The sequence below is a fragment of the Nansenia antarctica genome (assembly GCF_963989245.1).
Source record: "Nansenia antarctica genome assembly, chromosome: 2".
NCBI lineage: Eukaryota > Metazoa > Chordata > Actinopteri > Argentiniformes > Microstomatidae > Nansenia > Nansenia antarctica.
Window position 1 is genome coordinate 47,907,194 of NC_137675.1, and position 72,089 is coordinate 47,979,282.

Genomic DNA, 72,089 nt, shown 5'->3' on the forward strand with positions numbered 1-72,089 from the left:
CTCTTATTTAGCTATCATCTTCTAAATCAGCTTCTAAATTTAGCTTGAAGTTGTTAGTTGTTGTTGTAGGCATGTGCTAACTAAAAATAAAGACAATTAAAATGATTGTTCACTCAAAAATAGAGTTTAATGAACTTTGCAGATTTATTTCTGGCATCACTTGCATGTAATGTAATGTAAAGAGTAGTAGAGAGTGAAAACTGCTCAGTAAAATGAGGTAGGCTAGGCACTAGGCAACCAAAAGAATACAAAAACAAAAATAAATACTTGTACAGAGTACAAAAGTTTTGCTTTGCTTCACTCATCTCTGGCATCAAACATACATTTTAAATGTATTGAATAGTGCTGCAAAATAAATGGAGGTAGGCACTAAGGCAACTAAAAAAGAGCAATTATCCACAAAAAGAAGTTTGTAGAGAAAAGGTTTGGTCTCAATCAAATAACATAACAAAGAAAAGTGCAGGAGACTGAGCAAAGAAATTGTTTCTCTCCTGTGTGGACTATTCATTCATAGCGAGGAAAGTCAGCATTTCCACATGTTCTGGAGAGAGGCTTGCTCTCTTTTGAGAGCAGATGTTCCCTGCTGCAGAGAAGATCCTCTCGGATGGGGTGGAGGTTGCAGGGATGCACAGAAAAGATTTTGCCAGCTTAGATAGTGTGGGGAAATGCCCCTCATCAATCCTGAACATGCTGGTTAAGGATATGAGACCCTTGTTAACCAGCATGTTCAGGATTGATCCGGTCAGGACGGTGGCTTGCTGGGGTGTGCACGTTGGCATCTTGACAAGATAACTATCCATAGAACGCGCCTTCTTAGCACTGTAACGTTAAGACAACATTTTTAGCTATTTGATAAGTATCGCTTTGATGACAACGTTACAGCACATAACGTAAAATAATGTAAGAAGGCTTTTAACGTAACGATATCGTTAGCCAATAACAAGCTAACTAGCTTACCGAGACGAGCCATCGTCTTCCTCGTCATCTGCCACAAACGTGCTTCCTTTTTAGATGCTCGCGCATCATAGACGTGCTGCCATGATAAGCGAGTTTAGCTTTGCAAATTGTACATTTTACATAGTTTTTTTCAACGTTGTGGTTGAAATGCCCCCACACTTTAGACGTACGAGGACGGGAAGACATTTCTCCGTTTGTTTTTCCGGGGACGTCACGTTTGCCCCGGATGACCGACACTGCGCATGTACATCAAAGACACTGGGAGACGCTAGTCAGTGGCAGCTTCAGGGAAGAAAAACGCTTATTTCAGCTCCCAAAAAACATGCGACAACGTCGATTACCAAATATGTCTGCGACGACGGCCTTGGCCGTCCCACTGGTAGTGGACGCTGGCGCTGGCGTTGGGGGTTGTTCGGTTGCGGGCGCCAGAGTGGTTGAGGGGCTGCAGCGGCTGTTGGGGGTGTGGCAATTTGTGCCGTCTCAGGCGTTCTTCCAGCTCGTCTACCACAGACTTACTCAGGAGGGCCATCTGTTCTTTAAGCTCTTGGCGCAGCTCCGTCCGCAAGTCTTCTTTGATCTGCTGCCAATCAGGAGTTGTTGGTGGGGCTCTCTTAGATTTAGGGGCAAAAACGGGGCAGGCTTGAGCTTCTTCAGACCCTGCTAACTCTCGTTCCAGTGCTCTTGCCTCCCGACAAGCTTCTGTGAAGGTAGTCATCGAGTTCCTCCTGAGCTGCCGCTGTAGCTCTTGTTTCATGGGTACGGGTCTCAGACCCATGACGAATTGAGTCCGTAGTAGCTCGTCGTCCGACCCCTCGTGTGGGTCTTGAGCTCTCCAACTGTGGTGTAGTTCCCGCAGCCGGAGGGTGAATGCCTTCCCTTCCTCTTCCTCTCCAGGTTCTTGTTTGCAGTTAAAGAACTTTACTCGCAGCTGTGCTACCGACTTCTGTCCCCCATATAGCTTCTCTAGCTCCTCTAAGATCTTAGCATCAGTGTTGCGCTCCTCTGCAACCAACAGCGCCACTTCTCTTTTGGCGTCTCCATCTAAGGCGCTCAGCACAAAATCGACCCTTTGCTGTGCATTTAGCCCCTGGGCTTGAATACATGCCGCAATCTGAGTTTTCCACTCTAAAAACTTTGATGACTCTCCTCCATCAAACCTGGGCACCCAAGGCCCACCCATAAACCAAGGCATAACTACTGCTCCCTGTGGCTGCCCGCCAGCATCGTCAACGTCAACCATCTTGCTATGTAGGTCAAGGGTCCTGCCGCGACAACGCCTAAAATGTAGCCGTACAGGTTATGCTAAAGACCCTTGAGTTACACAGCAAGAGGAGGCGATATATATTTCTCAACAATAAATGTATTAACAAATTCTTTAAAACACATTCACCATGATCGGGATGAGCACAATATCAAAAAGTATAAAATTAGCCTCTATAACAGGGTGGTCAGGCGGCACCAGTCACAGGCACTATGCTAGTGGGACAACAATACAGTTGGGCCTAGTTTGGCTCCCCCTGATGGAGAGTCCGAGTAATGCTGCTCTAAAATTACACTGCACACAGTAAACCACAGCAAAACCATATCACTGCAAATACACTGCAAAACCGTATCACTGCAACTACACTGCAAAACGTATCACTGCAAATACACTGTAAAATAAAGTGGGGTAGGCTGTACCCAATAAGGCATGCGAAACACTACACACTGCAGCTGACTACACTGGTCCTACAACTATACTGTTACCTCCAAGCGGGCAGCCGAGACTAGGCTTCTAACTGGAACCCTGCTAAAAATACTATTATACCTAAAACTACTAAACCTGATGCTGAGGATAGTTCGAATGGATAGCACCGCCCACTCAAGGCCCAACCCCCAGTCTCGTCCAATCGGGAGAGGGGTGAGAGGGACTCCCAGCACTTCAGTGTCAATGACGTCGCTCAGTCCTGCGACTCTCGGTGGAAGTCCAGGGAGCGGGGTGTTCGCGATAGGCGTCCGTGGATAGGTGTTGGTCGTTCCCGAAATCCTCAATCGTAGCTCGACGCTCCGCGATGGTTGGCTGGTCCGGTGTGCTGCGGGTAGGAGGAGGGGAAGGCCGAATCAGCCGCCAGACACACACAATAAGCGGGCAAACACTGGCGTTGCTCAAGTCACACACAAGCAATGGTAGTAGGACTTCCCTTTGCTGTGATGAGTTGATTGATTGATTGATTGAAAACTTTATTAGAAGGTTTGCAGAAGTAGGTACATGAAAGTACATATTACATACAAGGTCAACTAAAAGGATAAAAACCCAAGAAAGCCACTGGCTTATTTCAATTGGGGTCCTTGATTCTCAATTCATCGTTACATGTAAGACAGACAAAAGAAAAAAACTAGTACTATCTACAAGATAATACAGACAAATAACTATTACTATCTACAAGATAAACATACATCCATCATGGGAAGAACAATACAACAAAACATAAGGTATGTACAGCGGGTAGGACAGGTGGGGACATACACCACAGGTGGGGGCGGGGGACAAAACACAAAGTATGTACAGTGGGTAGTTCGGGTCTTTTAATCTGATTTTTGATTTAGAGGGTCCAGTTACGGATTGCAGCCTCCTGTAAATGTTTTTTGAGAGTGGTTTTGAAGGTGGGCAGTGTTTTGCACTCCTTTAAGATTATAGGAAGGGCGTTCCACATTTTTACTGCATAGTTTGCAAACGAGTTTAACCCCTTGTTTGTGGTGCAACGCGGTTGAACGTGGTTCGTGGAGCTTCCTCTGGTGTTGTATGTGTGGACGTTGTTCACTTTTTGGAAGTATGTTGACAGGTACTTGGGTGTCTTTGTGGTGTAGCGTATCTTGAAGACCAGGCCCAGTGCAAGCTGCTGCACTCTGTCAACTACTCGTAGCCAATCAAGGCTAAAAAAATGAGCAGCGGTTAGATGTGTCCTAGGGTTGAGGCCTAGCAGAAGCCTAACCAGTTTATTTTGGGCTGTCTGGAGTCTTGTTTTATGGGCCTTTGTGGTTCTATAGTACCATGATGTTACGGCATAGTCGAAGTGACATTGAATGAGAGCTCCTGATAGGGTCCTCAGTGTGTTTTTACTGACAAGTGAGGATATCCTGTACAAGAATCTAGTTCTATGGTTCACTTTTTTGATTACTTTTGCTGCCATTTTATCTCCGGAAAGATTTGCCTCTAAGATGGAGCCCAGGTATGTAATATCCTCTTTTCTTGTGATATTAATGTTACCCACTTTTATTTTAAAATGTTCAGCCTTTCTGAGTTTAGATGGGGATCCGTATAGGATGGTTTCAGTTTTACCTAGGTGTATTGATAGTTTATTGTCAGCTAGCCAGATGCAGATTCTACTCAGTTCAGTGCTTAGCGCTTTTTCCACCTGCAATATGTCCCTGTCAGAGACCAGCAGAGCCGAGTCATCCGCGAACAGGAACAAATTGCAATCACATGCTGATGACATGTCATTCACATATATTAGGAACAGTAAAGGTCCCAATATGCTTCCTTGTGGAACGCCGCAGGTCACTGGGAGGGGGGGGGACAGTGTTCCGTTCACACTAACCACCTGTTCCCTCCCCTCTAAGTAGGATTGCATCCAGCTCACCGATGTTCTATCGAACCCAATTGCTTTCAGTTTATCTAACAATATGTTGTGATCTACTGTGTCGAAGGCCTTCTGGAGGTCCAGCATGACCATGCCGCAGTACTTGCCCGAGTCCACCTCATGGTTGATGTGGTCGTTCAAATAGAGAAGGCATGTGTCAGTGGAATGGGATGTTCTGAATCCTGATTGAAATTCATACATCAGATTTTTTTCGGTAAGGTACCTATCAACCTGTTCATAAACTATTTTTTCCATAAGTTTCGAGATGGAATTAAGAATAGAAACAGGTCGGTAGTTGCCTGGGTCTAATTTGCTTCCTTTTTTATACAGTGGGGTTACCCTTGCTATTTTAAAGTCAAGGGGGACGTGTCCCTGTTTGATGGAGAGGTTTATTATGTGGGTGATGATTGGGGTAATGGAGGCAGCTGAGTCTTTTAGAAATCTGGCTGGAATATTGTCATGGCCCGTGGCCTTTTCTGAGTGTAGAGCGCCCAGCTTTTTAAACACCTCATCGTTTGACACCATGGAGAGTTTAAAATCATCTTTGCGTACACCCAGTTTATTGTAGAACGCACGGATGTGCTCTACACCATAACGCCCTGAGTGGGGTGGTAGATTGTTAACTAATTTAGTGGCTATGGTTGTAAAGAAAGTGTTTAAGCACTTAGCCACATCCAGCTTGTCTGTAAGGAGAGAATCTCCAGATTTTATGCTGATGTTTGTAGACCTGGTTTTGAGTTTTTGACTGCAACCTAGTTGGCTATTAAGTAGCTTCCAAAGGTCACGTGGTTTGTTTAAGTTTTCTTCGATTTTGTTATCGAGGTATTCTTTCTTAGCAGATTTGGTCATGGTAATTACCTGATTGCATAGTTTGTTGCATTGTTTTTTAATTTTCTCAAAGTGGGTTTTGTGATCTTCGTTTAAGTGTTTCACTAATTTTGATTTGCATTTTTGAACTTCAGAGCATTTTAGGTCTCTGACTTTCATGGCATTTAGAATGTCCGAATTCATCCATGGTTCCGATCGGGCTTTAACCCTGGTGGTTCTCATGGGGGCTATACTGTCAATAATATTTAGGAATTTGGTTTTGAAACCTAGCCATGCCTCTTCAACCTGTGTGCATTTTAGTTCATCTAACCAGTCTTGATTCTCCAGTTTATGGTTTAAGGCCTCACTAGAATAGGATTTAAGGGATCTAGTGGTTACAGTTTTATGACCGCCAGCCTTGGGTTTATGTTTTTTACGAGTGCAAAAGATCATGTAATGATCACTTAGCCCACATACAATAACCCCACTCTTGGAGATTTTGGACTCATCCGATGTTAGAATGAGATCTATGGTGGTTTGAGTAGAAATACACACCCTAGTGGGTTTGGTAATTTGTTGACGGAGACCATGTAATTCAGAAAACCTAGTGAAGGATTTGAAAACGGATGCTTCATTTCTGAGCATGTCCGTGTTCAAATCCCCAATAAGAATCTTTTCCACACAGTCAACGTCATCCAAGCACCCCTCAAGAATATCATAGAAATCATTCTGATCGGGAGGTCTGTAGATAGTACCAACCAGCACCGGTTTTGCTTTGTTAAAGATAATTTCAACCCAAACAGATTCTAATTTGTCACGATTCAGGTCATACCGGGTGTTAAAGATAATATCGTTGTGAATGTACATGCAGACACCACCCCCATACCTGTTCCTGTCGTTTCTGATGACTGTGTAGTTAACTATTTCAATCTCTGGGTCTTTGATGGATTCATCAAACTTGGTCTCAGAGAAGCTCAAAATGTGAACCTTGCTGTCATGGAACATTTCTCTGATTTGGTCCAGTTTAGGCACAAGACTGTTCACATTAAGGTGAACAATATGCAGGCCCTTACTGCTGTGTCCAAATAGAGAGTTCATGTCCTTGACTTGGAAATAGTCACAATTCAGGTCATCGACAAGTTGAGGATTGGGGGATGGGGGGGGTCGCCCATTGTTCAACGGTTTCGTTAGAGAGTCTCCGGGTGGAGAAGGGGGGGGTCGTCGTCGGGTGGGGGAGGGAGGGGGGAGGGGGGGGGTCGTCACCGGGTGGGGGAGGCCTCTGTGTTCACTAGATAGCTGGTGGAAGTTAGGTGGGGGGGTAATGTTATTAGCATAGCTACCCATTGTTTTGTTAGCCTCGTCTGAATCCAGGAAGTCCGCTGCTGATGCCGGTTTAACCGGTTTGTCGACAATGGCGTCAATGTCTTCGCTAGTAACATTTGCCTGGGAAAGGCATAGTTGTTCTCTGGCCAAACGTGTAGCTTGCCTGGTTGAGACTGGTCCGGGATTCAGCTGAATGTCTCCCGAGAGAAGTAGATAGAGCCAGATCATGGTCCTTCGGTCCATTCTACCTGCCGGGGGCTTGTTTTTCCGCGTCAGGTCAGCAGTCAACGTTGTGTGAATAGCTGCCGTTCCGAAGTTTATATACTTCTTTGCGGCGTGGAGATAAAAGTCGCTATGGGTCTCATTTTTTCCAATAAAGTTTGTCTCCTTCTCCATAAGATGTAAGTTCTGTGGTGATTTAATGTATAAATCCGTAATCCACAGAAGGAACAGGAGAAAATGTGGAATAATCCTTGCTGTTGCATTGTTGCAGCAGGAGGAGGAGCGTTGAGAGTTGCGACCGCTCATGTCTGTGTCCTTGCAGGTTGAGGGTGTTGTATGTTAGGTCTCTCGCTGATCTCCACGCTGCATGGTCGGCTGGCAAAGAACCGATCCGGTTCGCGTTCGCTAACCTCCAAACCTTGGTGCTCTCTGGCGAACCAGCCCGCTTCATACCAGTGTAACCAGAACCATCCGCGTCATCAACGATGGGTGATGAAGGAGCGGGATAAACAAAAATGTCACAACTAGATGGCAGCCACTAAATGAGGATAATATCTTCCACTACAGTGTATACTATTTTCTATTAAACAAAACAAAAGACACTTTATACACGCGTTCTCTTACTAACCAGCTGCTCCATTGCTGGAATAGAAATGGCTTACGAAATGTGCGTTCGTGCATGTGCGTGTGTTTGCTGAGCATGTGAGGAAGATAGAGAGAATGATGAAACTTTTGATAGTTGTTTTGTTCACTAATGATTCGATTTAGATTAGATTACATTTTGTCTCCTTCCTTCTTGCTGGTTTTTGCAGCCTAGAATATGACACACCCATTGACAACGTGACTGTTCTACGTTTTGGTTCCCGCTTAAGAACCACTATTTTCTGGTTCCCGCTGCGAACCAACTTTTCAGTCTCCGAACCAATTTTGAGTTTCGTTCTGAGCCAGTTCCAGACTTGGTTCGCGAACGCGAACCGGAACAGTTCTTTGCCAGTGTGAAAGCCCTATCAGATTGACAGCCGACAAGTTCCCCACGTTTCACTCGTCGTGCATTCGCTTAGAGGTGTGAGAGAACTGATAAGACAAAACGGTATTAATTTATATGAACAATTCCGTTGATAAAATACATTTATAAAGCCGGGATCACGTAGCTGGACTTTTACCAAAACTGATGCAGTGAGCTGGAGGTGACAGTTCCAAATTTCAGCCGACTTGCTGGTGTGTGATGATGCGCTGGTGTGATGACGTTGATACGATAACCAACGCCTCGATGTGAATGGCCAACAGGAACTGTCATGGCGCACTACTGCAAATGTGGATGCTGCCATTGGCTAGCTTTATGTACCACTAAGGCATTGGGGAGACATGATTGGATATGTTCTTTTGAACAGACTAACGTGCTCTAGTTAGCCATCCTGACATTCTGATATGAGGAACCTGCTGCTAATATAACCACAGTAGTGAATTTCTCTTAATTTAAAAAAATAAATAAAACAATAAGTAGGGGCTAGTATGACGTACGCATTTAATCTGTCAGTAATTTTTTGCCAAGGCTTTTCCCTCGCCTCGTTAATTGAGGCAGTATTGCCCTTTTTTACTTCTTATTTTTCATCTTCATAAAGCTTAAAAGCTTAAACTATAAAGGATTATTGGAATCAGTTGAGTCTTAAATCACAATCGAGATCAGCTCGAACCAGGATTTTCAACTAATCGCTGATGTTATCAAAGTACGTGGAATACCCCCCTGGCCAGACGGCTGCGTAAACAGCAGACCACTAATACAATACAATAAACCTCAAACCAACCAAGTATTACATGAGCCAGATGAGATAGAAAGAATATTTGAAGAGTACTTGTTAAAAAGGCTGTGGAGGACTAAGTGGTCAAAGCGGCCAATCACTGGCCAGCAGAGGGCGGGCTCTAGGAATGACGAGCGAGAGAAGAATACTGGCAGGTTGAGCAAGAATTACGAGCGGAGAAAGTTGCGAATACATATTAGTTTAGTTAACACATTAGAGTTCAGTTAAGATTATTTAGTTAAGATTGTTACGAATCGTGAGTTGTGCGTCCACGATAAAGTGAGTAATCCTCTGTGTTTCCTCAGCATTGAGAGTAGTTCTGTGAGGTAGATAAATGTGTATTAGATGTTGAATGTTTGTCGGTTGGTGAGATTGCGTGATGTTATGACTGGCGCATGCGCACTACTGCCCATATGCTGTACGTATACTAGGTGTATGTTTGATGTGTTTAGTAGATGTATTCAGGGACGTGCCGTCCATATAAGCAGAGGTAAGCAGTGCTTACCCAACAAAAAAAATAAAAAAGGGTGAAAATATTAAAATAAAAGTGCATGTAAACCGTTTGTTTGTTTTCATTAACAGAGTCGTATTTTAGGTCCCAGGGCAGCAGGAGTCATTCATTTTGACGTTGCATTTTTAGCGCCACCTGTAGGAGTAAGCACTTCCTACTCTGCATTGCGTTGCAAGCACTCCTCTCTCTGCTTTCCCTCGCGTACATTCGAATGCGTGAAAATGTCTTTTTTATTTTTTTCGATGCCTCAGCCCGCTGTTTAATGTGGCCAGGGGAAGCATGCTTACAGCCAATCAGAGTAGTTCTTTCATTCCGATAAGAGCTACTGATTGGCTCTCATCACTTTCAAGTTCACTTAACATTTCACCTTAAGTTTCACCTTACTTTCTCTCGCCCGGCAGAATAGCTTATGCCAGCTAGCTCAAACGATCTAAATAATAATAATCAATAAGGATAACTTGCTTGATTTTGTGAATATGGACATTACTGTCAGCGACATAAAGGGATTTCGTGGACTGGACTGGAAAGGCCGGCCGAAGGCACCGGTCACCGATCTTCACACCCAGAAAGGGAGAGACGCCAGCAAGCCTGGTATGAGCGGTTTATATGATTTATATGATTCGCGAGGCTGGTGGCGATCTGTGCTTGTTTATATGGTTTGAGAGATAGAGAGGGAGGGTTTGTGATGTGATGTCAAGTGCCTGTGTGACAAAGTGTGAAAAGAAAGTGTGTTGTGAGTTTACTATGGAGGATGGAAACGGTGTGTGTCTGTGTTGTGCATGTGTGCGTTTGCGATGTTGAAACTGGACTCCCAGACTATTGAACAATGAGCACCCCTGATATAGTCGAAACTGGCAACTGTTTTTTTTGTTTTTTGTAATCTGATCACAAAGTGACACTACCGTTTATTAGCGGGTTCTAGGGCATCAAAATTGCATTTCCTTGAAACTGCGTTCACTGATAGCGTGTATGTGTAATTACGTGTATTTCTATATCTTATGCTTACCCAATCTAAAAGCTCACGGCACGTGCCTGATGTATATGTATCTGTGTGTATGTATATGTATATATATATATATGTGTTATAGGGTAGATAGTATGTGGCATAGGTATATGTGTATATATCAGTGGCGGCTGGCCGATAGAGGGCGCTGGGGCGCCGCCCCCACCTTCACTTCCTAGTTGCGATTTATAAAAGTTTTTTTTTTAAATAAACATTGTTTATTCACAAAATGCGGCTGATATTCTGTCGGCGCCTATCAGCATTCATTAAAGATCCTCCAATACAATAAACATTTTATCTGTGTGTGTGTAAAATTCACTGTTCAAATACATAGGGGGAGGAGTCGGGGCGCCGGCCGAATGCAAGTCTATGGCTGGCCAAATACTTTTGGCTTCCACGTGAGCTGTAGCAGCGCTCCAATTGGCTGTCTCCTATTTCTCGGCCGGGGCGCAAAAATTGCGCCCTGAATATCCGGTTGTTAAGTCTGGCGCGTTGTGGGCGTTGCTCGTCACTCTGCTGGTGACGTGTAAGTCGTGGTTGTACCCGGAAGTAAGAAGATCTACTAGGGAAGCAGAATAGTTTGGGAGAAAAAGATATCCTATTTTCGCCAGCTAGTGTTATAGTAAATATCATACACACACAACGGTATATCACTAGTATACACCTAGCTGGTTTAGTTAGCCACCATATGGCACGGCCCCGACATGTATTTCGAATGAATGAATGAATGGTCTTTATTGTCATTGATATAGTACAGGTACCAAACAACGAAATTTGGGCGAGATTTTGGGCGAGATTTGGGCGAGATTTTGGGCGAGATTTTGGGCGAGATTTCGAGACGTGTTTCTCCTGCTACTGTTGGTCTTTTGCGAAGCCAGAATACACAAACTCGACCTGAAGGTAAGAGAGTCAGCTAAGATAAAAGCTACTTCAAACATTTAGTAATATCGTCAGCATGGTACGTTTTCTAATGTCGTCTTTTCGCTTGTTTGTTTATGTATTCATCCAGCACACGCACACACACACACACACACACACACACACACACACACACACACACTCACACTCACACTCACACTCACACTCACACTCACACTCACACTCACACTCACACTCACGGGACGAGTCATCCAACCGGAGGAGGGAGAACCAGAGGGACTCAACACAATACAGCAAGACCACCACCATTCTCCTGGGTACAAATGAGACTGCAGTGACAAGTCCCCCCACAGCGCCTGCATCGGAGCCTTCAGCCAGCCACCAAAGCAAAGTGGAGAAAGGGAAAGCCTATTGTCCATACTGCGACAACACCAGCCACTTTCTGAACAATTGTACTAACTTCAAGCAGCTGAACAAAGAGCAGAAGGTGGCATGGATCAGAGGTAACAACCGATGCTGGCGCTGTGGCCGCGGTCATCACGCAGCTAAGTGCACACTGAAGGCCCCATGCAAGACTTGCAACAGAAGACACCTGATTGTACTGCATGAAGTGAACGAGAGAGCAGAGGATGAAGTGCCAGCAACGGATATCTGTCTCGTGAACACACCTAGCCAAGTCCTGTATGTCGACCGCCCAGTATCCAACTGTAAAGTGCTCCTGAAGATCAGTAAGGTCATCATAAGAAATGGAAACAGGTCATTGGAAGCATATGCTATCTTAGACGACGGATCAGAGAGGACCATCCTTCTCCAGGCCGCAGCAAAGAAGTTAGGCCTGAAAGGCAAGCCAGAAGATTTGGTCCTCCGCACAGTCAGACAGGAGCTGCAGGTGCTTCACGGGCGGCCGTATCCTTCACCATATCCCCCGTTGCTGAGCCAAAGAAGAGGTACAAGATCCAGAGTGCATTCTCCGCCGAGCAGCTGGGTCTGGCAGAGCACACCCATCCTGTCGGTGCACTACAGCAGAAGTCCAAACATCTAGCCTGGTTGCCTCTCCAGCCACTGAATAGAGTTCATCCAGTGTTGCTGATCGGCTCTGACTACACACACCTCATCACCCCCATAGAGCCTGTTAGATTGGGCCCGCCTGGTGGACCAGCTGCGGTGAAAACACGGCTGGGATGGACTCTGCAAGGCCCAGCTCAAGACATCAAGCTTGATCGTGACCAGCCACAGTGTCTCTTCACATCCACAGCATCCCCGACAGACCTGTCCCCTCAAGTGGAGAAGTTGCGGCTGATGGACGTGCTGCCGTATCGTAGTGAGAAGTTGGCCATGAGATCGCGTCAAGACCAGGAGGCCGTGCACCTCCTTCAAGAGCAGACGGTGAGAGTGAACGTCAATGGCATTGAGCGCCACGCCACACCCCTACTTCGAGTCAAACCCATGCCACAGCTACATGCCTCACCGGAAGCTGTGCTCCCGCAGCTGAGGGGAATTGAGAAATAGTTGGCTAAGGATCCGGAACAAACCGCTACCTACCCGGCAGAGATTTACAAACTAGAAGAAGCAGGCTACGCTGTGAAATTGGAGCCACATCAGGTGGAGAAGACAGAAGAGGCATGGTATATACCACACCATATAGTCCAACACAATGGAAAGAACCGGGTGGTGTATAATTGCTCCTTTCCATACCAAGGCCACAACCTCAACGAGCTCCTACTTCCAGGCCCTGCCTTAGGCCCCTCACTTCTGGCTGTGCTGCTGCGCTTCAGAGAGCACTCAATTGCCTTCAGCAGGGACATCTGCGGGATGTTCCACCAAGTGCGGCTGCTCCCGACGGACAGACCACTGCTGCGGTTTCTCTGGAGAGATCTGAAGCGATACAGCCCGCCAAGCGTGTATGAGTGGCAAGTTCTCCCCTTTGGAACAGCCTGCAGTCCCTGCTGTGCGACGTTCGCATTGCAGAAGCATGTGATTGATCATAGCCAGCCAGAGGAGGATGTCCGAGTGGCCATAAAGAGGTCGTTCTACGTGGACAACTGTATACATAGCCTCAGCTCAAGAGAAGAAGCCAGGGTTTTAGTAGACGAACTGCGTCATTTCCTGGCCGAAGGAGGATTTGAGTTGAGGCAGTGGGCAACTAATGACCCATCCATCATCGACCACCTCCCCTCCGAAGCCAGGTCAGACAGCTGTGAGCTATGGCTCAGCCAAGGTCAGCCAGAGGTCTCCTTCCTTACTGCACGGTCCCGCATTGCTCCCACGAAGCAGCAATCCATCCCTCGTTTAGAGCTGTGTGCGGCTCTCACTGGCGCACAGCTCCTCAAGATCATCGCCACCGAGTTGACCCTCCTCATCCGTAGCTGCATATTATGGTCTGACTCACTGACTGTTCTCACATGGTTGTTGTCAGAATCGTGTCGCTACAAAGTTTTTGTGGGCACTCGAGTGGCGGAGATTCAAGGACTAACAGGGTCTGCCACATGGATATACGTGCCATCAAGAGTCAACCCAGCTGACGACCTCACGCGAAGACTCGCCCTCAAAGACCTGAGTGATGGCTGCAGGTAGACCCATGGCCCAGCATTCCTGAAACTGCCACCAACAGCGTGGCCTGAGAAGCCGGGTTCACCCGGCAACGAGCCCGACCACGAGATGAGACCTGCTGTTGCTGTGCTGACAATCTCAGTTTCATCGCTGCCAGATCTACAGCAACAACAGACCCTGCATGACTACCTGGAAGTCATTGCCCGCCAGCTTCATGGGGCGGCGGACCCGTCAACTTCCCTGACAGCTGACACCTACACTGTTGCCGAACTGGAAGCCCTGCAACAGGCACAGAGAGACTCCTTTGCGGATGAGGTAGCCAAGCTGAAGGCCAGTAAACCGGTGGCAAAATCCAGCCGCCTCATGGCACTTGCCCCAGAGCTTGACGAGGCTACAGTACTCATCAGAGTGGGTGGACGTCTCCGCCGCAGCAGCGACCTCGCATCAGACGTGGCGGACCCTGATCCCATCACCCCCAACTGTCTCCGCATGGGGCGGCGGGATGCATCCCTACCTCAGGTCGTTTATGAGGGTCCCAAGACCCTAGGTCGCAGAAGATGGCGATATAGCCAGACATTGGCTGACCACTTTTGGAAACACTTTCTCAGGCACTACTTTCCAGGACTCCAGGGGCCTCATTTATAAAAAAAAGTACTTGAACGTCATCTTTGACTTTCACGTAAGCACATTTTTCTAAACGGACGTAAGCATTATTTATAAAACGGGCTGAGATGGTTTAAAGTTGCGTACGTGCTTCCTTCTAAAAATACCAACGCAGGTAAAATGAACGCAGGTGAATGAGGCTTGTATTAACGCCCTGTGATAGCGACTCAATTATAGCGGCTGAATTAAGACAAGTGCTATAATATAGGGTAGGCGTTCTCGTCTGGAAGTGGGAGAGGGCAGAGTTGGGTGGCTTCTCGGTAAATTGCATTTGTAACGTTTGATCATGACAACTAACCAGGCACATGCTTATACTCTACTCAAGTTGTAAAAGAAAATCAGGGGAGGTGGTGGATTTTATCATAAGAGGACAATTTTAGCATCCCCTCAGCGTCAGTGACTTCAGTGTCAGTAACTTGGTAAAAATGTCATTGCATGTGTGCGTGCCCCCTCGCACCTTGAAATAGCAGTAATACCACGTTCATTGATAAAATGACAAGTTCCCTTTAAATCTTGAATTAAACTCATTTTCTCGGCTGATAACAACATCGTTAATTTTATTACGAGCCACTTGCATGAATTACACTAGGCAGTGCGGCTCACATGCCTGTAATAACTCCGCATAACCAGTAGGTAATGTGCGTAAGCAAATCGAGCTACGATCGTTTCCACGATCAAATTGACTCACGTTGAAATTGTATAAATCACTACGTTGACGTGGTTTTCTACGTACGACACGGGTAAGATCAAAATTTGATCTAAGCACGTTCTATAAATGAGGCCCCAGGCCCGTCAGAAATGGAAATCATCAGTCTCCCTGCCCTTCCTGAAGAAGAGTGATCGTCGCTGCTTATCTGGACCCTCTGGCCTTTTCGGATGTTCAAATTCGATCTGTGAATTTGGGGGCGGCTGTTAAAAAGGCTGTGGAGGACTAAGTGGTCAATGCGGCCAATCACTGGCCAGCAGAGGGCGGGCTCTAGGAATGACGAGCGAGAGAAGAATACTGTCAGGTTGAGCAAGAATTACGAGCGGAGAAAGTTGCGAATACATATTAGTTTAGTTAACACATTAGAGTTCAGTTAAGATTATTTAGTTAAGATTGTTACGAATCGTGAGTTGTGCGTCCACGATAAAGTGAGTAATCCTCTGTGTTTCCTCAGCATTGAGAGTAGTTCTGTGAGGTAGATAAATGTGTATTAGATGTTGAATGTTTGTCGGTTGGTGAGATTGCGTGATGTTATGACTGGCGCATGCGCACTACTGCCCATATGCTGTACGTATGCTAGGTGTATGTTTGATGTGTTTAGTAGATGTATATGTATCTGTGTGTATGTATATGTATATGTATATATATATATATATATATATATATGTGTGTTATACGGTAGATAGCATGTGGCATAGGTATATGTGTATATATGCATAGACGGATCATGAAAAAATGGGCCCCTGGGCCTGGACGTGTAGAAAGGCCCCCCCCCCCCCCCTCCCCAGCGCAATTTTTTTTTAGAGCGCAAGTAAACACAATGCCAACAGCATATAAGACATAGCCTACGTTCACCTGCATCTCAACAGGTTTTACAGCGGAGGAACACTCAAAGCCAACAGAACAATAACTAGAAAAAATTCACCTGTATTTCAACGACACAGGATTTACAACACAGGCATGCCACACTCAATTGAAGCCAACAACAGTACATGTACAGTAACAAAATACACCGCTTTCAACCAAAAACAATTGGCAACACTATGGTGTCATATATAGCAACCACAGGATGGCTTTATAAGACTAAATTAATCATAAAATAGTCTTACCTTATGCAATGCATTTTTTCCTGGCTCTGCTTCGTGCAAAATCATCCACGATATCATTAAAGTGATTTGGTCAGTTCGCTCTCAATTGCCATGAGAGAAAGAGCCTTGAGACGGTGTTGCGTCATTTTAGTCCGCAATTGGTTTTTAATCCTGGACAGCACAGAGAATGACTGCTCCCCTTCGCAATTGGTTACAGGCAGAGTCAAAAATAGCCGCAGCGCAACATAGACATTTGGAAACATAGATTGCAGGCCACAATCGATAATTACGCGAAGTAGTCCTTGTGGGCTTTTATCATCTTCAGCCTTAATAAAAGATCTGTAAAAGACCTGCACCAGTGTGACCTCGTGACCTGTCCCCAGTACACAAACTTTAATGGCGCCCTCTAGTGTCTAGTTTCTATAGCCTACTCAATCTAATGGGAATGTAGCCTGTATTCGCATTAGAATCTGAGTAGGCTATAGAAACTATGTAGCCCACACAAGCTTCTCTTTTTTTTGCAAGACGTGGGCCCTATAAAATTGTTCAAAATAGTATATTCAAAAGTATATTCAAAATAGTTTTTTTACGTTCATATAAGGAATCTCATTTGTCCCAGTTACAGTAGGACATTTTCTACCGGCATCCCTGCGACAAGAAATGCAAAGGGCCCCCTGATCTCTGGGGCCCCTGGGCCTGGGCCCGGTAGGCCCGTTCAGTAATATGTCTTTGTATATATGTATGTTCAGTGGAGTCTGTGTACTGTTCTTACAGTTGCATTCTGTTGTCTTTGCAGAACCACAAGTTCACGGTTTTCATTAAAGCCTTTAATAGTAACCTGGTCTGGTTATTATCTCCATGCATATAAGGACATCATAGTTCTAACCGGACTACCCACAGTGATTTGAACTATCCACCAGTCAAGTCTGTCTATATTTTTCAGTACTACAAGAAAATCTATTCAAAGACACCATCAGCTGCTGAAAAAAATCCATTGGTGAGACACCTGCCATCCATTGGTGAGACACAGAATGACACCATTACGTCACAATTTACAGTTGAGGAGCTGGAAGCTGCAATCAGTAGACTAAATGCTGGTAAATAAAGCGTAAATAAAAACGTTTTATTTTGTGTAATAATAAACAGTAAAAGTAAACTTGCCTCATCTGTGAAAAGTGAAGAGAATACTACTCCCACACATACCATACACACTATATGTACATAATATGTACCTGGCATAGCTACATACATGTCATATTTTACCAATTACTAAAAAGTTCATATATGGTTAACAGTGGCAAGTCAGAAAAATATCAACGACAGTTAGAACATTGTGGGTAACAGTAAGGAGCTCAAAATTAGTCTTCGGATTTGTGGTAGATTTACACCATAAATAAGAGGATTCAAAATTGGTGGAATAACCAAGAACTCAACTGATAAAATCACAGCTACGAATGGATTCAGTTCATCAACTGGCAACCGATTTAGAGTAACTTCACAAAACACAGCTATTGAATAGATAACAAATGTAACAATGTGAGGTAAACATGTTTGTAATGCTTTTCCTCTGAATTCTGATGAGCTTTTCTTACAAACAAGCAGAATTCTTAAGTAAGTATATAAAACAAAACCCAAGGGTAGAAAGACTGTAGTTATAGTCACAAACATTCCTACAACATTATTTAATGAAGTATCAACACATGATAGCTGCACAACTGACCAGTTAGAGCAGAAAACTCTTGATAATCGATTACCACACAACAGGAGCCTATTGGACAAAAGCAGGCAACATCCAATAGAAAACATGGGATAGATCCAGGCAAAGGATATTAAGAGACAAACTGCCTTTAAATTCATTGTATTGTGGTAATGTAACGGCTTACATATTGCAACATATCTGTCATAAGCTATAATGCTTAAGATAGTGTATTCATATGATACATAGGAATATATAATGTATATTTGAATGAAACATCCAGGACGGGATATCAAGTGAGTGTCAGAGAGGAGATCCCTCATGAATCGTGGGAAGAAACCAGCAGTGCCATAGAGAGAATTGATTGACAGACATGAAATGAAAAAATACATAGGCTCATGCAGTGATCTCTCTCGATATACGACCAGTAAAATGACAACATTGGAAGCTATAATTACAACATACAGAACTAGTGACAAGATGAAGTAAATGTATCTGGAGTATCCCAGGTCCTCAAACATGGTGAGGTAGAAATAGAATGTAGAAGTTCCATTTTCCATGTGAGCCAGGAGTGGTGCTGAGCTGGGAAATGGTTAGAGAGAAAACACTGGTGAACAGTGGCGTCTCTACTGTGTGAAGGAGGCATGCAGGCTGCAACATAGCTGCTCCTGTAGCATCTGATTGATCAGTTCATCTAGTTTATTTCATCAAAATATATTATAATCTAAATCCAATGTATGAAATGAACATTCACATTTACATATCACAATAAAAACCTATTATGTAAATGCTGCACTGTTTTACAAATACATTAGCACCATACATACACACCAAGTAGCCTTCAGACCATTCAGAGCATGTTCAGATTACCTGATGTGTTGTTGTCTCATCTGCAGCCACACTGCTGTGTGATGATGTTTTTATCCTGCTCATCCTCTCCTCTGTGTCTTCAGTGACGAGGACCCACAGGAGAATGGTACCATTAGATTGGGTGGATATTGGAACCCACACTTCAATGGATGGTTTATCATGTTGATTAGTGCAGATGTTTTTTAGGTGAATATTGTTATTATTTATCTACATCACATTGCACCTTTAACCATCAACATAGCCATGTAGGTAATGAGACTAAAGCTCATCATAACCTAAAACACAATACTGTATAGAAGGGGTTAGCCATGTTATTTATGAAGCCGCTCAACTCTTGGTCCAGTCACTGGTCATCTCCCCCCCCCCCCCCCCCCCCCCCCCCCCCCCATCTACAACGCACTCCTAGGCGGGCTCCCCCCCTCCGCCATTAGACATCTGCAGCTCATCCAGCACATCTTTCACCAAAGAGGTCCTGGATCAACACCCTAAATTGCCCAAGCGACACCAGAACAACCAACTGTAATGTTTTTTGCAGATTGTTACAGCAGTGAGTTGCACCATAACTAAAAGCAGATTTACCCCAAGAGATCTGAGGAACCACAAGAGTTAACCAGCTCTGAGAACAAGTTAGATAATAATTAAGCTCATCATAACCTAAAACACAATACTGTATAGAAGGGGTTAGCCATGTTATTTATGTTATAGATGGCCAGCTAGCAGACAACACTACCAATGTCAGAACTTACACCAAACTTCGAGGTAATCCCCTCACATGGGTTCTCCTGCCACAGTTATGCAGATGATCTTCCTGTCTGACTCACATGCGGCAACACATGTCTCTGCGCGTCTTGCTGACATCTCTGCATGGATGTCAGCCCACCACCTCAATTTTAACCTTAACAAGACTGAGCTACTCTTTCTCCCCGGGAAAGCCTGCCCTTTCCAAGACTTCTCCATCACAGTTGAGAACTCGAGTGTAACCTCCTCCCAGACAGTCAAGAACCTTGGAGTAATCCTTGACAACCACTTATCCTGTGTGGCGAACATCGCAGCGACAGCATGCTCCTGCAGATTCTTCCTCTACAAAATCAGAAGGATACGTCCATTCCTCACCAGTGAAGCCGCTCAACTCTTGGTCCAGTCACTGGTCATCTCCCCCCCATCTACAACGCACTCCTAGGCGGGCTCCCCCCCTCCGCCATTAGACATCTGCAGCTCATCCAGCACATCTTTCACCAAAGAGGTCCTGGATCAACACCCTAAATTGCCCAAGCGACACCAGAACAACCAACTGTAATGTTTTTTGCAGATTGTTACAGCAGTGCGGTGCACCATAACTAAAAGCAGATTTACCCCAAGAGATCTGAGGAACCACAAGAGTTAACCAGCTCTGAGAACAAGTTAGATAATAATTAACAATAATAATTGTTCTTGAATTTCAGTAATGAGGTTAGGTAAGCTGGGAGTTTATGCAGTAGGGCTTTGTAGCCTTTCTAACGGCAGGCATCACCCGTCTGTCTCTCAACAATGAGAGCTGCAAGTGTCTTGCTTTGAACACATAAGATAACACTCTATTAATTTATATGGACAATATTGATCAAATCATTACATCAAGGTAGCTGTACTTACCACAAGTGATGACAGCCAGTCCAGTGTTAGGGCTTTCACACCGGCAAAGTGTAAGGGTTGGGGAAGCGACCTTATTGTGGAGCGACCCTTTGGCGCCCTCTGGTGTTTTATGTATGCATTTGTCTGTCCTAATTAACTGATTTGTACCTGGTGTGTGTTGTTTGGCTGTGGCTATTTAGATCCCTCTGTTTCCCCTCTGGTTGTCGGTTGTTCACTTCATGTTGCGTTTGTTATATGTTTACGATTCTTCTTAGCCTTATTGTTCCTCGCCGGATTAGGAAATAAGTATAGTTGACGATTGTAAGTACATTGCTCTGCCTTGTTCCTGTTATTATTTAAAACGTTTATCGGAGACTTGTTTTCTCCTCTTTTGTTTATTCGCTTACTGTGCGGTTATTATTTGTTCCGTTTACTCAAAATAAAGAGTACCGTTATTATTTTACTCCTGCTTCCGTCTACTCTGTTCTACTCTGCGCCTGGGTCCAAACACATTACCCCATCGTAACAGAACAACCGACCATTATGGACCCAGCAGATGTAGAGCAGATTCGCACGGTGCTGAATACCCAGGGGGCTATGGTAGCCCAGCAGGAGCGGAACCAGCTGGCGATGTTTGCGGAGATCGAAAAGCTGACCATCGCCGTGACTAGCCTGGTGGCCGCTCAGGCCAACCCCACTCCACCAGCGGCAGCAGCAGCAGCAGCTATGCCTCCTCTACCGCCGGTGACCACGCGGGAACCCCGACTACCTCCTCCCGAACGCTATGATGGACGTCCAGAGGGCTGCAGAGAGTTCCTGACTCAGTGTTCACTGATCTTCAGCCTGCAGCCCCTGTCTTTCCCCACCGAGCACTCCCGAGTGGCCTACATCATCACCCTGTTGACGGGCCGTGCCCTGTCCTGGGCCACGGCCGAGTGGGAGAGTCAGTCGCCGGCGTGCTCCGACGCTACAGCATTCACCCGGGAGTTACGCAAAATATTCGACACCTCCCGGGTAATATCGGGGCACGAAGCCGGTCGGCGGCTCACGGCGTGTCGACAGGGGGATCGCTCGGTGGCGGATTATTCCATCGAGTTCCGCACTCTAGCTAGGGAGGCGGGTTGGGAGGAGAAGGCCCTGGCCGTACTCTATACCCAGGGGCTCTCGGAGGCGATGAAAGACCAACTTGCCCTCCGGGACCTCCCAGAGCGGCTAGACGGCGTAGTGGAGCTCTCGGTGCGTGTGGACAATCGGCGCCGAGAGCGATCACGTGAGAGGGGCTCGTCGAGGGGCGCTCCGTTACAACCTCCTCCTGCTAGGGAGGCGACTCGGCGGTTCCCGGAGGAGACCACGGAGGAGGAGGAGGCCATGCAGTTGGGCGCAACACACCTCTCCAGCACAGAGAGGCGGCGTCGGCTGGACGAGCGGCGCTGCTTCCGTTGCGGTCGCAAGGGTCACCGCTACAGTGCCTGTCCAGGGACCTCGGGAAACGGGGCAGCCCGCTAGTATCGGGAGGGGTATTAGCGGGTAGGGACATACCCTCGGGTTTCAATGACCCACGAACCTTTTTTTCTGTTAAGGTGCGGTGGGGACACTGTACCCAGCGAGTTCGGGCTCTGGTGGACTCAGGGGCAGCGGGGAATTTAATGCACGAAGGCCTGGCCTGGGGGTGGGGGGTTCCTTTGGAAGAATTGAAAGAACCCGTTCCTGTTCGAGCCCTAGACGGCCGGCCATTGGGGTCGGGGATCATTACCCAGCGCACTATGCCTGTACATATCCAGGTGGGAGGGGGTCGTTGGGAACTCATACGATTTTTTATTGTGGCCTCTCCTGATTGCCCTATTGTGTTAGGTCACCCCTGGTTAGCTTCTCTCAACCCCCGCATTGACTGGTCCACAGGTCGACTCTCCCTCGAAGCAGGCTCCGTCACAGTGCGTACTGAGTCTCCGCCCACGACTCTCGCATCCCCGTTGCAGCCCCAGTTCTCGCCTCTCCCCCTTTCCACCCCTCTTCCTAATTCCCCTGGCCCTGCTTCCCCTTCCAGCCCCGACCTGACAGGGGTGCCTCAGATATATTGGGACCTGGGGGAAGTGTTCAGTAAATCTCGGGCCGAGAAATTACGCCCCCATAGACCCTATGACTGTGCCATCAATCTGCTGCCGGGTACTGTGCCGCCGCGGGGACGCCTGTTTTCCCTCTCTCGCCCGGAGAATCTCTCCATGAATAAATACATAGAGGAAGCACTGGCCGCGGGTCATATCCGTCCTTCCACCTCGCCCGCTGGCGCAGGCTTCTTCTTTGTGGCAAAGAAAGACGGGGGACAGCGTCCCTGCATCGATTACCGCGGTCTAAATGACATTTCCATAAAGAATCGCTATCCCCTGCCCCTCATGGATACCGCCTTTGAGTCACTGCAAGGAGCAAGGGTGTTTACCAAACTGGATTTACGCAATGCATACAACCTGGTGAGGATGAGGGAGGGGGACGAGTGGAAGACGGCTTTTAACACGCCTAACGGACATTATGAGTATTTAGTCATGCCCTTTGGTCTCGCTAATGCACCCGCAGTATTTCAAGCACTAGTCAACGACGTACTGCGGGATTTGATTGGTCATTCGGTTTTTGTGTACCTTGACGATATCCTCATTTTTTCCAAAGACATTACTCAACATCAACGTCATGTCCGTCAAGTCCTCCAGCGCCTCCTCCACCACCAGTTATTTGTCAAGGCAGAGAAATGTGTCTTTCACGCCGACACAGTGTCATTCCTGGGGTTCATTATAACACGGGGGGATTTAAGCATGGACCCTGCCAAGGTTAGTGCGGTGTTAGACTGGCCCCGCCCCTCCTCTTTGAAACAGTTACAGCGGTTCCTAGGGTTTGCTAATTTTTATAGACGCTTTATCCGCAATTTTAGTGCCCTAGCTGCCCCTTTAACTGCCCTCACCAGGTCTACCCTCCGTACGTTCGCCTGGCCCTCGGAGGCGGAGGCCGCCTTCGTGGACCTCAAGCAACGGTTCACCTCTGCTCCGGTCCTAGCCCATCCGGACTCGGAAGTACCATTCCTGGTGGAGGTGGACGCCTCAGATCTCGCGGTGGGGGCGGTGCTCTCCCAGAGGTGCAGGAAGGATGGGAAGGTACATCCCTGCGCTTTTTTCTCACGTCGGCTGTCCCCGGCCGAGTGTAATTATGACGTAGGAAACCGGGAGCTGCTGGCCATTAAATTGGCTTTGGAGGAGTGGAGGCAGTGGCTGGAGGGGGCCGCACAGCCGTTTGTGGTGTGGACGGACCACAAGAACCTGGCCTACATCCAGGGGGCTAAGCGCCTCAATTCGCGTCAAGCCAGGTGGGCGCTGTTTTTTACACGCTTCCAATTTTCCATCTCCTTTAGGCCGGGGTCCAAAAACGTCAAGCCGGACGCCCTCTCCCGGCAGTTCGATCCGGCGGACCGGGAGGAAAAACCCCACCCCATTGTTCCGGAGACCCTTATTGTTGCCCCTGTGTCGTGGGGGATCGCTAAAGTGGTGAGAGCGGCGCTCAGGCGGGAGCCGGATCCGGGGGGAGGACCCCCGGGGAGGCTGTATGTTCCCAAGACTGCGCGTTCACGGCTGCTGCAATGGGCGCATGCGTCGCCCCTCACTAGCCACCCCGGGGCTGCCAGGACCCTGGACTTTATTCGCAGGAGGTTCTGGTGGCCCACAGCGGAGAGGGATACGCGCGCCTTTGTGGCAGCCTGTCCTGTGTGTGCGCGCAGCAAGACATCTCGCCAGCCTTCAGCGGGGCTACTCCGACCCCTCCCCATCCCCAAACGCCCCTGGTCCCACATCTCCCTTGACTTTATTTCAGGTCTCCCTCCCTCTGACGGGTTCACTACCATCTTGGTGGTAGTGGACCGTTTCTCCAAGGCGGCCCACTTCATCCCCCTCCTCAAACTCCCCTCGGCCCGAGAGACGGCCGACCTGGTGGTGCAGCACATCTTCCGGGTGCATGGTCTCCCGCAGGACATGGTGTCGGATCGGGGTCCTCAGTTCGCTTCCAGGTTCTGGAAGGCGTTCGCGACCAGCCTCGGCGCCTCCGTCAGCCTGTCCTCCGGTTTCCATCCACAGTCCAATGGGCAGACGGAGCGTGTCAACCAGGACCTGGAAGGCGTGCTGAGGTGCTACGTCTCCGGCAATCCGGCGACGTGGAGTCGGCGACTGGCGTGGGCGGAATACGCCCACAACACCCTCCTCTGCTCATCCACTGGCCTATCCCCCTTTCAGTGCCAATATGGCTATCAACCCCCCCTATTCCCTGAGCAGGAGGAGGAGGCGGAGGTGCCCTCCGTCCAAGCCCACGTCGGTCGCTGTCGCCGGACCTGGAGGCGGGTGAGGGCGGCGCTTCAGCGGGCGTCGGCTCGGTCCCAGCTTCAGGCCAACCGCAGGCGTCGCCCGGCCCCGATCTTTCGCCCGGGGCAGAAGGTGTGGCTCTCGACCCGGGACCTTCCCCTCCGGGTCGAGTCCAGGAAGCTAGCGCCCCGGTTCGTGGGTCCGTTCAAAGTGGTGCGGCGGGTGAACCCGGTGGCGTATAGACTACTACTCCCACCTTCCATGCGGGTTCACCCGACCTTTCATGTGTCCCTACTGAAACCCTTCGTCACTTGCCCCATGTCCCCACCCCCCCCCCCCTGTTCCCCCGCCACGCATCATTGATGGACAGACTGTTTATACAGTACGGAGGATTATGGATTGCCGGCGGAGGGGTAGGGGCTTACAGTTTTTGGTGGATTGGGAGGGGTATGGGCCGAAAGGAACGGTCCTGGGTGCCTCAGAGGGACATATTGGACCCAAAACTAATTACAGACTTCCGCCAACTACATCCTGAGGCACCCAGGTGAACGGCAGGTGCCGTTCGTCGGGGGGGGATACTGTAAGGGTTGGGGAAGCGACCTTATTGTGGAGCGACCCTTTGGCGCCCTCTGGTGTTTTATGTATGCATTTGTCTGTCCTAATTAACTGATTTGTACCTGGTGTGTGTTGTTTGGCTGTGGCTATTTAGATCCCTCTGTTTCCCCTCTGGTTGTCGGTTGTTCACTTCATGTTGCGTTTGTTATATGTTTACGATTCTTCTTAGCCTTATTGTTCCTCGCCGGATTAGGAAATAAGTATAGTTGACGATTGTAAGTACATTGCTCTGCCTTGTTCCTGTTATTATTTAAAACGTTTATCGGAGACTTGTTTTCTCCTCTTTTGTTTATTCGCTTACTGTGCGGTTATTATTTGTTCCGTTTACTCAAAATAAAGAGTACCGTTATTATTTTACTCCTGCTTCCGTCTACTCTGTTCTACTCTGCGCCTGGGTCCAAACACATTACCCCATCGTAACAGCAAAGAACCGATCCGGTTCGCGTTCGCTAACCTCTAAACCTTGGTGCTGTCTGGCGAACCAGTCCGCGTTCATACCAGTGTAACCAGAACCATCCGCGTCATCAACGATGAGTGATGAAGGGTCGGGATAAACAAAAATGTCACAACTAGATGGCAGCCACTAAATGAGGATAATATCGTCCACTACAGTGTATACTATTTTCTATGAAACAAAACAAAAGACACTTTATACACGCGTTCTCTTACTAACCAGCTGCTCCATTGCTGGAATAGAAATGGCTTACGAAATGTGCGTTCGTGCGTGTGCGTGTGTTTGCTGAGCATGTGAGGAAGATAGAGAGAATGATGAAACCTTTGATAGTTGTTTTGTTCACTAATGATTAGATTTAGATTGGATTACATTTTGTCTCCTTTCTTCTTGCTGGTCTTTGCAGCCTAGAATATGACACACCCACTGACGACGTGACTGTTCTACGTTTTGGTTCCCGCTTGAGAACCACTATTTTCTGGTTCCCGCTGCGAACCAACTTTTCAGTCTCCGAACCAATTGAGTTTCGTTCTGAACACGCCGGCCAGTTCCAGACTTGGTTCGCGAACGCGAACCGGAACGGTTCTTTGCTAGTGTGAAAGCCCCATCAGATTGACAGCCGACAAGTTCCCCACGTTTCACTCGTCGTGCATTCACTTAGAGGTGTGAGAGAACTGATAAGACAAAACGGTATTAATTTATATGAACAATTCCGTTGATAAAATAAATTTATAAAGCCGGGATCACGTAGCTGGACTTTTACCAAAACTGATGCCGTGAGCTGGAGGTGACAGTTCCAAATTTCAGCCGACTTGCTGGTGTGTGATGATGCGCTGGTGTGATGACGTTGATACGATAACCAACGCCTCGATGTGAATGGCCAACAGGAACTGTCATGGCGTACTACTGCAAACGTGGACGCTGCCATTGGCTAGCTTTATGTACCACTAAGGCATTGGGGCGACATGATTGGATATGTTCTTTTGAACAGACTAACGTGCTCTAGTTAGCCATCCTGACATTCTGATATGAGGAACCTGCTGCTAATATAACCACAGTAGTGAATTTCTCTTAATTTAAAAAAATAAATAAAACAATAAGTAGGGGCTAGTATGACATACGCATTTAATCTGTACAGTAATTTTTTGCCAAGGCTTTTCCCTCGCCTCGTTAATTGAGGCAGTATTGCCCTTTTTTACTTCTTATTTTTCGTCTTCATAAAGCTTAAAAGCTTAAACTATAAAGGATTATTGGATTCAGTTGAGTCTTAAATCACAATCAAGATCAGCTCGAACCAGGATTTTCAACTAATCACTGATGTTATCAAAGTACGGGGAATACCCCCCTGGCCAGACGGCTGCGTAAACAGCAGACCACTAATACAATACAATAAACCTCAAACCAACCAAGTATTACATGAGCCAGATGAGATAGAAAGAATATTTGAAGAGTACTACAAGAAAATCTATTCAAAGACACCATCAGCTGCTGAAAAAATCCATTGGTGAGACACCTGCCATCCATTGGTGAGACACAGAATGACACCATTACGTCACAATTTCCAGTTGAGGAGCTGGAAGCTGCAATCAGTAGACTAAATGCTGGTAAATCACCAGGCAGCAATGGGTTTCTACCTGAATGGTATAAAGCCTTCAGAAAGGAGCTAAAACCTTTTAACTGGACCCTAGAAGAGAGCAGGGCCATCATGGAGGGAAGCAATTATTTCCATTTTACCTAAGGAACGCAAAGACAAAGAACAATGTAAACATGTTAGGCCCATTTAAATTTGCAATGTCGACTGCAGACTATTTACCATGATTATTTGCAAAAGATTTGAGACTTTTCTACCAGGCTTGATTGATGAGGATCAAACTGGATTGAATTTAGTAATTCACATTATGCAATACCAATTTAAAATGTTGTCACTACAGAATTCAATACCCAGAATCTCTGACATAAAATTATTGAAACCATCAAAATGTTCAAATACATCACACTACATTGATTAACAGTTGCAAGTCAGAATATCAACGACAGTTAGGAAAACATTTTGGGTGAAGGTAAGGATCTCAAAATGAATCTTCGGATTTGTGGTAGATTTAGACCATAAATAAGAGGATTCAAAATTGGTGGAATAACCAAGGTCTCAACTGATAAAATCACAGCTACAAATGGATTCAGTTCTTCATTTGGCAACCGATTTAGAGTAACTTCACAAAACGTGGCTATTGAATAGATAACAAATGTAACAATGTGAGGTAAACATGTTTGTAATGCTTTTCCTCTGAATTCTGATGAGCTTTTCTTACAAATAAGCAGAATTCTTAAGTAAGTATATATATTTATTTATTTTTAAATGGTAGAAAGATTGTAGTTAGGGTCACAAACAGTCCTACAACATTATTTAATGTAATATCAACACATGATAGCTGTACCACTGACGTGTTAGAGCAGTAAACTCTTGGTATTCGATTACCAGACAATGGGAGCCTAATGGTCAAAAGCAGGCAACATCCAATAGAAAACATGGGATAGATCCAGGCAAAGGATATTAAGAGACAAACTGCCTTTAAATTAATAATGCTGTGGTACTGTAATGGCTTACATATTGCAACATATCTGTCATAAGCCATAATGCTTAAGAGAGTGAATTCATAAGATATGTAGGATATTATGATATACAGTATATTTGAATGAAACATCCAGGACGGGAAATCAAGTGAGTGTCAGAGAGGAGATCCCTCATGAATCGTGGGAAGAAACCAGCAGTGCCATAGAGAGAATTGATTGACAGATATGAAATGAAAAAATACATAGGCTCATGCAGTGATCTCTCTCGATATACGACCAGTAATATGACAACATTAGAAGCTACAGTATATCTCAAAAGTGAGTACACCCTTTCGATTTTTGCAAATATTCTGTCATATCCTTTCAGGGGATAACACTATCTTAATGAAACTTTGATATAACTTAAAGTAGTCAGTGTGCTGCTTGAATAACAGTATAGATGTATTGTCCATTGAAAATTGGGTTTAGGTCTGGAGACATACTTGGCCATCACCTTAACCTTCAGCTTCTTCAGCAAGGCCGTTGTCATCTTGGAGGTGTGTTTAGGGTCATTATCATGTTGGAAAACTGCCCTACGGCCCAGTTTCCGAAGAGAGGGGATCATGCTCTGCTGCAGGATGTCACAGTATATATTGGAATTCATGTGTCCCTCAATGAAATGCAGCTCCCCAGTGCCAGCAGCACTCATGCAGCCCCAGACCATGATGCTGCCACCACCATGCTTGACTGTAGGCAAAACACATTTGTCTTGGTACTCCTCACCAGGGTCCCGCCACACACGCCGGACACCATCTGACCCAAACAGGTTTATTTTGGTCTCATCAGACCACAGGACATGGTTCCAGTAACTCATGTTCTTGGATTCATTGTCTTTAGCAAACTGTTTGCGGGCTTTCTTATGCATCGGTTTCAGAAGAGGCTTCTGTCTGGGGCGACGGCCATACAAACCGATTTGATGCAGTGTGCGGCGTATGGTCTGGGCACTGACAGGCTGACATCCCACTTCTGCAACCTCTGCAGCAATGCTGGAAGCACTCGCACATCTATTTTTGGAAACCAACCTCTGGATATGACGCTGAGCACGTGGACTCAACTTCTTTGGTCGACCCTGGCGAGGCCTGTTCCGAGTGGAACCTGTCCTGGAAAACCGCTGTATGATCTTAGCCTGTGCTGCAACTCATTTTCAGGGTGTTGGCAATCTTCTTATAGCCAAGGCCATCTTTGTGAAGCGCAATAATCCTTTTTTTCAGCCGCTCAGAGAGTTCCTTGCCATGAGGTGCCATGTTGTCCAGCATTCAGAGAGAATTGTGCCCAAAACACCAAATTTAACAGCCCTGCTTATCATTTACACCTGAATCCTTGTAACACTAATGAGTCACATGACACCAGGGCGGAAAACAACATCATTGGGCACAATTAGGACATGTTCACTATGGGGTGTACTCACTTTTGTTGCCAGCTGTTTAGACATTAACAGCTGTGTACTGAGTAATTTTCAAAGGACAATAAATCTATACTGTTATTCAAGCAGCACACTGACTACTTTAAGTTATATCAAAGTTTCAGTAGGATAATGTTATCTCCTGAAAGGATATAACAGAATATTTGCAAAAATCTAAAGGGTGTACCGGTACTCACTTTTGAGATATACTGTATAATGACAACATACAGAACTAGTGACAAGATGAAGTAAATGTATCTGGAGAATCCCAGGTCCTCAAACATGGTGAGGTAGAAATAGAATGTAGAAGTTCAATTTTCCATGTGAGCCAGGAGTGGTGCTGAGCTGGGAAATGGTTAGAGAGAAAACACTGGTGAACAGTGGCGTCTCTACTGTGTGAAGGAGGCATGCAGGCTGCAACATAGCTGCTCCTGTAGCATCTGATTGATCAGTTCATCTAGTATGGCCCCAATGTCACTTTAGATTCCAGTGACTTTCACTACAACTGGCCTCCATGAACGTCTTGCAAATTCAGATAAGATATCTATTGGTTGCTTTAACAAACAAAATTACAAATCAAAAATGTTATTATCTATTTGTTTTGTTCTTGTTTCTTTGCATACCTTTTTATAACACCAGTACTATATTTAAAAATAGATATTATAATCTAAATCCATTGTATGAAATGAACATTCATACGTTCATTTACATTCAAATACATTAGCACCATACATACACACCACGTAGCCTTCAGGCCATTCAGAGCATGTTCAGATTACCTGATGTGTCGTTGTCTCATCTGCAGCCACACTGCTGTGTGATGATGTTTTTTATCCTGCTCATCTTCTCCTCTGTGTCTTCAGTGACGAAGACCCACAGGAGAATGGTACCATTAGATTGGGTGGATATTGGAACCCACACTTCAATGTATGGTTTACCATGTTGATCAGTGCAGATGGTTTTTAGGTGAATATTGTTATTATTTATCTACATCACATTGCACCTTTAACCATCAACATAGCGATGTAGGTAATGAGACTAAAGCTCATTGTAAACTAAATCACAATACTGTATAGAAGGGGCTAGCCATGTTATTTATGTTATGGATGGCCAGCTCGCAGACAACACTATGAATGAATGAATGAATGAATGAATGAATGGTCTTTATTGTCATTGCTACAGTACAGGTACCAAACAACGAAATTTAGGAGGGGTGGCTCCCCTGGTGTTTGGAAAGGAAAAAAAAAAAAAAAAACTTTAAAAAAAAATCACAGGAAGGGAAGGAGCTGGTTTACATAAATAAAGGCTATGTACACTATCCACTATACTATACTGTACAGATAGACGACTAGGGTTGTCATATTGCACAGTAGTGTTATTTCACATCAATCTCATTGAGTTATATAAACTCCTAAAAAAAAGTTTGGAAACATTATTTTGGTTGAATTGTATTTTATATAGTTGGAAAGCCTGATTAGTCACCTTTACAACGAGGTACAACTTGTAAGGATCATGCATTCGTGGAATGAGCAACACAGCTAAACGTGTGGGTAGCGGCCCAAAAATATTTGCCAAAAACATTTTGAGTTGCTTGGTGGATTGGATGATTGCACTCTCCCACAGTAATAAGGAAAACACAACACATATTGGCCATTTTTACACTTCATTCATTTTACACTGTCAGGGACCTCAGTAGCGTGTGGAAGATCCATACGCAGTCACAACAGCTTGGCACCTCCTCCTTATGCTGGTCATTCCTCAACCAGGATTTGCCGCAAGTCAGCCAACATGGTTGCGTTGGTCACTCTGGCACGTACAGCACGCCCAAGCTGATCCCACAAGTGTTCAATTGGGTTGAGGTCTGGATTCACGGCAGGCCATTCCATCCTCTCCACTCCTAAATTCTGGAGGTACTCTGTGATGATCCTGGCTCTGTGGGGGCGAGCGTTGTCATCCTGGAGGATGGAGTTAGGTCCCAGATTCTGGAGATATGGGATCGACACTGGCCCCAGAATATAATTCCTGTCAATTAGGTGCCATTCAGGTGCCAGTCACACACCTGTGACTGACATACACCTGCCAGCACTTGAAGCTCAAAACGAGAGTGAATACCAACAGAAGAATATTGCAGGGGATTTTAACAATCAAAACACAGTCCTAAGATAATAAAAACAAGAATGAGACATAAATAGGGGGGATATAAATAGGGGGATAGGTGATTGGTAGGAATCTGAGAATGTATCTATTATGTAAACTTATATACTTATATACACTATTTGGCCTATTCACAGGGGGGTATATAGACAGGGGGGGAGTAAGCATGTAACTATGTACTTTTATAAACAGATATGAACTAGTAACCTTATATACAGTGTATGTAACACTCAACCCTTGCGTTTTTGTCCTGTTGCGTCTGCCGTAGCTGCTTTTCCGGGTTCAGAGCACCGCTGGCGTCCGCGTTGCGACTGCCACTTCTGTTTCCCTGCCCTGTCTTTTTGTGTCCTATCTTAAAGTGTCTATAGTTTCTTGTTTTCAACGTTTACCTTGTTTTGTGTGCTTGCCTTCCCCCAAAAGTCTCCGCTTTTTCTTTTCTTTATTTTCTTTTCCACTATTTCTATTCTCTATTTTTACTTTATTTTATTTGTTACTTTCCCCCCCGCCATCTCCCGCCTCTCACTGCTTCCACTACCGGACTACAGTATTCACCGCCACCACTAACCCCATCACTGGATCACTAACTCCCACTGGATTCACACTTCTCTACACCATCGTTCCTACCCCCGGCTCTGTGTGTTGCTGACCGACCCGCTGCGCGCCGCTCTCAGACAATGCTAGCCTGGCCGTGCTGTGCTACGACCCTTGTCCTGGGAGGTAGCCACCACTCCCTCGCCAGTTTGGGGGTTGCCATCTCCGCAGGTGAGTGTCAGTCCTTCCCAACCTTCACTCACTACTGCGGGATTTGGTCGCTGGCATGGCACGGCTAGGCTGGCCGGCCACGCGGGTTCAGTCCCAAGCCAGCAATACCAATGACAACAACAACAACGACAACACCACGCTGCCACTCTGGTTCACTGCCATGTTTACACAACTCACTGCCCACCAACTACTAGTCACTCCCAACCTATCCACTGAACTACTCCCATCTGTACTCTGGTTTCATCTCCAACTTGGACTCACCCTCCTGCTGCTCCTATCGTTCTGCCCTGGACTCCCGCTCATCTCACCTACCCCCCACCTCCCTCTGCTCTTCTCTTGTCTCACCTATACTGCCACTGACCTTCACTCACTGAACCATAACCATCGCCTCACTGCTGCTGCTGCCTCCGCTGCCACCAAGGCAGGCATTCTCCGCCGCCGCCGCTACATCCACCGAGGCTCCCGGCAACATCGACACCGGACTCTACACCACCCTGAAGGCACAAACATCCCCTCATTCTGGACTAACTCTTGCTCACCTGTCATCACCACACACCGCACCGCTGATCCCTCAAACCTCCGCTCTCTCCCCCCTGCTCCCCCATCCATCTCCCTTGCACTGTTGAACACTTGCTCTCTCTCCAACAAATCCCCTGTCATATCTGAACTGATACTGGACAACAACCTGGACATACTTCTCCTCACTGAAACCTGGCAACAACCCTTGGACTACTACTCACTCAACCAGGCCACCCCCCCTAATTACACCTACATCGCTAAACCCCGCCTCTCTAAGCGAGGGGGTGGTCTCGCTGCTCTCCACAAACACACCCTAACTGTCACTGTACTGGACCTCAACCTCCCACCCATGTCATCCTTCGAATACCTTGCCTTTTCACTCCCCAACTCCATAACTGCACTCCTACTCTACCGCCCACCGAAGCCACACCCCTCTTTTCTGTCTGATCTCTCTGAACTCCTCACCTCTCTGAACTCCTCGCCTCTTCCCTTTCTACCCGTCTCTTACTCACTGGTGACTTTAATATCCATGTCGACCAACCCAACTCCAACCTCACCTCTGACTTCCTTTCTCTCCTTGATTGTTTCCACCTCACCCAGCACATCAACTTCCCCACCCATGTAAAAGGCCACACACTCGACCTTGTCTGCTCTGCCTCCCTACCCATATCCAACCCCCACCATTTTCCATTCCCACTCTCTGACCACCACTGCATCCTCTTCTCTGCCCCCCTGCCCCTACCGCGCCACCCCATCAAACGCACCATCTCTTTCTGTAACATAAAATCTGTCAACCCACTCAATCTCAGTCCATATGTGCAATATGACAACCCTAGTCGTCTATCTGTACAGTATAGTATAGTGGATAGTGTACATAGCCTTTATTTATGTAAACCAGCTCCTTCCCTTCTTGTGTGTTTTTTTTTCTTTCCTAGCACCAGGGGAGCCACCCCTCCTAAATTTCGTTGTTTGGTACCTGTACTATAGCAATGACAATAAAGACCATTCATTCATTCATTCATTCATTCATTCATATCTTCTGCCCTCCCCACTGACTCCACTCCCACCAACCCGGAAGACTATGCCACCATGCTCAACTCCATTCTCTCTGACTCCCTTGACTCACTCGCCTGCTTGAAAACCACCACTGTCTCCTTCACCACCTCCTCCCCCTGGTACACCCCTGAACTACGCACCATGAAACAGACCGGCCGCCAACTAGAATGACTCCACAATAGAACCCACCTCACTGTCCATGCCGAAGCCTACAAGCAACACATCTCCTCCTACCGTGACGCACTCCAAGCTGCCAAATCTGCCTACTACTCCACCCTCATCAACACCACCAATCGAAACCCCCGCACCCTCTTCTCCACTGTCAAGACACTACTCCAACCCCCGGACAACAACACAACTTCCTCCCCTGATCTCTGCAACTCCTTTCTCCACGCCACAGCAAGATCGCTCACATCAACAGCTCACTGATTGCCTCCATCTCCAACTCCACCACCCCCCCTGCTGTCATCTTCCCCCCTCCTGATTACCCTCCCCCTACTCCTCTCACTACTTTCTCCCCTGTTGACTCCTCCCTCATCACTACTATCATCACCGCCTCCAAAACAACCACCTGCTCCCTCGCCCCCTCCCTACCACCCTGACCAAGGCCTGCCTCCCTGCCCTCATCCCCCACCTCACTGCCCTCTTCAATCAGTCACTACCCCAAGGCCATGTTCCCTCAATCTACAAACTCGCCGCTGTCACCCCCATTCTCAAAAAGCCCACTCTTGACCCAGCCAACCTCTCCAACTACCGCCCCATCTCCAACCTACCATTCTTTTCCAAAACCCTAGAGCGCGCTGTCGCTGCCCAACTTCACTCCCACCTCCAGTCCAACAAACTGTATGAACCCCTTCAATCTGGTTTCCGCCCACATCACAGCACTGAAACAGCCCTGGTCAAAGTACTCAATGATCTCCTCACCTCCGCAGTATTAGAAATTGTCATCGCTTTTAATTCAGTATCCGTGCCCGCCCAAACCTGCTTTTAATTTCTTATTTCTTATTCTTATTCTTATTCTTATCTTATCTTATTATCTGTGTATTGAATGTATGATTGTGTCCTTGTGCTGCCCCTCTTGGCCAGATCCCCCTTGAAAAAGAGATTCCTTATCTCAATGAGGTCACCTGGTTAAATAAAGGTTAAATAAAAAATAAAATCTGTCAGTAATTTTTTGCCAATCCTTTCCCCTCGCCTCGTTAATTGAGATAGTATTGCCCTTTTTTACTTCTTATTTTTCGCCTTCATAAAGCTCCATAAGCAGAGCGATGCGCTGTAATTTTCCGATCATCGTATCTTCTTTTCGACAATCGGCTGTTCCGGGCTGCTTATTACTCCGTTTGCGCACCCAAAGCCAGCATTTCCAAGCGAGAACTGAGTTATCATTGGCGAGACAAGCCGGAATTGGATTATTGGAATCAGTTGAGTCTTATATCACAATCGAGATCAGCTCGAACCAGGATTTTTAACTAATCGCTGATGTTATCAAAGTACGTGGAATACCCCCCTGGCCAGACACCTGCGTAAACAGCAGACCACTAATACAATACAATAAACCTCAAACCAACCAAGTATTACATGAGCCAGATGAGATAAAAGAATATTTGAAGAGTACTACAAGAAAATCTATTCAAAAACACCATCAGCTGATGAAAAAATCCATTGGTGAGACACCTGCCATCCATTGGTGAGACACAGAATGACACCATTATGTCACAATTTACATTTGAGGAGCTGGAAGCTGCAATCAGTAAACTAAATGCTGGTAAATCACCAGGTAGCGATGGGTTTCTACCTGAATGGTATAAAGCCTTCAGAAAGGAGCTAACTCCTCTGCTTTTGCCCTGTTTAACTGGACCCTAAAAGAGGGCAGGGCCCCCCCATCATGGAGGGAAGCAATTATTTCCATTTTACCTAAGGAAGACAAAGAACAATGTAAACATGTTAGGCCCATTTCAATTTTAAATGTCGACTGCAGACTATTTACCTCGATTATTTGCAAAAGATTTGAGACTTTTGTACCAGACCTGATTGACGAGGATCAAACTGGATTGAATTTAGTAATTCACATTATGCAATACCAATTAAAAATGTTGTCACTACAGAATTCAATACCCAGAATCTCTGACATAAGATTAGTTACCATCAAAATGTTCAAATACATCACACTACATTGATTAACAGTTGCAAGTCAGAATATCAACAACAGTTAGGAAAACATTTTGGGTAAAAGTAAGGATCTCAAAATTAATCTTCGGATTTGTGGTAGATTTAGACCATAAATAAGAGGATTCAAAATTGGTGGAATAACCAAGGTCTCAATTGATAAAATCACAGCTACAAATGGATTCAGTTCTTCAATCTTTTCAAACCGATTTAGAGAAACTTCACAAAACGTGGCTATTGAATAGATAACAAACGTAACAATGTGAGGTAAACATGTTTGTAATGCTTTTCCTCTGAATTCTGGTGAGCTTTTCTTACAAACAAGCAGAATTCTTAAGTAAGTATATATAAAAAAAAACAAGGGTAGAAAGATTGTAGTTAGGGTCACAAACATTCCTACAACATTATTTAATGTAATATCAACACATGATAGCTGTACCACTGACGTGTTAGAGCAGTAAACTCTTGGTATTCGATTACCACACAATGGGAGCCTAATGGACAAAAGCAGGCAACATCCAATAGAAAACATGGGATAGATCCAGGCAAAGGATATTAAGAGACAAACTGCCTTTAAATTCATTATGCTGTGGTACTGTAATGGCTTACATATTGCAACATATCTGTCATAAGCCATAATGCTTAAGAGAGTGAATTCATAAGATATGTAGGAATATATTATGTATATTTGAATGAAACATCCAGGACGGGAAATCAAGTGAGTGTCAGAGAGGAGATCCCTCATGAATCGTGGGAAGAAACCAGCAGTGCCATAGAGAGAATTGATTGACAGACATGAAATGAAAAAATACATAGGCTCATGCAGTGATCTCTCTCGATATACGACCAGTAATATGACAACATTGGAAGCTATAACGACAACATACAGAACTAGTGACAAGATGAAGTAAATGTATCTGGAGAATCCCAGGTCCTCAAACATGGTGAGGTAGAAATAGAATGTAGAAGTTCCATTTTCCATGTGAGCCAGGAGTGGTGCTGAGCTGGGAAATGGTTAGAGAGAAAACACTGGTGAACAGTGGCGTCTCTACTGTGTGAAGGAGGCATGCAGGCTGCAACATAGCTGCTCCTGTAGCATCTGATTGATCAGTTCATCTAGTTTATGGCCCCAATGTCACTTTAGATTCCAGTGACTTTCACTATAACTGGCCTCCATGAACGTCTTGTAAATTCAGATAAGATTTCTATTGGTTGATTTAACAAACAAAATTACAAATCCCAAAATGTATTATCTATTTGTTTTGTTCTTTGCATACCTGCATTTTTCTGAGTATAACACCAGTACTATATTTTTTCCAAAAATATTCTAATCTAAATCCATTGTATGAAATTAACATTCACATTTACATAACACAATTTGTAAACATATATAAATGCTGTACTGTTTTACAAATACATTAGCACCATACATACACACCAAGTAGCCTTCAGACCATTCAGAGCATGTTCAGATTACCTGATGTGTCGTTGTCTCATCTGCAGCCACACTGCTGTGTGATGATGTTTTTATCCTGCTCATCCTGTCCTTTGTGTCTTCAGTGACGAGGACCCACAGGAGAATGGTACCATTAGATTGGGTGGATATTGGAACCCACACTTCAATGGATGGTTTATCATGTTGATCAGTGCAGATGGTTTTTAGGTGAATATTGTTATTATTGATCTACATCACATTGCACCTTTAACCAGCGATGTAGGTAATGAGACTAAAGCTCTAATACTGTATAGAAGGGGCTAGACATGTTATTTATGTTAAAGATGGCCAGCTGGCAGACAACACAACCAATCTCACCTAACCCTAACCCAATCAAGAACTTACACCAAACTTTGTATTTGTTTGATTAGCAAGCAAAACCAATGTACACATATTTGATATTGAGATAGCAATAACAGTATACATGTTTATAAAGTTTATAAAGAGTTACTAGACTGTTAAAGGGACTCCAAGTCTTTGTCAAACCAAAAGCCCAGGCATTTATAAGCGGGGACACGCTCAGTGGGGGCACCACCCAAAGTACATGCATAAATAGGATACATTTTTCTGTTATTTGGAAAATGCTATATACTTGGTTTTTCCAGTGGTAAGTACCGATTTCAGCCCAGTAGGATAGTAAATGCAGACTGTAGCGCAGAAAGAGCTTGGTCAACCGTGAGGGCAATAGCATATACAACAGTGTAATTGGCATATAAATGCTGGGTACAATTATTTACAGATAATCCAATATGTAAATAGTAAAAAGAACCTGACCAAGAATCCATCCTTGCGGGACACTAATAATAATAATAATAATAATAATAATAATAATAATAATAATACATTTTATTTATGGGCTCCTTTCATTTACATGTTTTGCATTTAGCAGACGCCTTATTCCAAAGCGACTTACAATCAATACATTTGACTAAGCAAGTGAACCATCAATCCACCAGTCGTAGCAGGAAGAGTAATCTAGCTCAGGCCAGGGGCCACTCAGTCATCGTTCAAAAAAAGTGTTTTGTTTTGTTTTGTTTTAGACACTGGAGAGACAGTACAAGGGGGGCACTGAAGAGACAGTAAAAGGGGGGCAGTAGAGTCTTAGGAGGCATAATATAGGGGAAAAGCAGGTGTCTCAGGAGGAGCAGTTAAGGTGTAACCTGAAGAGATGGGTCTTCAGTCTCCGACGGAAGATGGGTAGTGACTCTGCAGTTCTGACAGCCATGGGCAGCTCATTCCACCAGCGGGGAGCCAGTGTTGTGAAGAGACGTGACCGGGCAGCACGACGGCCATGTTGGTGTAGAGGTGTTGGGACCAGTCGGCCAGCAGAGGTGGAGGAGCGGAGTGCACCGGCTGAAGTTTGGGGGGTGACCATTTCCGGCAAGTATGCAGGGGCTGTCCCTTTTGCTGCCTGGTAGGCAAGCCCCGGGTCTTGAATCTGATGCGAGCTGCTATCGGGAGCCAGTGAAGGGTGCGAAGGAGGGGGGTGACATGAGAAAATCTGGGGAGGTTAAACACCAGACGGGCAGCAGCATTCTGTATGAGCTGCAGAGGTCTGATGGCGGAGGCGGGGAGCCCAGCCAGGAGTGCATTGCAGTAGTCAAGGCCTGAGATGACCAGTGATTGGGTCAGGAGTTGCACTGCGTCTCTGGTGAGGAATGGCCGTATCCTTCTGATGTTGTAAAGGAAAAATCTGCAGGAGCGTGCTGTCACTGCGATGTTCTCCGCACAGGATAGGCGGTTGTCCAGGATCACTCCAAGGTTCTTGGCTGTCTGGTTACAGTAGAGTTCTCCACTGTGATTGAGAAGTCTTGGAGAGGGCAGGCTTTCCCAGGGATGAAGAGTAGCTCAGTCTTGTTAAGGTTGAGCTTGAGATGGTGGGCTGACATCCATGTAGAGATGTCAGCGAGACATGCAGAGACACGTGTTGCCACATGTAGGTCAGAGGGGGGGAAGGACAGGAAGAGCTGAGTGTCATCTGCGTAGCTGTGGTAGGAGAACCCATGAGAGGAGATTACCGAGCCAAGAGACTTGGTATAGAGGGAGAACAGTAGGAGCCCCAGGACAGATCCCTGGGGTACCCCAGTGGTGAGGGTTCATGGAGAAGACAATGATTCTCTCCAAGTCACCTGGTATGAGCGAACCAGGAGTGTGCAGTGCCAGAGATTACCAGTTCTGAGAGGATGGAGAGAAGGATCTGGTGGTTGACTGTGTCGAAGGCAGCAGACAGGTCCAGGAGAATGAGAACAGAGGAGAGGGAGGAAGCTTGAGCAGAGTGGAGGGCCTCCGTGACAGCAAGGAGAACAGTCTCGGTGGAGTGCCCAGCCTTGAAGCCGGATTGGTGGGGGTCCAGATGTTCCGTCTTCTGTAGATAGTCAGTGAGTTGTTTAGATGCAGCTCGTTCAAGGGTTTTGGAGGGGAATGAGAGGAGGGATACCGGTAGGACAGATGATGGGTCAAGGGTAGGTTTCTTGAGGAGAAGCTTGACTCTGGCTATCTTGAAGGCAACCGAGACACATCCTGTGGACAAGGAGGAGTTGATTACGGTGGTGAGGTAAGGAAGGATGTCGGAGGAAATGGATTGGAGAAGAGGGGAGGGGATGGGATCGAGAGGGCAGGTGGTTGTACAACCGCCATTCTTGTCCATGCCCTGGTTACTTCCCGTTTAGACTATTGTAATGCCTCCTCTTTGGTCTCCCACACAAATGTCTCCATAAACTTCAACTAGTCCAGAACTCAGCTGCACACATCATCACTAGAACTCCCTCTATTCACCATATCACTCCAGTTCTCCAACAACTTCAATGGCTCCCCATCAAATTCCGTATTCACTTTAAGATTCTCCTTCTCACCTTTAAGGCTCTCCATAACCTAGCACCCTCATACCTCTATGAACTCCTTCTTACTCACACTCCCTCCCGTAGTCTCAGATCCTCCTCTGCCAACCAACTTGTCATCCCTTCTGTCCGCCTAACTACTATGGGATCTAGAGCCTTCAGCCACTCTGCTCCCCGCCTCTGGAACTCTCTGCCACCCAACTTACGCAACATTGACACTCTCTCCACTTTCAAATCCTGTCTTAAAACACACCTTTTCACAATGGCTTACTTGGTTTGATCTCATGTATTTTGTTTGTTATATCAGATTTTGCTGTTTTTATCTCATTTTGCTTTGTTGATTTTAATGTTTTGATATGTGGTTTTAAACTGTCTTGTAAGGTGTCCCTGAGAGCCTTGAAAAGCGCCCATAAATAAAATGTATTATTATTATTATTATTATGATCAGAAACTGGGAGAGGGGTAACAGTAAGGTTGGAGGTATGGGAGGATCTGGTGAACACAAGGTCGAGCTGATTGCCTGCCTTATGAGTCGGAGGAGAGTGGGACAGGGTGTAGCCGAAGGAGAGGAGTAGGTCAAGTACTCCAGATGAGAGAAGCCTCTCTGACTGGATGTTGAAGTCACCCAGTAGTACGAATGGAGTGCCATCATCAGGGAAGGAGCTGAGAAGGTCATCCATCTCATCTAAGAAATTACCGAGCTGACCTGGGGGGCGATAGATGACAACAATGTGAAGTTTGACAGGGGAGTAGACAGAAACAGCATGGAATTCGAAGGAGGATATTGACCGGTGTGACAGGGGAAGGATAGGCAAGATGAGGAGTCTACGGGAGGGAGTGTGAGTAAGAAGGAGTTAAGAGAGATATGAAGGTGCTAGGTTATGGAGAGCCTTAAAGGTGAGAAGGAGAATCTTAAAATGAATACAGAATTTAATAGGGAGCCAATGTAGTTGTTGGAGAACTGAAGTGATATGGTCAATGGAAGGAGTTCTGGTAATGATACGTGCAGCTGAGCTCTGGACCAGTTGGAGTTTATGGAGACATTTATGTGGAAGACATTTGTGAGGATGGCATAGCAATAGTCTATACGGGATGTGACCAGGGCATGGACAAGAATGGCGGTGCTGGTGGGTGTAAGTGATGGACGGAGATGATTAATGTTGCGTAGGTGGAAATATGCAGACCGAGTGACATTGTTGATGAGTGATTCAAAAGATAATGTGCTGTCCAGGATGACACCCAGACTCTTAACCTGAGGGGAAGGGGAGACTGTGGAGTTGTCAATGGTAAGGGAGAAGCTGTGAGGTTTAGCAAAGGTGGATTTAGTGCCAACGAGGAGAACCTCTGTTTTATCACTGTTAAGTTTTATGAATTTGCGTGAGAACCAGGATTTGATTTCCAGCAAACAGTCGGAGAGGGAAGTGGGTGGGAGGGTGGAATTTGGCTTAGTGGATAGGTAGAGCTGGGTGTCATCTGCATAGCAATGAAAATCAAGTCCAAATTTCCTGAAGATATTGCCACGGGGTAGGAGGTAAATTATGAATAGGAGGGGGCCCAAAACAGATCCCTGGGGAACACCGGTGGTGACTGGAGTGAGCTGTGATTTTAGATTTTTGAGCTGGACAAACTGAGTGCGGCCAGAGAGGTATGATGTAAACCAGTCATGGGGGGTGCCAGTGATTCCAAACACTGTTTGTTATGTCCAGAAAACCTGATTTAGCTTGGATATTGGGCAGTAGGTATCTAAGTCGGATGGGCCATCACTTTTATGGAGAGGGAGCACATGGGCTGGCTTCCAAACCTTGGCGATAGCACCAGAGATAACATTCAGATTCTCAGGGGGAACAAAAGCTGCAATAGGCCTGGATCTTGCAGATCAGCCACAATGGATTGTGTTTACGTAAATTTTAAGCAGGGCATCTAGTCCATCACCAGTAGAAAGTTGTTGAAATTAAAACAAAGATTCGCTAGTAGTAGACATTCTCTCCCATTGAGCCAACTGGGAGCTGGGAGATGGAAGCGCAATCAGCCGTCTGACCAAGGTCAGCCAAACCACCATTACTCTCAATCAGCCGTCTGACCATGGTCAGCCAAACCACCATTACTCTCAATCAGCCGTCTGACCATGGTCAGCCAAACCACCATTACTCTCAATCAGCCGTCTGACCATGGTCAGCCAAACCACCATTACTCTCAATCAGCCGTCTGACCATGGTCAGCCAAACCACCATTACTCTCAAAGAAAAAGCCTGCTGAGATAAAGTGCTGAAGGTATTATGTAGATACATTTTCTCTGTTATGAGGCCAGATTCTGACAAAACTTGCTTATGTAACAGGAGGGTGTGGTTGGGGCACCAAACTTAGCCAGACAACGCCACCTTGGGAATTTCACCCAAGGAAATAATAGGGGGAATAATATATATACATCAATCAATCAAACATACCTCTGTGGAACAGATGCCCAACACAGTCAACATGTTTATCTGGTCATTAGGTCATGAGTCAACAGTTTCTCTTCCTCCCCTGGAGAGCAATTAGGCTTCTACTACTCTGTGAGATAAAACAAACACAAGCACCCCTTGGTCGCCAACTCTCCTTTGACCAATTAAGCTTGAAGTCTCCTGGAGATAGAGTAGCCAATCTATCCTCCTCTAGGACTAGTGTGCAAGGCAGAGGGTGAGAGAGAAAAAAAGTTCAAATACCCCCTACCCCCATCCCCCTAACCCGTCCAGCAGTGTTTCATCATTCATCATCCTGTGGGGGAGTGGGGAGAATGAGAGAGTGTTCAATAATAAATAACACCTGTTGGCGATGAACGATGTGGCCATTGAGGAGGGCAGTGTCAACCAGATGGAAAAATATATTTTTAGTGTTTTGGTACAGTCTACAACCTGTTGACTATGTCAGCCTGTCAGAAAAACACAGATTTTCAGAATTCCTGAACCAGACAACCTACAAAGACAAATTAACCCACTTTTCCATATAATTGTTGCACCAGGAATCCAATGGAAAGGTCACTGACATGGTACAACCACTCTATATTGGTGAAAAACAGACACACAACACATAACAATAGAACTTTTACTATTTTGTTTCGCAATAGTTTAGTTTCCTGCAATAGCATCAAACATCAAAACCCTGTTTCACTGATCATCATCATCCATCTCCTCATCAATCTCCACCTCATCCTCATCACTGACGCCACCAGCAGCCAACAGGTCAATGAGAGATGGGGGCAGATTTGGTCCAGACAGGCTCCAAAATCCCTCCCTCTGTCTTTTCCCACCCCTGACCCTAGTCATATGTGACACAGTCTGATCATTTGGTCCGCATGTTGGCAACCAATCAAAATGTTCTGACTTTTCTTTTGAAACACGGAAATACGGAAATACGAATCACAACAAAACTCGCTAGTCAAGCCAAAATGCTGCAATGAAATGGATTGGGTGAGTAATCCACACTGCTACCTAGTTAACTATGACACTACTTTACATTGTTAGCAGGCTCACAAAACAAGCTGTGTTAGTTGACTAGCGATGTGTCATTGATTTTCAACAACACAGAAATGTATTCACATTTTTCGAAATAAAAGTCTGATCATTGCATCAGATCCCGACATGAGGACCAAATGATCAGACTGTGTCACATATGGTTTAGGCCTCCAGAAGATCGCCTCAGCTGCCCGCTTGTAACAGGACACTCTATAGTTCACACGCTGGATGTGGGGGATGAGTGAGTCTTGTCAGGGGGGCTGGTGAGCAAAATCGACTCTCGATTTGCTGCTGAGGGTCCCATCTTCTCTCACAATCTTCTTCAGCATCTTGCTCCTGACCAGGTTGACTGATGTGTACATCACGCACGTGAAGATCTCCAGCTGCTCCTGCACTTCCAGCTTCACCTCCCACTCATCGTCCAGCTGACTGTAAAAAGATTGTTGGGATAATTGCTAAATTAGCTCTTTCCAAAACTTGCATTCTATTCAATATACAGTTAGGTCCGGAAATATTTGGACAGTGACACAATTTCCATAATTTTGGCTCTGTATGCCACCACAATGGATTTGAAATGAAACAATCGAGATGCAATTGAAGTACAGACTTTCAGCTTTAATTCAAGGGGTTGAACAAAAATATTGTAAGAAACATTTAGGAATTGCAACCATTTTTATACACAGTCCCCTATTTTCAGGAGCTCAAATGTAATTGGACAAATTAACATAATCATAAATAAAATGTAAATTTGTAATACTTTGTCGAGAATTCATTGCAGGCAATGACTGCCTGAAGTCTGGAACCCATGAACATCACCAAATGCTGGGTTTCCTCCTTTGTGATGCTTTGCAGGGCCTTTACTGCAGCAGTCTTCAGTTGTTTGTGGGTCTTTCTGCCTTTAGTTTTGTCTTCAGCAAGTGAAATGCATGTTCGATCGGGGTGAGATCAGGTGATTGACTCTACCATTGCAGAATATTCCACTTCTTTGCCTTAAAAAACCCCTGGGTTGTTTATGTAGTATGTTTTGGGTCATTGTCCATCTGTATTGTGAAGCGCCATCCAATCAACTTTGCTGAATTTGTCTGAATCTGAGCAGACAGTATATCCCTAAACACTTGAGAATTCATCCGTTTGCTTCTGTCTTCTGTCACATCATCAATAAACACTAATGACCCAGTGCCATTGGAAGCCATGCATGCCCATGCCATCACACTAACTCCACCATTTTTTCTCAGATGATGTGGTCATCCATCGGATCATGAGCCGTTTCAAGCGTTTTCCATACTTGTTTCTTCCCATCATTCTGGTACAGGTTGATCTTAGTTTCATCTGTCCAAAGAATGCTGTTCCAGATCTGGGCTGTTTTTTTTAGATGTTTTTTGGCAGAAAAAAATAAAATAAATAATCTGGCCTTTCTATTCTTGAGGCTTATGAATGGCCTGCACCTTGTGGTGAACCCTCTGTATTATTTTTTGTGAAGTCTTCCCTTTATGGTACACTTGGATAATGATATGCCTACCTCCTGGAGACTGTTCTTCACTTGGCTGGATGTTGTGAAGGGGTTTTTCTTTACCATAAAAGGATCCTGCAATCATCCGCCACAGTTGCCTTCCATGGACGTCCAGACCTGTTTATCAGGGTATATACAGGAATCTTGAGGTTCATTTCAATACCTTTCTAAGACTTTTTCAAGACCTTGTCAATATTTTTCCAGACCTCACCGCCACTTCGAGCTGTAACCGTTTACATCAGTGACACCTTTAACTTAACAGTTTTAGTTTGCAATAGACTAGACCACTATCATACAACAGAATTCAAATAGGCTGGCTAACCCTAACCCTAACCCAAAGGCAAGGTTTATTAAAAACATACATGCACACACACACACACACACACACACACACACACACACACTCACACACACACACACACACACACACACACAGATATACAGACACACACAGATGCATACGTACACACACACCACACATACACGTACACACAAACAGACAGATATACACGCACGCACGCACGCACACAGTCAGTTAGGGCCAGTGATGTGAATAACGGCGTTAAAATAAACGGCGTTACTAACAGCGTTATTTTTTTCAGTAACGGGTAATCTAATTGATTACTATTTCCATCGTTACAACCAGGGTTCGAGTTATGTGGGAGCCAATGGGAGCTGAGCTCCCATAGAGATGGTCTGAGGCTCTCTGAGCTCCCATGAAGGCAGTAAAATCAAAAATCTGTGGGGGTCGCTAATAATACATTACCACAACTATTATTTGATCAAAATGTCAATGTAATGAATATTATTTAATTTATATTATAAATATTGTAAAATAAACACGTTTTTCAAAAGAACTACGCGCACCATTAATCTCCTGTGAATGACAGTATGCCTTTGACTGCCTGCACTTCACCACCAAGACACCATGGGGCGCAGTAGAATATTGTGCAACAGCAAAAGGTTGATTAATCAGCTGTGCGGTAAACCGTTGGAACACACAGTGCACAGCTGATTAATCAATTAAACCAATAGAGTGAGACACCAGTTGCCTTTCAGGAAGTAGTGAGATCGTGCACCTAGCCTATTATTGAGAAGCAAACATTCATTCATTAGCTATACAGGAGTATATACATACAGTAGCTACCATGCCGCCCAAAAAAAGGCCACTGCTGCCGACCGGGTCATCAAGCCTAGAAAATGTCGGGTTTTTATCAAAGAAACCTGCTATGACACCTAACGTTAGCCCTGCTGCTACTACTGTTACTACTACTGCTGCTACTACTGAGGACTCTGCTACCTACTGAAAACAGACCACTCAGCCTACTGAAAACAGACCACTCAGCCTACTGAAAACAGACCACTCAGCCTACTGAAAACAGACCACTTTGGTCTATCTTGTCTCCGTAAAGGTAAGGTGGCTTTTACTTTTTACTAACCTAGTGTACTAACCTAATGTATTTTTCGCTCCTTCTGAATAGCAAAAATAACAAAATTATTGGCCGAGATACATGTGTGACTATCGCTTTTATAGCTGTTGTTTCATGTGGGGCTGTTGATGTGGTGAAATGAGTAGCCTGCAGCTGTAGCGTCAGGATATGTTGGGATTTGAGGATGAGGATGATGTTTCTGTACCGGTACCGTTTTTAAAGTATCGATTTGTCACCGGTATCGAATAAAACCCAAACTGTACCCAACCCTAACTATATGTTTACATGCCAACTAATTAGCTAATTCATTTCTTTCATTTAGAGCTGAGGGGAGCAACAGAGAGACGGACAACAGGACAGCAACAGAGAGACAGACAACAGGACAGCAACAGAGAGACAGACAACAGGACAGTAACAGAGAGACAACGGGAGAGGAGAGCAATAGAGACAGAACTGAATGCACTGAACCTTTTTTTTATTCTTTGCATTATTAACACTGTTGTGTTATTGTGTTATTAAAGTGTTTAAGTGTTTTATGGTAAAGCATTATGAGTGGTGTGTGTGTGCAGGGTGCTCGTGAGTTGTATATTTTGGGGAGGGGGGAGGCTTGTGTATGGGGGCGGGGGGTCCTCACACAAAGGAGTAGCCTAGGGCCACTGACCACCTTAATCCGCTACTGCCTATAGCTAATTAAAACTTGAAGTCCCATCGCTGTGTGGGCATGATTCGCGCGTGCATGAGAACATTTCGCACTGTTATTTTGGAGACCCCCACAGAGTTCAGATTATAACTCGAACCCTGGTTACAACGCCGTTACCGTTACCGGTAATTCAATGCGGCGCGTTACTACTGAAGCTTCTCATTGTCATCCGACCTCAGTCACAGCTGCAAAGGTGTTTTTTGTTTGTTTGTTGGTGAGGGGGGAGGGGAGGGGCGAGACAACCGCGCAAGTGATCATGATTGGCTATGGTAGAGAAAATGTCATGGTAAGCCAACCATAGTTCAGTGTTGTGCGGATGTTTCTACACACAAACCACACGCGCGCACAGCATCACACACACACTCAAACTATCAGAGAGATACACGCAGCAATGGCGAGTCCCGAGTGTTCTGAGGTGAACGTGGCGTTTTCACGGTGGAAGTACAGGCACTATTTCAGTACTACTTTAAAAGCACTTCATATTGTTTAACTGTTAACTTTTGTAATGAAGAAAATACTTGAAGTACAGTATGTCTACCAGTTGTGGTCTGTTGAAGTGCAATAAATATGAAAAGTTCCCTGCTGAAACCTGCTCAGAAAAAATCTATCTTCACAAGAAGATCACATTTATCTTCTAATATGGCAGTGGGTAAGCTTTTCCTTGTCACATTTGGCTGACTGACCTTAACTTAGCCCGCTGCACCGTGGTAAAAAGTAACGCAATAGTTACTTTCCCTAGTAACTAGTTACTTTTATAATGAAGTAATTCAGTTACTAACTCAGTTACTTTTGGGGATAAGTAACTAGTAACTATAACTAATTACTTTTTTAAAGTAACGTGCCCAACACTGGTTAGGGCAGAATACTCTCACCAACATGCATACACATTATGTTTCAATACAGTAGACCTAATGTAGGATAAAGAACATATCCTGTCCATATAACATCCCAATAACTCTTAGTTAAACAAAAAGGGATTTAAGAAACAAGATGTAATGTGACTCATCCCACCAAGGGAGACACACGTCCTAGGACCATCTCCCCTCCCTAATTCACCATTTGAACAACAACAGTGTTCTCAGACAGGTTTGGGTTTGGTCATGACGTGCTCCACTCAACCCAAAAAAAGATCTTGACAGTTCATGACTTCATGTGCCTCAGCTCGTCTGATTTCGAGTCCAGCAGCTTCTCAGTTTCGACCAGTGTGTTCTGTTTTTCTTTGCATCTTCTTCTCAGGGTGTTTGATTTTGTGAGCAGCTGGGCCATTAATTATCCACATTTCCCCTCTGCCTGCTCGGCTAGCTGATCAGCATCTCTTTGGAGGGAGTGGCACACCTCTGTCAGAACCTTTTTCTTTTTCTTCAGGTCTTCTATGTCCTCTAGAACGGCTTTTCTCTTGAGGCCCTGTGCAGAACTCAGTTTCTTCCTCCGTTCATCTTTCAGGTAAATCCTGTACTTTGACCTTGCAGAGGCTACTGAACCCATGAGCTCCTTGGTGAGAGGTACCTTGAGAACACCCCCACAGACACAGACCTTGTCGCAGATCAACCTCAAAGCTTCCATCGACATTTCAAGGATGTTGCACGTTTCAACCTCCTTGTTGATGGAGAATCCTCTTTCTACCGTGGCTTGTCCATGGGACAGAAGTAGAAGGCTCTGAGAAAACTTGGACAGCTCAGGGTAAGACTGGCTGAGTGCTGAGTGCAGGAACACATCAAGTGCAATGGAAATATCAGGTATCAGCGACCTGGCCCTCTCAGACCATTTCTGTATTTTCTTTACCATTGTAACACGTAAAGCTGAAAGCAATGCTGAACGTGTTGTTAAAAAACGTTATCTTACCCCTGCAGTGGCTGAGAATTTCAAAGCTTTAATGAACAGTAATCACACAACTCCCACGTTATGTGAAAACGACTTAGTAATTACATTTAACAATAAAGTAAAAATGGCCCTAGACTCCCTGGCACCTACCAAACTAAAAAAGGTTGGAGCCAAGAGGAGAGCACCATGGCGAAACAGTGAAATAAATCTCCTAAAGAGAACATGTAGGAAAGCTGAGCGCAGATGGAGAAAGAGCAAATTACAGATTGATCAGAATATTTTTAAAGAACATCTATCTGCCTTTAACTTGGCAATGCGAAATGCTAGGAAAAATCACTTCTCAAATATAATATCTACAAACAAGAATAACCCCAGGGTCTTGTTCTCGACAATTGATTGCCTTGTAAATAGGGATGTCCCGATCCCACTTTTTCACTACCGATACCGATACCGATACCTGGGCTTCGGGTATCGGCGATACCGATACCGATCCGATATTTGTATAAATTTTTTGACCCCTGAATATTTTTTTTTTATTTATTTTTTTTTCCTAACACCAGGGGAGCCACCCCTCCTAAATTTCGTTGTTTGGTACCTGTACTGTAGCAATGACAATAAAGACCATTCATTCATTCATTCATTCATTCAAATACCTCCCCAGTATATAGTCCACACCAACAACAGTTAAATTAAAGACTGCCAGCCTTTATTAAAGCAACAAAAATAGTACTCTGCAGTACTCAGTGACCAGTACTCAGTAACTGGTTTAAAGTTAAAACTATTTAAACAGCAGCATTCAGCATTATAGAAAAAATAGTTATGTCTGATAAGTCTTTTTTCAAGTGTAGCCAACTAACAGTAAAAACAAAATGGCTGTAAAACACAAGTTAAATATAACTTCCCAAATAAATATGTAAAGTATTCCAAATAAATAAGAATAACAGCTGCTTTGACAATTGTAAACAAAACAACAACAAAAAACAACAACAACAACAACACGCACACACGTTTCTTATGTGCCGTTTCTTTGTAACAAAGCTCTTGAACATTGTTCACTCAAGCATGAGGGAGAGATTCTTCTTCAGGAAGATTAGCTTTTCAGCATTCTGTGCAGTCAACCTGTTCCTTCTGTCATCAATAATAATTGAGGCTGTGCTAAAGAGCCTCTCACTCTCTACACTTGTACAAGGAGCACAGAGAAATTTAGCTGCTGTGGCTGCCAGGGAGGGCAGTCGAGGTTGGTTGACTTTCCAGAAAAGCAAGGGATTGTCTGACCGTGGAATAGGTGCCTCACTGAGGTAGGTATGCACTTGAACTTGTACGCTTGTGGTTATCCCAGGATCAGGTAGGCTTACTGTGCGTTCCTCCAGGATTTCATCAAAGATGTTGGCAAGGCTGCTGCTGCTGGTACTGGTGCCTGTCGCCTCCTACCGTGGAGTCTTGTCTGCTGGCTCAGAGGCTGTAGTTCCCTCCTCCAACACTTCCTCCATCTTCCCTACCTCTGCCATTAGTGCTGTCTTTGCAAGCCTCACACTGTCTGCATTTGTGAAGTACCTGTATAATAAAATAGCTAATATTAGTCAAATAATTTCCGTAATCAAGTTACTTGTCACACACACACACACACACACACACACACACACACACACAGACACACAGACACACAGACACACACACACACACACACACACACACACACACACACACACACAACGTTGAATCAGATTAGGCTAAATAAAGTTAACAGAAATTCCCTTACCTGTCTTTGTACCGTGGATCAAGCAGGGTTGCAACCGAGTATAACGGTTCAGACTCCAAGTTGTCAAAACGCCTGTTGAGTGCGTCGAGGAGGGTGCTTTTCATCGTTTTAATCCCCTGGTCAGTGTCGTTTTCCCGACTGAGGACACGTCTCAGGACACACACGATGGGGATGACATCAGCTAGTGATGCCGATGAGGCACTCACCTAGGGGTGGGACGATTAGAAAATGTCATGAACAATAGCGCGAGACAAGTTCTGTGAGGATATTCGCGCGCGCTCATGTGAGGAATTGCAATTATATTACAGTAACAGTCGCTAACTTGACTGCAAAAGTAATGTAGACTAGGCTGAAAAAATAGCGCCAGACATTTGTTAAACACAGTTTATTCATAACATACGATTATGACGATTATTCAAATAATTAAAATTCTCCACGATAAAGTTATCGCGGCTGTTTTTATCGCGATTAACGATAAAAACGATAATCGTCCCATCCCTACACTCACCTCTCTTGTCATCTCCTCGAAAGGGGCCAACACCGTGACAGTCCGCTCCAACAGCCCCCACTGGTTTGCTGTTAGCGTCGCTGGCAGGTCATGTTCAGCCACATACGCCGAGAGTGACCGTTTCTGCGCGATGAGGCTTTCAATCATGTAGTGGGTGCTGTTCCACCGAGTCTGAACGTCCTGCTGCAGACGCTTAGGCGGCATATGAAGTTCTAGTTGTATGTCCTGCAGCCGTGAATATGCCAAAGGCGAGTGCTTGAAATGGCCTACCATTTTCCGCCCGTTAGCCAGTGCGTCACTCACGCTGCGCTGCGACAACAGTCCCTCATGCACAATAAGCTGCATAGTGTGCGCAAAGCATCCCAGACTCGCCACTCCAAGTTGGTCCATGCCCTTCTTCATATTTTTAGCATTGTCTCTTAAAACGACATGGACTTTGCTTTTGTTAATTTTCCATTCGAGCAGCATCTCCTCCATGGCTGCCTTAATGGAATCCCCAGTGTGTGAGCCACGGAACTCACGGGCATGCAGCACCGCTTTCTTGAAAGTAAAATCAGAGTCTATCCAGTGTGCTGTGAGACTCAACAACGACATTGGACACACGTCTGAGCTCCAAATGTCCGTTGTGAAGCTAATAGCATCGACATTCTCCAATAGTTTGGCGAGGAACTCACACACTTCATTGTGCATTTTCGGGATGGCATTTTCGGTTATATAATGCCGACTGGGCAAAGTATAACGCGGCTCTAGGTGTTCAATTAAACTCCGAAACCCCACATTCTCTACCACCGAAAGTAGTTGGTCGTCGAGCACAATAAACCGAACCAATTTCTCCGTTATTGCTTTTGCAATTTTGCTGTCTGGGGGGAGTTTCTCTCGCCTCTGCATTGACTGTAGCAATGTCTGCTGTTTCAGGGGCTTTTTCTTTGTAGCAGACGCTTGCAGGTAGGCCTGGTGCTGTTCCACATGGTATTTTTTTAAATGTTTAATTACATTAGTGGTGTTATACCGATTAGCATCGCTGCCGCCCCTCGAAACTGTTATTTTGCAAATCTTGCATTCCGCTGATGGACTTTTTTCGTCTTTAAGACTGAAGTATTCCCACACTGCTGACATGACTCTCACAAAGCTACTAGCCAACTGTCATGCACGTGACCACTGGCGACTACTGTTGTCGTCACTTGAGCGACACGCCGGAACGGGCACGCGGATCGGGCACGCGGATCGGAGCCTTTTTTTTTTCTGGTCCGATCTCCGATCCAGCATTCAGGACCAATATCGGGTCGATATCCGATCTCAGTATCGGATCGGGACATCCCTACTTGTAAACCCTGCTCCTAGAACTCTAGACGGCGCAGCCTCTGTCACCAAATACGAGGAATTTGCAGCCCACTTCAGGGATAAGATAACAAATATTAGAATGTGTATTACTCAGGAAAGACTAGGTTTGTGTAACACTATAGATCCGCCACCACAGAACATGACTATGAGCATGTTCACCATGATTAGTACGGAAACGTTAGGTAAAATTGTGTCACAGCTTAAACCGTCTACGTGTCCTCTTGACCCTATTCCTACCACCTTTTTTAAGGACATTTTTGAATCTGTGTCTGATGACATACTAGGCATTGTAAATCACTCCCTACTTAAAGGGATATTTCCAGCGGCGCTTAAAACTGCCCTGGTTAGACCCACCCTGAAGAAAAGTAACCTAGATCCTTCTGATCCAAAAAACTGTAGACCAATATCCAATCTCACTTTTCTAAGCAAAATTGTAGAAAAGGCAGCGTATAAACAGCTTCATGAATTTTTAGTCTTAAATAATAGGTATGACCCACTTCAGTCAGGTTTCCGATCATACCACAGCACAGAAACCGCTTTGCTTAAGGTAACTAATGACCTTAGGATAAATGCAGACTCGAAAAAACTCTCGATTCTTGTACTCTTAGACTTAAGTGCAGCCTTTGATACGGTAGACCATTCCATACTTATTGAGAGACTTGAAAACTGGGTTGGCCTCTCAGGTCCGGTCTTAAACTGGTTCAAGACTTACCTGGCTGACCGAGACTACTTTGTAGCCCTTGGTGACCATAAGTCAAAAAATTATAGCACAACCTGTGGAGTTCCCCAGGGGTCCATTTTAGGACCGTTGCTTTTTAGCCTATACATGCTACCCCTCAGTTCTGTTATCAAGAAGCATAGCGTTAACTACCACAGATATGCTGACGACACTCAGCTTTATATCTCAGTAACTCCCAACGACTACAAGATGATCGACCACCTGATAGATTGTATTGCCGATATTAATATTTGGATGACACAAAACTTTCTCCAACTCAATCAAGAAAAAACAGAGGTATTGATCATTGGCGAGAAAACTGGGAGAGAGAAATTATCTGCACACTTGAAAACACTAGCTCTTAACACTAAGTGTCAGGCTAGGAATCTTGGTGTCATAATTGACCCAGATCTACATTTTGAAACTCATATTAATAATACTATTAAAACATCCTTCTACCATCTAAGAAACATCACTAAGGTACAAGAATTTCTCTCCCAGGCAGACACTGAAAAATTAATGCATGCGTTTGTTACTAGTAGGCTAGATTACTGTAATGCTCTCCTGACAGGTCTCCCCCAAAAAATGATTAATAGACTACAAATGGTTCAAAATGCTGCTGCTCGTGTCCTTACTAGGACCAAACGAAGAGCGCACATCACACCTGTCTTGAGATCACTACACTGGCTCCCTGTCAGTCATAGAATAGACTTTAAGATCCTTTTACTAGTCTACAAATCACTCCACTGTGATGCACCCAATTACATGGTGGACATGCTCATAAGATACACACCAGCTAGACCCCTACGGTCTAGTGGCACGGAACTTTTAATAGTGCCAGAGGCTAGGACTAAGAGATTTGGAGAATCAGCTTTTAGAAATTCCTCCAAGATGGCCGCGCGCTTAGTCGCCGCAGCTCGGGGGGCTACCACACTGGTGTTTCATTGTGTTTTTAAGAACATTTGTATGTTCACTTTTTTTTTAGTACTTATAGGGAACAGTTATGTATATAGTACCTACAGCAGGCTCGACTTATTAGAAGTCGGCACGCAAAACGACAAGATAGTAACGGTGGATTTCCTGGAGCAATACAGAATTGACAAGGACATCGCCAGGCTACCGGGAGAGCACTGGTTCACAGTCCCCTCCCTGAGGCGGAAACGCCGGCGGCGAGATCGTAAGAAACGGCGAGGCCGCCGGGGAGGCCTGCTAGCAAGGCTGAGGAGAAGCCCAAACAAACCAGCTTTGCCAAGCATTTTCCTCTCTAACGTCAGATCCCTGACGAACAAGATGGATGAACTGTCATCCATGTCCTGGAGTTTAACGACAACGATGACAACGAAGACCCGTTAGTAGATCTGAAACTATGGAAGGCCATGCTCACAAAAACCGGCACGTCTCCACACGTCTCCTCTAGGCGTCAATTCCACACGTCGATTTTTAACGTGTCTACGTAGACACGTCGATTTCAACGGGCTGTTCCATTCTACTGATGTCTGGGTGTTTCCATTCTACTGATGTCTGGGTGTTTGGCAAACAGCTTTTAGGTGCATTGCCAGTTAACTTTATAATAGTTACCTTTAGAACGATGATGCTGTTTAAACAACAAAAGAAGAAGAAGCAACGAGGACTGGTAACATTAAAAGCAGACATAGATTTCGAAATCTATGTATGTTTGTAATGTTACCAGTCCTACCACTAGGCGTCACTATGCCATATATAATGTATATTCTCATGTATATACACATATAATTTTGCTTTCACTTTAGATTAAAGGAGAGATAGATAATACATAGAGAATTGTATGAGAAAAACAATGGTCCAAACAAATAAAGATTTGAAAAATTATGATAACCATCTTATTGTCTTAGTTTAATGTCATTTCAATACTGCTTCAATACTAACGTTGAAATTACAGTCTTAAAACAATAAGTACATCGAAAACATATACACAGAGCATGTATGTTTACACATGTAAGACAAAGAAAAGAAAATTTGATTTTTCTATTGTCCCCTATTTCCTGGGGCTCATATAGATTTGACTAATTAGTAGATTAGATTAGATCAGCAAATGTCTGTCCAGCGATTGATATGAAGGGGTGAAAAGTAGGGGAGGATGACATTGAAAGACAACATTATGGCCCATTGGCATATGAACATCTAAGCAATATCACACGAGAGGGAGTGCTGTTATACTTAATATCATAATAAGCGAGAACAGATTATGATTTGTTTGTTTATTTAATAATTTATTTTGGCAAGGGGACATCACTTTGCTTGACATTTTGGTATCAACTAAGGTAAACAAACTCATAGTCATGTTACATGGTGGCGGATGTTCAGTGCAAAACAAATTTGGTCTTGCCTGAGTAATACACATTCTGATATCTTATCCCCTTTCTCTTATCTTATCCCCTGACTCTTAGTAACAACAACAAGGTACAAGGTTCATTTATTGGCATTCTATAACACAGGGATGCACAATGAGATGCAAGATATAGTCCTTACAGTCCCAGTAGGTCTCAGGTCCTTACAGTCCCAGTAGGTCTCAGGTCCTTACAGTCCCAGTAGGTCTCAGGCCTTACAGCCCCAGTAGGTCTCAGGTGTGTGTGTGTGTTTGTGTTTGTGTGTGTGTGTGTGTGTGTGTGTGTGTGTGTGTGTGTGTGTGTGTGTGTGTGTGTGTGTGTGGGGGTGGGTGTGGGTGTGTGTTTGTGTGTGTGTGTGTGTGTGTGTGTGTGTGTGTGTGTGTGTGTGTGTGGGTGTGTGTGTGTGTGTGTCCGTGCTCCGTTCTACATCAGCACCAGACAACAACAGTATGTCTGCGATCTGGCGTACGGTAAAATTAAAAGATAATAAAAACACGAGTTGCTCTTGGGTGATCAAATAACGTGGCCGTCCAGCCTGTCCCCTAATTCGGGGAGCACGATATCCTTGGGACACTGCAGTGGTGAAACAACAAAAACAACAAAAAGGTTTATTAGAACAAAAAGTTTACATTCGGTTCAGTAATATTGCTATTTTACATACTTTAATCCACAACATCTCCCACTCTGCCTGTCTATTGTTAATTGAGTTGAGTACTTCTGTCTCACGTTCCTCTAGACCTGTGAACACCATGTGTCCTGTGGTCATTTGCAATTGACTAGAGGCCAAAAGGCCTGCATTGTATTGTAAAACAGGCCTCCAGACAGCGTCTAGTTATCCATTGTACCCATGTTAATTGAGTTGAGTGGAAGTACTTCTGTCCCACCTTCCTCTAGACCTGTGAACACCAGTGTGTCCTGTGCTAATTTGCAATTGACTAGAGGCCTGCATTGTATTGTAAAAGAGGCCTTAACTTGAGGAGAGGTGTGGTAACGAAATCTCTTCATGGTAAAAACAAAATAAATCATATTACTTTAGTGTAATAATAATTATTGATATTCTAATATTAGATTGGGCTATGTGCTAGTGAATAAATGGTACTATATAATATATTTGAATAGTTTAATATTGTAGTTTATTTAGATAAATTGCGTTGTTGATACAATTTGTAAGTTTAATTTGATACAAAGGTACTCAGGTAATCTTATATGCCGTGCGGACAACTCAATTTATATATACATTTATACAACAGTTAGTTCCGACATCTTGGATCTCGATTGGACAAGAGGCATTCCATGAGTGCTGATATACAGTATAACAGCACTGGGACTTTTAACTATATGTATCACTCCACCACACAGATGTTCTACTAAATGAACGTTAACTAGACTACATGTTAATTAGACTACATGTTTGTGTTTACGTTACTAGGCAACAGTCCAGTTGAAGTTCAGTTGTGGAAATATTTTTTTGTTTATTTTTATGATTAAATAAACAAACTATTCATAATCTGTTGTCATGTATTACTGTTAACTAATACATGGCTGTATAACTGTTGTATAAAAGCAAATTGAGGGAACTTACGAGGCCGTTGTTGCTCTTGCCCAATCTCCTGACGAAATTCATCGATGAACCCCAACAACTGATCAACAAAATCCGATTCAACAAGCCTTCCTCTAGCCCATCGGAGACTTGTTTCCATTGTCTCCATTATAGGTTAAATAAACACAGTAAAACAACAGGCTATAAGATTCAGACCAGCCACTGTATCATATCCTAATTACCTATGCATAAAGCTAGGATTGATTTTACCTTGCCAAAGCTGCTTGGACTACTTCCTCATCGTCCGACATTGCTAGTCTCACACATTCACTAAATGTGCGGTTGCAATTCGAAAGAAAAGCCCGCAATGCCATCCTTACGAAGTAACTTAACTTTACTCCCCCGCGAGAAGTTTTCAAATCGGCAATGCCATCCTCACGAAGTTGGTCTGCTTGTGAAACTTTACTCGAAGTTGGTCTGCTTGTGAAACTTTACTCCCCCGTGAGAAGTTTTCAAATCGGCTCGCCTGCAGGGTGTGGCGTTCCATACGTAGCGAAACGTAGCCCCTACGCTGTTGTCGACAGCAATGACGCGTAACTCCTCATTAATATGTATGAGTGCCTTGATTCAAGGTCCCTCATTGGCTATGATACGCGAGTCCATTTTAGCGGAGCGGGCGTTCCATATGAAACTGTGTGTTGTGTGTGTGTTTCGCGCGCATCGCGCGACAGTGTGTGTGTTCAAGTGGTATCTTTGTAATCATGACACGGTAGACATTTCTAAGAATGTATTTCACTATTTCTGAGTATTTCACTACTCAGTTATACATTTTCCATAGTTTGCTTCAAATAGCTGTTATGTGATAATAAAGTAATAATAATAATAATAACATATATTTCAACCCTTTGTATATATACACATCTCTGCATTCTCTGTGCCATTATGATGTTAATCATTTTAATTCGTTAGAGTAAACTAATAGGTATGAAATGAAAAAAAGATTCATTACCTTTAGCTATGGTTAATGTAATAGGGTCAACCATTACATATCTTCTCCTATTATCTTTTATCACTTTCTCTTCAGAGAATGGTAGAGATGTATTAATTACTATGGCCACACCCCTCTTCTTACCATATGACGCATGAAATACTTGGTTTACCAAATCCTTTCTCAATGTTTTGTAGTCTTCCTCAATCAGATGTGTTTTTTGTAGTAAAGCAACACGATTTAATGAAATGCAATGAATTTATTGTAAATCAATACAGCTGAAACCATATTTACATAAAAATGGATTGACCATACACAAACAAAAACGTATTCATTCACAAATTAGCTGGAATCAAGTAAAAACATTGTGTAGGTTAACCGAAATATAGCATGTGTACATACATATATATCTTATTTGGGAAATGTTTGGGGCCTGTAGCCACATCTAACCCACGCCCATGGAGAGGATGGACTGACTCAGACAGCATGCACGTGTCAAAAGCCCCTCCCTCTGACATGACTCTAACTCTAGCTAGATCCAGACTCTAGCTGGAAGGAATAAGTGAATAAGGCCATCGGTCATCCACCGTTATCATTTGGGGTAATGTGACCAACATGTAGTTCACACTACTGTTCAGATTCAGTTTTATATTTGCGACTGCAAGCACACTAATTAATCAATCACTCTTCCGAACTGGGAGCCTTGAAACTTGCGCACACAGGGATGCCAAGATTGTCATTGACCTCTAACAGAAATAAATCATAATCAATTTTAAGTTCAAATTAAAAAATATATATTTCCAGCAATTCTTGACGTTCTTCTTCGTCTTCAATCAGTGTCAATTTAGCCTCTATTTCCTCTCTCTATATTTTGTCCAATTGCAGAAAAGCAGGCTCCTTGACCTTCCCTTACAGCCGGTGGGCGTTCTTGTTCATCCACTCCGCTCCCAGGAGGGTGGACTTGCCACGGTCTACAAGACAAAAACAGTTTAAAGTCCTCTTACAGTGGTCCATAGAAACAGTTCTACAGCCAGTGGTGTAGTGGCACCGTTTTCATATAAGGTTATAGTAATATACAGTACTGGTGAAGAGAAACATACCGAAGTTGCCGTCTTCTGTCCTCTTTTTCTTGGCGTCTTCCTCTTGCATTGTTGCGGAATAGCTGTGGTCATTTCTTATGGCATTGCTGCCCACCACACTGTCAGACCGCTCACACTGAAGGAATAAAATGCATGGTGCAATCACAACTATTGAACTAACAAAAAACACTATTTACCATTCAGCATCATTCTCACCTCCTGTTCCCTCTTCCGCTTCTTGGGGACCCTGAAAACCGGCTGCAGTGACCCTTGGAGCAACGCTCTGGCCTCATCGGTCCAGTGGGCAAACCTCTGCCCGTGGCTTTGAGTGAGATCGTGACAGAATAAAAAAGTAAGCCAACTTTTATCTGCGGTTTCGGAAGTTACATTTAAAGTGAAGTCTTACCCCTCAATCTGGAACCGTTCCATTAGAACAATGCACCACCATCTCCTCAGGCGTCCCATATCCCTCAAAAAAAATTTGAGAGAAGAAATGTAAAGTCAAAATGGTTCTTTGCGCTTGGGCAATGGGTGTTTCCAGAGATATATATATATGCTACAACAGCCAAACCGTTATGGTTTAGAATGTTAATGGTAACAGATTTAGTTTCCTCCTTGACTCTCCTCACCGTCGGAGAAGAGAAACACTGACCTCTGTGAACTGAAGTGGAGCGTCAGTGGTGAGACAGAGTGCATACTGTGAAAGGCAAAGATCTGCTTATTAGGTTATGACCATTTCAAATGAAACATTTTCAATAGAATAGAAAGGAATTTACCATCAATATGAAGACACCACAATAAATCCCTGCGTTTTGGCGAGGGAAACCCTGAAAGAATTGGACAAGGTGTTAATAGCAATATAACAGTTATGTGGTCAAAAGGATAATAAAGACATGTGCAAGTGCATGAGATGCAGGACAAAAGTACCTTGATGTCTCTGCCGTACATGGTTGCCCACTGGCCTGGGGCGATGCGATGAGCTAGATCACTGTCAAAATCCAGCATAAGAGTATTTGTGTCAGACAAATTGACTCTTAACTATATGAAAAATGCTCCAAAACAAGAACACCTAACAATGTCACCTATGACACATAATAAATGTCTCTTTCCCCCCAAATATAGCACCAGAACATGGTATATTAATTACTCTTGCAATATGACTTAGTGAAAGAATGACAAGAGAATTCATATTACTGGGTTTCCTTACATTCAACATACTATTGCATGCTTTAAGAAAGATGAATGTTACGATAGCCACTGAACATGGTGTAAACAAAATAACTTGAAAACAGCCTTTGAACGAGGCTTTGAACAAGGCTTCTTGGAACAAGCCGAACATTATAATTCATAGTATCCTGTTACAGACGTTGTTGTTTGCTAAGAAAATGTGTTATAAATTAAATTGTATTAGTTGACAACCCTGGTCAATAAGCTGTCTTACTGTATTATTAGAATACTATGAATTATGTAGATTTCCCTTATAAGCCACAGAACAGGGCTGACTATTGTCGTTATGTTACAAAACCTAAAGACGCCATGGTAACAGCTGTCGCCAAAACCATCGGGGTTTAGCAAGTCCACCAAAAGCAGCTCCTTTGCTTTAGGTTTGATGATCTGTCAACCATTTAGAAAGCAGATAACATTACATGCTCTCCTAAAACAGAAGAGAAATGTACAGCACAAGTTGAGTACATTTTTACTTTGACTGTTGAGAGGATTTGGATTACACTCACACAAAGCAAATAGTGATCCGCTTTTCCTGGCTGTCGACTCCAGGCATGGATGACGATGGCATCCTTGTGCAGGAGGTCCTTCTAGCATTTTAGAAGTTATTTTGCATTTTTTTAGGCTTGGGTGGTATCTATTTTTTAATTCCTTTTTATCGATTTCCAAATACCATGATATACATATACCGCCCACGCCTATGTCAATGTCAAGCAACACAGGTCACAGGTAAAAGGAACTTACAGGAAGTCCAGCCATTGGGTCCACAGTGTCGGACTTCCACGTTGGGACTACGTATAAGTCCACAATGTGGATGTCTTTTCCCTATATTGACAGTTTTTCACAAAAAAGAAATGTTGTAATTAATTAGTAAAATATCAAGGGAAAACTGCACTACTTTTTGAAAAAGACGTTACAGGTGTTAATGAATACCGGCATACATCTGCATAATTTATGTTTTAACAAATAACAAAACCTTACATGTTTTTGTGTGGCCTCTTTGATGAATCTGAAACATGCGTTTCCAATCTGCAACAGAGTAATATAAGTAAGTAACTTGTGCCGATAAGTTACTGTGAGGACAAGCAATGACAAGAATTCCAATGTACCTGTTCTGGTTATATATGGCAATTCAACTTTCTATTCTATTCTATACGTACATTGGACTCCATGAGCTGAGGAAGGCCCAAGCTCCAAAAGTCCTCCCGCACCAGGCTGACATCCCCCTCCTTCACAATGATCTCCATTTGAGATCTTTGTGGGTCCAGTACATAATTTAGCTACAAGTAATAGATATAAAACATACTTTAAATCAATAGCAAACATACAAAAGATGATTGCGTATCAAGTAGACATTTATATCTACCAGCATATCCTGGCTTGGGGTCATAGCGCACAGATACGGAGGGACAACTGGTGGCTCAGGCTCTCTGGACTCTGATGGAGAGGATACAGTATTATGCAAGTATCACATACATACAGTTACTGCACATACACACTTAGTGTGTGTCCTTGTATTAACAATAATAATACCTCTCAAATTAGGCCTGATGAACGGCTTCAGCTGGGCAACGTTCACACCCTGCTTTAGCTGAGGCCCTTTGGTGCTGGACAGCATCACCACACCCTTGGGTGAGATGGAGGATATGATGTGCGGCCCAAACCAATTGGCCTCCAGTCGCCCTCCTTTCCGTCCCTGCTTCCTTTTGTTTGCCCGTAGGACCTCATCCCCAACTTTGAAGTCAAAGGATTTGACCCCCTTTTGTTTCTGGGCCTCGTATGTCTTTTTCTGCCTTGCCTGGGCAATTTGGATGTTCTGGTAAATCTGTTTTTTTTTTATAATTTAATTAATTTTCCCTTGAAACATATTCATATTTTATAGCATATATTGCCATTGTATGCATATTGTTTATTATTAGATATTATTATGCATAAATTGCCATTTTTACATCACCTTTGCATGTAGATCTGTAACTTCGACAGTCTTCGCCTGTACATCCTCCTCTGTTAAATCAACCACAACCACAGCTGAGTCGTCACCCTCCTCAGTCTGTGTTGTGTTGATGACACCTGGGCTGCGAGGGTGCCGTCCGAACAGTGCCATGTACGGGGTGTACCTGGTTGATCGCTGTAAAACAAAACAAAAGTACAATCAATAGCATTTCACCATCTTTCTATATTGTTTAAATTGTTTTTTGTTTCTTTCTATGTTTGTTTGAATTGTTTACATATGCAGTTGTTACACAATAGTAGGCTACCTGCTTAGAGGTGTTGATGCTCATTATGATGCCCCTCAAATGGACATCCCAGTCGTTCTGTCCCTCCCCACAGTACTTGGCAAGCGCAGTCTTCACGTTGCGGTTTGTGCGCTCGTCCTGTCCATTGGCCTGGGGGTGGTAGGATGACGTGATGCAGTGTTTGACACCCAGAGCCTCAAAAACACCACGGTTGACCTGCAGATGCATTAGTGTATGCAATTAAATTAGATTAAATTACAATTATCAAATGTCACACATCACATACACTGTGTCTTATATAGATAACTGTACCTCATTCACAAATTCCCGTCCTTGGTCGGTAATGATCCTCTCTACCAGTCCAAAGTCAAGAAGAATGTTAACTATCTTCCTGGACACCTCATTGGCTGTTTTGGTGTAGAGGGGTTTTGCCACAGCCCACTTGGTGAAGAGGTCGGTTGCAGTCAGAATGTATCTGCAATGAAAAATGCAGATTGTTCTCCATTAGCTACAGCATTGCAGCAGCTATTCCTCATGGGGTCCACCAAAAACTTGCTTCATAACTTTTATTGACTTATCCAATACATGATGTCAGCTTATCTCACTAGCTTTAACCAAAAGGGGTTACACATACTTCTGCCCAACATTCAGTAGCTACCTTTTGCCCTTTGCAGTGGTGGGAAGTGGACCCATGAGATCAATCCCCAGGACACTCCATGCCTCTTTCACTTGGATGGGATGGAGTACAGGTGCAACTGTCTTTATTGTCTCATGATGTTGACAGCGGGGGCACTCATCAACCTTTAAAACAGTGACATTTCAGAGGAAATTATCTAGAGTCAGAGAATTCTTGATGTGGTTGAGGCGTCATGTTGGTGGTGGTGGTGGTGGTGGTGGTCAGCTGCTGGGCTTAGTGCCTTAGGTGCAGAACCGCTGTGGTTGAGGGGCCGCGGCCTGTATGATGGTCTGGGTGTTCCAGTGCAGAATCAGATTGTGGTCAGTATGAGAATTACACAAGAGTTGGAGATCTTTGAGTAAAAGATCATTGCTAATGGGCAGTGTATAAATTACAATGTTCACACACACACCATGCACTAATAACATCAAAAACTCACCCATTTTGTGACATCCTCCCGCAAGGTGGACCAGTGGTAGGACGCCGTCACCTTCTCCAGCGTTCGGCGTCTCCCTGGATGACCCCCAGTCCCATGGTTGTCGTGGCACTCCTTCAGATCAAATCAAACTTCATTTGTATAGCCCATTTCTCACAAAAATGTGACACAATGTGCTTCACAGAGAGCAAAGAAGATAAAACAACAATAGTACAGATGAAACAACAATAAAGACAGACATTCTTCGGCGTATGGGTAGTTGTTTTTCCTCTCCACTCCACCAGGCTCGGGGCCGAGGGGCTACCCTTTTACCACCCCGAGACCTGGTTGAGGGGCTCACCCGGGCTATATTTCTGGACACCCCTCCAGAAGCCACGTCATCGTCACAGACATTTAAAAGGCGAGATTGAATAAGTAGGTTTTGAGGTCTCCAACAATGATAATCTTGTCATAATTGGGAAAGATGATGGACAAGAACTCAAGTCAGATAAGAAAGTTACCATCAGGACATCACAAACTCCATCTTTGTTGCACACCACCAAGCGATGTTTGTCCTTGTACTTGTCCTTGTAGTACAACTCCTCACCTGATGCAGCAGGAAAATACAGCATTCATTTAGAAGTGCAAATATAAAGCCACTGGAAACAGGTTTTATGCACACAATAGTTAGCAGATGCTTAATGAGACACTCAATTTTGATACAGGCCTATGCATTTTCGCCATTTTCGACATTTCAAGCAGTGGCTTCAAGAGTGGATATAACATAGTTATTCACACTGACTTACCTTTCATCAAGTAATTCTTGGACGCCTTTAGAATCCTTGATTTAAGGTGTCCAACCTTGGGTATGCCAGGAGGATACATACCATGCATCATGTAAAACTTGAGTGCTGTATGAAACTCCATCTTTGTCACCTGTCTCTCTTTCACCTAAACTCTCTCACGTCGCGCGCGGGTGCGCGCGCAACATCCATGTATCTTAAGGTAGCTACAGAGATTAGATCTATAAACAGCCAAAATTACTGATGGGTAAAAATGGCGGTCATCATGTGATCGTAAATCATCGTCGTCAGCGAATCATAGCGCTACCTATGGCCGGAAATGGCAGAACCTATGACCGGATCTGGTAGGGTCGGAAAAACCTCGCGGGTCGGAAAATCCGGTACTTACAGCGGCTGGCCAATAGAGGGCGCTGGGGCGCCGCCCCCACCTTCACTTCCTAGTTGCGACTTGTAAAAAGTTTTTTTTTAAATAAACATTGTTTATTCACAAAATGCGGCTGATATTTTGTCGGCGCCTATCAGCATTCATTAAAAATCCTCCAATCCAATAAACATTTTATCTGTGTGTGTGTAAAATTCACTGTTAAAATGCATAGGGGAGGAGTCGGGGCGCCGGCCGAATGCAAGTCTATGGCAGGCCAAATACTTTTGGCTTACACGTGAGCTGTAGCAGCGCTCCAATTGGCTGTCTCCTATTTCCCGGCCGGGGCGCAAAAAATGCGCCCCGGAGAGCAAATATAGATGCTAGATTACATCATATCCGGATGGAGTGGGAGGGATCTCCGCCATAGCCAATTGATCGTCCAGATGGAGGAGGGGGAGGCAACTCCCCATAGCCAATTGTAGACCTCATTACTGTTACGTGACTTTGGCGCCTCACTTTGAGAGTGAAACAATGGAGTCTGCTGCATGTTCTACTGGGAGAAGTGCTTCTGAACTAAAAGACAATTCGGTTGTCTCGCTTAAAGAAAACCCGTTTTCAAGGCGTTCAATTCAAGAACAGAAACGGATTAAAGAGCTTGGACCGGAACGACCCGATTTGCAAATTAATCAGCAAACAAGAGAAATTCTCTCCATGCCATGGTTGAGCAAAGCAGCGCTGGGTCTCAGCCAACAAAGAGACGTCGGGCACTCAGTCTAGAGGACCATGAAAGGATTGCAGCAGAGGTGAGTTGATGTTGTAGAATCAGTCACATGTTACACCGGAGGCCTTCGTTTAAATAAAATGAAGGCACACAATTTTGAGAAATGTGACTAAAAATAATTTTGATCCTGAGGCATCATTTACAATAAGGAGCTATTAAAAACAGAAAAGTACTATATTTGACATTTTGGAGAGGGAACTGTGCTCAGTATAGTTTTAACATTAAAGGTCCCATATATTATTGTATATATTAATTCACTTCCTGGTCATTGCTATGTTGCAAATACCCTGCGTTATTAAAATATGGAGAAATATGAATTAGGAAATTATGGAAATACTGTAATAGGTACAGATTTCTGATTTTCACAGTGTTGGCATAAGCCCTCTGAGTACAAAAACAATAAACTGTTTTCAAAGGATATGGGACCTTTAACCTTTCAACGCTAGAATGCTAGAACTCCCAAAACACTAGCATGAAAAAAGAACAGGGTACATATTATTATTTATAATTTTTAAATTCTTCTTCTCTCTGTAGGTCTGTGATACCATACTTGGACACGCCAAGGAGCGCTTCTCCTTCACAAACCACCTGGTCAGTGCCACCTTGCTGCAGGGGGACAGGTTTGAAGAGTACAAGGGGGCCTTTCCGGAGGATACACTGAACAGCACCTTGAAGGCCTACCCAATGCTCAGTGGAAGCCAGCTGAAGACCGAGCTCAATCTCCTCTACAGCAAGGAGGAGTTCAGAGCCTGTCGTGGTGCTGTGGACCTCTTCCAGCTTTTTATGGAGAACAATCTTGGAGAAGTGTTTTCAGAGACTGAATTAAACTCATTTTCTCGGCAGATAACAACATCGTTAATTTTATTACGAGCCACTTAAACTTCGCATGAATTACAGTAGGAAACGTTTTTCCATTGCGGCTCACATGCCTGTAATAAGCATAACCAGTAGGTAATGTGCGTAAGCAAATGAATACTCGACGTAGAGCTACGATCGTTTCCACGGTCAAATTGACTCACGTTGAAATTGTATAAATCACTACGTTGACGTGGTTTTCTACGTAGGCTACGACACGGGTAAGATCAAAATGGTTGATTGTTGATCTAAGCACGTTCTATAAATGAGGCCCCAGGCTTTGTATCCTGGATCATGATGCCACCAACACTGTTGACCATGTTTGAGCTGTGGACATTTGTTGTGATTTTGTTGAGGTTCTCCCACTCGTTGTGGAACACCTCTTTCCCATCCCCTGTGATGATGGAGGGTGTGAGGAAGGTCGACACTTCATTGATGGCCTTGGCCATGGCAGTCTCCAGCTCCAACCCAAAATATCTTGTTTTGATTGTACTTTCATTGAAAGATATTGCAAAAAACAACCCAGTTGATGACTTTTGCAAAACGTCAGCTAGTATTATTAGATTGCCATCTGTCAGTTAGAGTGATTACCATCCATTTAATAACCTTGTAATTGATATAAGAGAATAGACTATTTTAGCTATTGCAATAAAACTATTGCTAAACAAAATAGTAAAATATTATATTGTTATAAATATTGTTATGAGCCTAAAATGTGACATATAGTGTCTGTTTTTCACCAATATGGAGTGGTTTTACCATGTCAGCGACCTTTCCATTTGATTCCTGGTGTCAAAATAATATGAAAAAGTGGGTTAATTTGTCTTTGTAGGTTGTCTGGTTCAGGAGTTATGAAATTCTGAGTTTTTTGCCATTTGCGTGGACATCAATTCAAGACGGCCGCCAAACGAACCCCATGGGACATTAGTTGACCTTGGCAACATGAAGAAATCTTAACTAGACATCATTAGGGTCATCATTAGGGTTTGGTTACAAAAAAATGTAATTCGGGTATACATGGGAACCTATTTCTCCTACTAGACTACTGTGTACGCTATGATCCTGAACAAATCCTGTCTTCACATGGCAAAAAACTAAGAACTTCCATAACATCAGGGACTCGTCAATGCACAAGTCCTTATATGGTACAAACATGTCAGGTTGGTGATCGCTCTACTGTTGAGCGACCCTTTGGCGCCCCCTTTGATGTGTATTTGTTTCTCTGTCTGTCCTAATGTCTGTGATTGTTAACAGCTGTGAGTGATTGTCTTGGTCTATTTATATCCCCCTGTGTTTTCTCTCTGTGTCGGTTGTTCATTTGTCCTACGTGAGTAGCCTACTATGTGTCAGAGTCGTAACTTTCCTCGCTGTATGGGAAGTTATCTATTGATTGCCTGTTCTTGAGCTTGTGTAAATGCTTTACATACTATTAGGATTTTTGGTAGACTAAACCTACTAGTGATGGGGGAAACGAAGCTTTCGACGCAATTGACACGTTCGACACAATTGTGTCGGAAAAAGTGTCGATCTATCGATGCAGTCGATACAGCAGCTCCACAATGACATCTGCTGGTCAGGTCATAGTATGGCGGCTGTATCGACTGATTCACAAGTCAGGAATTTGAGGCAAAATACAATAAGCCCACCGTCATCTGCGATGTCTTGTTCAATAAAGGTGCTGTGACAAACTGTGTCGATGTGTATGTGGCCATATATGTGGTCTTAAATGTTGGTGTGTCTAGTAGACTATAATAAATACATATATGAATAAATAAATGCAACTGTTGTGTCCATTTCTGATATGAATAGAATAGAATTTGCCCTGGAGTAATTGTAGTACTCAAGGGCACACTAGTGGTGTTGTTTCAGGCAGGATTTGAACTCACAACCTTCCGATCACCAGTCCAATTCACTATTCACTCCACTATCCCCTTGACATGTAAGGATACAAATCTGAATGACGTTTCGGCATGTGTGGGACATGGCTGTTTGACAATTGGAGCAGATATAAATGGTCAACATGTTATAACAGGGCCAACAGTGTTGGGACGTGCTCGTGGAACAGGGAAAGAGTGCAAAACAAGGCTATATTGTGGGAACTGGACAGACTTGTGCTTATGTGAACAATCAAATATTTATTGCTTGTGTACATGAACAGGCAACGTTTTTTTTAATCTGGCTAGCCTATGTGTTGCAATTATTAATCTATGACTATCTCTGTATGTTCTATGTCTATCTATCAATATATACCAATCTCCTGTCTATTTCTATCTCTATCTCTGTCTCTGTCAATAAATGTATTCTGGCTAGCGTCCGTATGTCTCCACTCGGACTACAACCCTCGACTATGAGTGAGTTCCACGTCATTTTATGCAGTACCAAACTTGGAACACTGCCTCGTCTGCGGAATGATTGACACACCGGTCAGAGGTGCTCGTGTGACGTACGAAGCTTCGTTCGAGTAGTCACGTGGTTTTTGCCAATTTGACCAAGTATATGCAGCTGCAGCCTACACGCGCATCACCCGGACTCTTGGACACCATATCTGGTTCGAGCGCGTCATCATACCGCACCTGCATATTTGCATATTTGGTTCGGACTACGTCATCGCCTTACTACGGTGGCTGAGGACGATTTCAAGTTCATATTTCAAGTATGTAAGTAAGTAAGTTAATATTTCAAGTCCCAACCCCCGTTTATCGTTCTCCCTTCGAAAGTGGCACCCCAGCCTCTCAGAGAGGCGTCCGCGGTGATTAATTTCTGTTCAGGCCAGGTCCCATAGAAACACCCTGTGTTATGAAACCTGGGTCCTTCCACTGGTGCAGAGCCAGTGAGCAATCCCTGGAGACCCTCACACGACGGTGACCGTCGCGGTGGGGGTCCAGGCCCAGAGAGGCCACCCAGCGCTGGATGCCTCTCATGTCCAGGCGCCCCAGGGGTATGAATGAATGAATGAATGAATGAATGAATGGTCTTTATTGTCATTGCTATAGTACAGGTACCAAACAACGAAATTTGGGAGGGGTGGCTCCCCTGGTGCTAGGAAGGAAAAAAAACAAAACAAAAAACAAGAAGGGAAAGGAGCTGGTTTACATAAATAAAGGCTATGTACACTATCCACTATACTATACTGTACAGATAAAACGACTAGGGTTGTCATATTGCACATAGTGTTATTGCACATTCATTTAAAGTGTCGCAGTTTGCAGGCTTGAAATGTACACATTTGTGCCTCAGCACTACACCTGATTTTTTCAATCCAGCAGCTGCCATCAATCCGTCCAGACTGTCCAGGGCCCAGAACCTAGGTCTTTGCTGTGTTCAGGGCCTGGATGGCCCTGGGGTAGAAGCTGAGCTTCAGTCTGTTTGTCCTTGCGGCCATGGTCCTGTACCGCCTTTTCGAGGGCAGCCGGGCAAAGTGTTCGTATGTTTTTCAACATATCTTTTATTTTTATGTTTTTCAACATTGTTAACAACGCCCTTGGCACTCTGCCTGGATGCGCTTGTCGGGACATTTTTAATACATTGTGCATTAACGTGCTTGAGTGACAAACAACTTTGCAGTATGAACAGTCTCTCAGCTTTCCCCCGGAAGGCGTGTGAACACGGACGCCGACCGTGGTCTTGCACATTGTATGGAACATGTCGTACCGAACTTGCTCTGGAACGGAGCTGGGAGGGTACAGAGCGGTCAGCGAGGGGGGCCGACTGGACTCGCTCTCCTCCCGAGGAGAGGCTGTCAGATCACCCGCTTCTTCTTCCTCACCGACCCGGCCTGAGGTCTGGCCCGGGGAGCCTGTTTCCTGGCCCATGGGTTCTTGGGACCTCTGGGTGCCTGAGGCGCTGCCTGCTGTCTAGCCGCTCTGGGAGTCTTGAAAGCAGGGGCCGGGCGAGAGACAGCCTGCGCATATGACTGCCGTGGCTGGGTCACGGGCGCTGCGGGCTGCGCTCTTCTCGGAAGGCACAGCTCCATAGCCTCATCCTCTCTCTTTTTCTCCTCACATCTCTTCTGCATTGAGGTGACTGCTGCACCGAAGAGACCCTGCGGTACGATAGGGGTGTCGAGAATTTCTTCCCTCTCCTTCGCCGACAGGTTGGTGAGACCGAGCCAACGCGCCCTCTCCTGCAGTACCATGAGACCCATGGATTTACCCGTGGCTTGAATGGCCATCTTGTGGAGACGGAGGATGTGATCCGTTATAACGCAGATTTCTCCCCATAGGGTATTGTCTGGCTTAACAGTCATATCCTCCTCCAGCTCAGCCTGGTAGGCTGATAGGAGTGCGGAGGCATTGAGAGCCCTCGCTGTCAGTGCCGCTGCTTTGTAGCACTTGTCTGTAAGGCTAGCCTGAAAGCGGTCCGACTTGGAGGGTAGGGACGGGGCAGCCGAAGATACGGGGGTCTTCGGGTGCAGGTGGCGCGCCACCACCGGCTCGACCGGTGGGATGTGGCGGAGGCCGAGGGAGTCCATCCCCTCACAATCCAGTTGAGAACCCCCGATTATTGGGTGTTTCTCGCTGAATGGCCGTTCTTTCCACGTAACTGCTATCTCATCGAGTAGCTCGGGGAAGAACGGCATAACTTGTTTCCCCGTCTTAGCCGCCGTCTGCAGTCTTTTGCCGTCAAAGCGTGACTTAGCAGTTTCGGTTTGGGCGACGGGCCAGGTGATATTCAGCCTTTTTGCTGCTCGCTTGCACATGTCCTGCATGTCACAGTCCATGAGAGACGGGGCGGAGGGTTGGTTGCCTCCGTCAGGCGTGGGGGGCTTTTCAGCTCCGTGCCTACC

At 44.8% G+C, this 72,089-nt stretch overlaps 2 protein-coding genes and 1 pseudogene across 3 annotated transcripts; all 3 read right to left on the reverse strand.

The window, feature by feature from the left end:
- Positions 1-17,451: 17,451 nt before the first annotated feature.
- Positions 17,452-18,345, reverse strand: LOC308150208 (olfactory receptor 51L1-like; the record flags this gene model as incomplete). The annotated part of the gene is made up of 1 exon (XM_080523063.1): positions 17,452-18,345. One exon carries the CDS (start codon positions 18,343-18,345, stop codon positions 17,452-17,454), a length of 894 nt encoding a protein of 297 aa, XP_080379189.1.
- Positions 18,346-27,733: 9,388 nt separating this feature from the next.
- LOC308150209 (olfactory receptor 10J4-like) lies at positions 27,734-33,233 on the reverse strand (annotated as a pseudogene). Its single transcript has 2 exons — positions 33,164-33,233; positions 27,734-28,567 (listed from the first exon to the last, which is right to left on the reverse strand). The product of its transcript is annotated as an olfactory receptor 10J4-like (transcript).
- A 3,175-nt stretch (positions 33,234-36,408) lies between these two features.
- Positions 36,409-37,308, reverse strand: LOC308150210 (olfactory receptor 10J4-like; the record flags this gene model as incomplete). Its single annotated transcript, XM_080523064.1, has 1 exon — positions 36,409-37,308. One exon carries the CDS (start codon positions 37,306-37,308, stop codon positions 36,409-36,411), a length of 900 nt encoding a protein of 299 aa, XP_080379190.1.
- Positions 37,309-72,089: the final 34,781 nt, after the last annotated feature.